Source organism: Hypanus sabinus, chromosome 7 (assembly GCF_030144855.1).
Source record: "Hypanus sabinus isolate sHypSab1 chromosome 7, sHypSab1.hap1, whole genome shotgun sequence".
Classification (NCBI taxonomy): Eukaryota; Metazoa; Chordata; class Chondrichthyes; order Myliobatiformes; family Dasyatidae; genus Hypanus; species Hypanus sabinus.
This window is the reverse complement of record NC_082712.1, coordinates 166,578,103-166,650,191: the sequence shown is the minus strand read 5'-3', so window position 1 is coordinate 166,650,191 and position 72,089 is coordinate 166,578,103. Positions and strand designations below refer to the sequence as shown.

Sequence of the window (72,089 nt, the reverse complement as noted above, 5' to 3'; positions counted from 1 at the left end):
AGCAGATTCGATGGGCCGAATAGCCTAATTCTGCTCTTATGTCTTATGGTCTTAAGTGGGATTTCCACAGTAAGAACAATTTACAGTTTTATCTGTAAATAAATTAAACTGTTCTGCATCGAAAAGAGGGCCTGTTTTCAGTTAAGTAATTCCATGTCGTCACCCCTACATAAATTATTTTGATAGTATCCAATGATAACGTCATGGCTCGTTGCATTGAATTATTCGGATTATGATTCTATTTTGATAAGCTACATAGAACACACGATTACCGTCATGAGAATTGTCTTTTCATTCTCTTTCACTTAAGCCTGGGCTGAGTGGATTGTGTTACAACGTACAGCAGTTCATACCGTTATTTAAACTGCAGCGCAAACAACCATAATGTTAAAAAATAATTACCCAAGGTTGGGATATCCCTGGTACTCTCTGATGCAAAGTACAACGACACTTGAGTAGGCGGACGCTTTGTTTTAAAAAAAAATCTATTATGACTGAGTTTCAAATAATTCTTTTGGGAGCAGGCGTATCGATTTTACTGATAAGGAGTGGAACCTTTAAAAGGCTGCCTCCGGTATCTCTGTTCAGTGCAAAAGGAGAGATCAGACACACAGGAGTTTGCCTTTTGCAGGACTGAGGTTGCCGAGGATACCCCTCGGCTTGATGGACCATCTCGCTATGTGGCCGACCATGCGTAGACTGTGCGCAGTTCTTGCGGTGATCCAGCTGCACTTCGCCGCGTTGGGGGTGTCTGTGCCTGTACCTGACGCGGGGCCACACGTGAACTCCGGCTGGGATCAGACCATAAGGTTCATGCACCTGTACACCACTCAGGCCAAAGGCGGTTCTCTCAGTTATCACCTCCAAATTAATGACGATGGTACTGTGGACGGCAGTCGCGGACAGAGCGTGCACAGTAAGTACACCTTCGTTATAACAAACTCACCCAGGGAATTATATATTTTAACATTATTATTCAGTGTTACGTGCAAAAACAGATTAAGGCATTGAAAAATGTTGGCATGTTTACACACCTGGGAACGAATCGCAGTACAAGACCTATCGCCCCTTTAAGTGTACCGACGTATTTAGTCTATTTACAAAGCAATCTGGACGCACGTGGTGGTTTGTTTTCTATTTTTTATGACACGGGGCAATATCCTACGTGCGAATTATTAAAAGAAAGCGCGGTATGTGGAGTTTGAAAGGTGTCACTGCAGTAACGGCATTGTTCCAGTCTGTTCCGCGGTAAAGGGCTACCGCTCTGCGTGGTGGGTTTGTGCCCGCGTTTTACTGAGGACGGCGGAGATTCTCAACAAGTACTTACGCTACAGGTTTGGTCTAATCAACGGTTCTCCGTTGTTTTTTTTAGCAGACTTGGATTTAATATAGATCATTGTTTGTGGTTCTGCTATCAACCAGGTCTGCGCCTTGCCGGTTAAGACCTAGACCTTTTCGTCCTTCCTTTTCAGTCCTGATGGAGAGTCTCGGCGCGAAACCGACTGTTTATACATTCTCAGGTGCCGTCTGACCTACTGAGTTCCTCCAGCATTTTGTGTGGGAAGCTGAGCCAAGAGTCGCCGATGGCGTTTAGAAACGAGAGCGCACCAATCCTATTTCAGCTCATTGCCCGCGGTAAAGGGCCCCTTGTTGACCCGTTCCAATTGTCTTCCAGGTCTTCTGGAGATGAGGTCGGTTGCTCCCGGCGTGGTGGCGATCAAAGGCTATCGCAGCGGCCGCTACCTGTGCATGGAGAGGAACGGGAGACTGCACGGCTTGGTAAGCGCTCTGTCACTGCCGGCAGCCCAACGAGTCCTTTGCAAATCTCCACCTCAGAGGACCTCAGACCTAATTCAGATCAAACCCTCTCCCGCCCAACCCGAAAACTAAGACGGATAGGTCCCTCACAACCGCGGAGGAGTCGTAATTATCACTACACAGACAGGGAGTCCCGGGAGAAAAATACCCCACCTGCGTGACCCTATCCTTGGATAAATGCAATGTATAGCGGAGGGATCGATGTGTGGTTATTTTGTGGCATTTAATGGTAATTTAAATTGAGAAGTGTGTGTGTGTGTGTGTGTGTGTGTGTGTGTGTGTGTGTGTGTGTGTGAGTGAGTGAGTGAGTGAGAGAGAGAGAGAGAGTGGTGATGACACTCCCTATTGCTCCGAACTCTTACCCAAGCGCCCGATCTGACCCCGCGATCGCCGCGAGTAGGTTTATTACAAGTTACTAACCTCGCGAGTTCAATGACCGGCCGGTCCGCCACGAGGTAACCTCGGGTGCCAGCGAGCGGCCAATAAATAATCTCTCAGTCACTCTGATTAACCCACTCTCCGTTCTCTCTCCCTCTCTCTCACCCTCATTCTCTCTTCTTCTCTCACCTCCCTTCTCTCTGTTCATCTCTCCTGTATCTGTTTTTGTCTCATCCTCCCTGTCTCTCTCTCTCACCCTCGCTCTCCCTCTCACGTCTCTCCCCCCCCCCCCCCCCGTCTATCTCAATCTCCCTATCTTTTCTTCCTTTAGCTGTCCTACAACGAAGGAGACTGTTCATTCGAAGAGCGCTTGCTGTCGGGCACCTATAACGTGTACTGGTCGCAGAAGTACGGAGCTGCCGTGTCCCTGAGCACCAGGAGACATCGTGGCCACGTTCGTGGGAGGACGTTGCCCCCGCTCTCTCAGTTCTTGCCCATATGGAGCACGCCTCCTCTCCCACTGGACTCCGACGACGAATCTTGGCGAATTCCCAAACACTGTTCTTCGTGTATTCACGAAGACAACGCCAACAGTATGGACCCCCTTGATTTCACGTATGAAGCCACGGAGCACTCGTCAGCTGGCGAAGACATGATACCTTCCTGATGGCTGTCTGGTTTGGTTTGACTGTTTAATATTTGCTCCACGCTCTGGCCGCAGTGCCTTGCCTCTCCAGGGCCCACAAACCGCATCCTGGATTTTAAATCCACGTGAAGCACGTGGCTGGGAGACCAGCAGCCACGGTTTAGAAGGCATTCCTTACACCCTGCTTTTGACTCCCATACAAGTGAAGTAATTACAACATGTTCCCCAAACCTCCCGGGGTTGGCAGTGAGGTACAGTTATAGAGACACACAGCCTGTAGAAATGTATTAGAGAGAGAAAATAAATACTGGAGGAACTTGGAGGGTCAAACAGCATCTGCTGAGGGGGAAAGGACAACTGAAAAGATGAGGTTGAGACCTCTCATTTGGACTCTTCCTCCACTGTCCGGTTCTCTTTATTGGGTGCTGCCTGACTCCTTGATCTCCTGCAGCAGTTTGCTTCTTCGTTTCAAATTCGGGCAATTGGGGTCTCTGGTGATTTCTGGGAAGGTAAGAGTATTTGACAATGAAGACTGCAAACCTGTCCCAACATTCTGGGACTCCCAGACCCTTGTCCTCATAGTTGAGATTTGGACTCACCTCAAAGTACGTTGCCTTTTTGCAAAATTCTTCACATCATCTGGGAGAATGACTGATCCAGATTAGCCAGCATCCTTTCCCAGACCAACACACCCCACAACAGAGGCCATACTACACTGGGTCAGCTCTGTTCGGTAGGCCACATGGTCCTGTCCCATGCCCAAGTCCTAAAGCAGATACACTTACCTCAAGCTCTGACTGAGGGAATCACTTGACAATGTGTTCAGTCTCCTTGGAAGCAAAGATAAAATGCAACCAGCCAACTGAGTCCTGGGAATCCTTGGCCTCGGGCCACTCAAAGCCTGGGAGGATTTGGTGAGGTGCCTCCTTCCAGACACACCCTGATCTACCAATGTGATGTCCATGGGCCCCACCGTGGCCTCAAACATCATCTCACAACCCCACCAAAGTGAGGATGAAGGAAGTCACCCCTGATTCCAAAGGACAGTATAGAATGACCAAAAAATCCAACAGCCTCTTTCCCGATAACCCCTTGCTAAGAGGAAGGATCTTGCTGGAGAACTGATGGTTCAATGTAAACTCTCCATTGTTAGATTGAGGTTGAAGATGCTATCTAATAGTCCTATGTGTTAAAGGTTCAGGATCTTGCTTTATTAGGTACCTCCTGTATCTGATAAAGTCGCTACTGAGTGTATGTTTGTGGTCTTCTGCTGCTGTAGCCCATCCACTTCAAGGTTCAACATGTTGTGCATTCAGGGATGATCTTCTGCACACCACTGTTGTAATGTGTGGTTATCTGAGTTACTGCCGCCTTCCTGTCAGCTTGAACCAGTCTGGCCATGCTCCTCTGACTCTCACTCATTAACAAGTTGTTTCTGCCTGCAAAACTGCTGCTCACTGGTTTTTTATGCTTGTTTTTTGCACCATTCTCTGTAAACTCTAGAGACTGGTGTGCATGAAAATCCCAAGAAGTCAGCAGTTTCTGAGATAATCAAATCACCCCTTTTAGCACCAACAATCATTCCATGGTCAAAGTCACAGATCACATGTCTTTCCCCTTCTGATGTTTGGTCTGAACAACTGAACCTCTTGATTCTCTTCTGCACTGAGTTGCTGCTTCATGATTGGTAGATTAGATTTTTGCATTAATGAGCAAGTGTACAGGTTACCCAATATTTTGGCCAATATGTCTCATGGATCATTCCTATTCTGAGAAGGAATAATGTATTACTGAAGAAGCAGAGATAGAAAGCATAGTTTAAACTTCTACCCTATGAGGAAGGTGCTTCCACTACATTGACTGAACAGTTCATACCACACCACCTATTAGGAGATGGTGATTGTTAAGTAAGTCTTGTCACTAGTTAACATCGCTTTTCTTTAGTGAGATAATGGGGCCAGCTCCTACAAATGATGCACACTGCAGTGGATTTTAAGGAGGAAATGTGGGTATCATTCCTAGGGCAATGGTGAAATAACTCTAAAATTGCAAATCCACAAAAACTGGAACTACAGCATAAAACCTCAGATGAAACAATGAAAGAGCTTGAATCTGAAGGAAATGTACATGAAATAAATTGATTGTAAATTCATCCAAAGATGCACTTGACCACTACTAAGGTATTTAAGATTAACTTATTGAGTAGTATTTCCTTCTATTTTGTTACTTTATTTATGTATATATATTTATATGTTGTTCCCAATGTTGTGTAATTTGGTTAAGTGAACTGTGTTCATAGAGTGCTAAAGATATCCATGTTTTGCTTAAGCGAGCAGTAAGTAAAAGTAAATAAATCACTTGTAGTTATATGTAAATGTGAGGTGACTGTAGATAATGGACAATTTGGACAAGTGTTTGCTGTTGGATTGAACCATTCAATTCCATCAATGTTTTCACTTTACACTGCTATTTTTGGACTAAACACAGTATGTTCTTTTTCTGTACTAAAATAAAATGTACATTACATGCCATGAGATGTTGTCCGTATTTATTCAATCATGTTTGCTTTTATAGATTCCAAGTGGCTGCAGTGCATTACATTTATAGTACTCTCAGTGGAATTTCCTGTACTAATAAAGTGACCACTTCTAGGTCTATTCTAGGTCTTCTTTTGCTGTGGCCCATCCACTTCAAGCTGCAACGTGTTGTGCATTCAGAGATACTCTTCTGCACACCACTGTTGTAATGCATAGTTAGTTGAATCACTGTCACCTTCCTGTCAGCTTGAATTAGTCTGGCCATTCGCCTCTGATCCCTGTACAGTAATTAACAAGGCAATTTCACCCACGGAACTGCCATTCACTGGATGTTTTTTTTTGTTTTTTTTTGCACCATTCTCTGTAAACTCTAGACCGTTGTGCATGAAAATAATAGGAGATTATCAGTTTCTGAGATACTGAAACCACCCCATCTGGCACCAACAATTATTCCACTGTCAGTCACTTAAGTCATATTTCTTCCTCATACAGATGTTTGGTCTGAACCTCTTGACCATACCTACATGCTTTCATCCATTGAGTTGCTGCCACATGATTGGCTGATTAGATATTTACATTGAGCGGATGTACATGTGCATCTAGTAAAATACATCAAGTGTATACATCATCTTTTTTTCCTTTTAAATGCAAAGTTTTGCACCTCAACTATATATTAGGGAGGCATGGTATGCTGTAATATTATTACAGCGGCAACAATCTGAGTTCAATTTTGATGCTTTCTGTAAGGAGCTTGTATATTTTTCCTGTGACAATGTGGGTTTCCTCTGTGTGCTCAGGTTTCCTCCCACATTATAGATTAGATATTTGCATTAACGAGCAGGCTGACTCCTCATAGAGCAAGGGTTCCCAACATGGGAATCCACAGACCCCTCGGTCTTTGGTAGGGCTTCATGGCATAAAAAAGTTTGGGAACCCCTGTCATACAGCAACCCACTCAGTCCTTTCCCCTAATCTTTCCATGTCGCCCTGGAAAAATATTCCTCCAGTCTTTATCAAATTACCTTTTGAACACCCTAACCGTTGCCTTTTTCAAGGCTTTTACAGGTAGACTTCCATGTCATAACAATAATAAAGGTTTTCCAATAGTTAGAGAGAACAATTCTGTCTTGATAAACACCTTTCGTAGCTTCCCTTGTTTTTGCACTCTACGCTCTCTGAAAAAGAAAGCTGAACATGTGCCCACCATCTTTAATGTGGCAGATCTGATAATGCTTCAAAACACTAGGTAGGAAGTGTGCAGCAGTCTATCCACTGAGGGGAGATTTGGTAGAGGTATATAAAATTATCATCGTTATGTGCTGTGTCACGTGACATGGGGATCACAGTGACCATGGCCGTTCTTGGCAAATTTTTATTTAGAAATGGGTTACCATTGCCTTCTTCTGGGCAGTGTCTTTACAAGATGGGTGACCCCAGCAATCATCAATACTCTTCCGAGATTGTCCGCCTGGCATCCGTGGTCGCATAACCAGGACTCATGATATGCACCAGCTGCTCATATAACCATCCACCACCTGCTCCCATGGTTTCATGTGACTTCCGATCAGCGGACTGAGCAGGTGCTACACCTTGCCCAAAGGTGGCCTGTGGGCTAGCGGAGTGAAGGAGCACCTTGCATCTCCCTTGGTAGGGAAGTATCTCCACCCTGCCACTCAATGAGGGGTACAAATAGGGTAAATGCAAGCAGGTTTTTCCCCCACTGCGTTTGAGTAGGATTACAACTAGAGGGTGAAGTGTGAAGTGTTTAGGGGAATGTGAGGGAAAAGCCCTTCACTCAGAGGGTGGTGCGAGTGCTTACGAGCTTCCAGCAGAAGTGGTGCATGCAATTTTGATTTCAACGTTTAAGAGAAGTTTGGATGGGAGGTATATGGAAGGCTATGGTCTGGATGCACATTGGTGGGACTAGGCAGTTTAAATTGTTTAGATGGGCAGAATGGCCTGTTTTCTATGACTTTATGATTCAATATGATTATCCTATGACCCAACTTGTTCACTGGATGCCGCAGTGATACACTGGTACCATAGAACACAGAATAGTGTTTGGCCCACAAAGCCTATGTCTTATATCATGGCAAATTGAACAAAATCCCTTTTGCCTGCACAGGATCTGTTTCTTTTTCTGCATATTTATGTGTCTTTCTATAAGCCTCTTCAACACCACTATCATATCTTCCTTCATCACCTCCTCTGCCAGCAAGTCCCAGGCACCCACCACTCTGTGTCAAATACTTGCCCAAAATCTCTTTTAAATATTCACTGCATCACCATAAGCCATGAAGTAATTAGAATCCATAAATTAGCATTTCTACCCTGTGAGAATCATTCTGATTGTCTCTACGTGATCTATGCCTCTCACGTTAATATTATAAACTTCTCTCAAGTTTCTTCTCCACCTCAGAATCTGTATGACAACCCAAGTTTCCCCACCCTCTGAAAGATGCTCTTCTTCAGGGAAAGGGTGGTGAGAATCATGGACGTATCTTTGTTGGGGATATTTTAGATTAACATCAAAGGTATAACACATGCAAAATATAACTAAAACATATCCGTCTCTGCAGGCCATTGTCAATACATAAAACAGATAGTGAACTATACAGCAAGCCCCTTCCCCACTCTCTCCCGAGGAGTTATTGAGGGTTAAATAAATATCCATCAAGGAACACCTGTCTTTAAAACATGGGCCTACTATACCAACATGAAATATCTAATCATCATTCAGTAACAATCTAGCTAACTAAGTAACAAATGCTAGGTAGAGTTTATGGTGTTGTGTTTTGATATGAAGAATGAGATGCAGGAGTAGGTCCCTTGAACCTGGTCTGCCTTTCACTGAGTCAAGGTATGTAATTCTACTTTAATGCTACTTTCTTGCACTGGCCTCATATCCCTTAATCCTTTGATATCTTTCTTTAAGTGAAAGAATCTCCATAGTGCTATGGAGTAGAAAATTACTTCTCATTTCAGCCCAAATGATCAACCTCTTGTTCAGAACCCGTGACTCCTGGTTCTAGACTCCTCAGTCAGTGGAAATATCTCTGCAACAACACCATGGAAGAGTTTAGTGAGGTTGAATGAGATCTCATTCTTTTAAACTCCAGAGGATACTATCTTGAATTATTAAACATCTCTTCAACAGCATTTCCCACATCTCTGTAATCAATAAATATATTTTTTGTCACGGGTACTAAAACTGCACACAGTTGTCTAGGTGAAGTGTCAGGACCTTGTATAATTCTAGTAAGACATCTTTACCCTTGCACTCAAATCTTTTCACGATAAAGGACAACATAACATAATCACTTGCTGCTTGGACTTCAATCATGTGCGTAAAGACATTATGATTCTTTTTTACATCAACGTTATCCAATCTTGCATCATTTCCAAAAAAAATGTTCATGTTTCTGTTTGGTGCACTGAAGTGGAAATTTCAAAGGTTTCAAAGGTCCATTTAATGTCGGAGAAATGTATACAATATACATCCCGAAATACTTTTTCTTTGCAACCATTCAGGAACACAGAGGAGTGCCCCAAAGAATGAATGACAGTTAAATGTTAGAACCCCAAAGCCACCCCCAGCTCCCCTCCCTCCCTCGCATAAGCGGCAACAAGCAACAATCACCCCTCCCCCCACCGGCAAAGAAAAGCATCGGCACCCTCCACCGAGCACTCAAGCGTGAGTAAAGCAACAGCAAAGACACAGACTTGCAGTAGCCCAAAGATTTCTCGTTTCACCCAGTATTCGACATACCACGGGCTCTCTCTCTCTCCCTAATAAGGGAGAAGGAGGTGTCTCCATCTCACAGGGAGAGGGAAGACATGACAAACAACTCACTGGTCTATAATGTTAAAAGTCCATTGCGTTGCTTTTTTCAAGCTCTGTGCCCAAAGATCTTGGGTCTCTGGGCACACAGCCGTAGATCTTCCGACGCCCACGACGACACACTGATCTCCTGCCATGACACCGACCTTTGATCTGTCCATCTCCAGAGCCCTGAGATCCCAGGCCTCCAAAGGTGAGCCGAACTCTAGGCCGAGCCCTTGACATGCCGAACGATGGCCAGTTGTGAAACCCCGAGAGCAGGTCCCATTCCCGCAAAGAACCGTAGTCAGCGTGTAACTCCAGGTCAGGATCTTCAAAAGAACCCTGAAAGGGAAAAATAGCGTTAGTAAAGATGGAAGTAGAACTGTTTCTGAAGATGCCAGCAAAGGAGTCACCATTAGGCGCCATTAACCACCTTAAGTTCCACATCATTTTTCCACATCATATTTCACGTACCATGTTCTTACTCATTCACTTAATTTGATGCAATGAGCTGAACTTTTCATGGCCAAATTTACTCTGCATATCCTCCATTTTACAAGTGATTATATATCAAAAGACTTCATTAGATTTATGATGCTTTGGGACATCATGAAATAGGTTCTATAAAAAACAATCATTCTTCATCATACCCCGCCCAACTGCATCGACAGTACTGTGCAAAAGTTTTAGCAACACATGAGAGAGAGAGAGAGCGAGAGAGAGAGAGAGAGAGAGAGAGAGAGAGAGAGAGAGTGAGGGGGGAGGGGGAGGGAGAGGTGAGGTGAGGTGCCTAAGATGTTTGTACAGTACTGTATTTGTCAACATGGAGTGGAGAGTGAGTTTGAAAATCTGGCAGGAGCAAAGGGTGTTGGGAATGGTGAGGGTGGAACGCCACAGAAGGAGTGTGGTACAGGATACAGAAACACCCAGCCCTGAGACACCAGGCTAAGTCATTTAATTCTAAATCATTAGTTTATTGATCATTACTCTGGTACTCACTGCTCCCTCCTCTCCCTCTTCCCCTTTTCCCAACCATGATTCCCCTCTCCTTGGCCCCTTCCCACTCTCAGTCTTGAATGGAGACCCATATGTCATGAAATGTGTTTTTTTGTGTGGTACAGAGCAATACATAAAATCATTATAGTGCCGTGCAAAAGTCTTAGGCACCTAGCACAATACTGTAGGTAACTAAAATACAGCAAAAACAAAGCAGTTATCATCAGCACTGGTCCTTAGAGATAAAATACAATATTTGCTATCCTCTAATCTTTAAAAAAAAACTGAAGGATGGAAAGCATTATATGCCACCAATCTCTGCCTTCCTTCTTCAAACAATTTAGTTTCCATGCTGCTACTGTGTCTTTTATTCCATTGATTTAAATCTTATAAACCAAACACCTTTTGAAGATCAGATAGGTGATCTGTTTCCCTTTCATCACCCTTCTCTGTTATCTCATCAAAACTTCAATCAGATTAGCCAAACATGATATGTCTTTAACAAAAGCACTATTAACTCAGCCTTTTCTAACTGCCTGTTAAATTCCCCTAATTATTGTTTTTTTTAAAGACTATCGGCATCAATTCTGTATCAAGTGCTCTAAACATCTGGCAGATGTCCTGTTTGTATTAGTCAGTTGTTCATGGATGCAGAGTGGACCAGTGTTTTTATCTTAGTGTCCGCTGCGATAAACATCAGAAAATTTACAGATGCTGGAAATCCAAAACGACACACACAAATTGCTGGAGGAACTCAGCAGGCCAGGCAATAGCTACGGAAAGGGTAAACAGTCGATGTTTCAGGCAGACACCCTCCATCAGGGTTGAGAGGGAATGGGGGAGATGTCTGAATTAAAAGGTGGAGGAGGGAGAAAGAGGCTGGCTGGCTGGAAGGTGATAGGTAAAGCCAGGTGGGTGGGAAAGGTCAAGGGATGGAGAAGAAAGAATCTGTTGGAGATGAGAGTGGACAATAGGAGAAAGGGAAGGAGGCTGGAGCCCAGGGGAAAGTAACAGACGGGTGAGAAGAAGTGGAGAATAGAGGAGAGGGAAGATATTGTTCACTGAAAGGAGAAATTGATACTCATACCATCAGGTTGGAGGGTATCCAGACAGAATATAAGATGTTGCTCCTCTACCCTGAAGGAGGTCTCTTCTTGGCACAAGGGGAGGTCATGGATCAGCACATCAGAACGGAAACAGGAATCAGAAGTCCAGCTTGTGGCAGTTGATGCAGAGGTGCTCAATGAAGCTCCCCCCCCCCCCCAATTTATGAAGGGTCTCAGCAATGTAGAGGAGGCCACATCGGGAGCACCAGACACCATACCTGGCCCCAGCAGATTACCTCACCTGGAAGGACTGCTTGGGGCCCTGAAAGGAGGTGAGGGAGCAGGTGTAGCACTTTGATTGCTTGCAGGGATAAATGCCCAGAGGGAGATTAGTGGGGAGGGATGAATGGAGAAGCGAATCACAAGGGGAGCTCTCCCGGCAGAAAGCAAGGTGGAGGGAGGTAAAGGTATGTTTAGTTGTAGGGTCCCTTGGAGTTGATGGAAGTTGTGAAGGATAATGTGATAATACTCATAATGACATTGGAGAGAAATGGGAGGAAATAAAAGGGTTAACACATGAAGAGCATTTGATGGCTCTGGAGTTTAGGAGAATGAGGAGGAATCTCAGTGAAACCTGTTGAATATTGAAAAGCCTAGAGAGAGTGGATGTGGAGAGGATGCTTCCTACAGTAGGTTTCCTAGGACCAAATGGTGGCACCTCCAAATCGAAGGATGTCCATTTAGAACAGAGATGAGGACAGATGTCTTTAGTTAGTGGGTGGTGAACCTGTGGAGGCCAAGTCGTTGTGTATATTTAAAGCGGAAGTTGCTAGGTGCTCGATTAATAAGAGCATCAAAGGTTATAGGGAGAAGGGAGGAGAATGGGGTTGAGAGAGATAATAAATCAGCTATGATGGAATGGTGGAGAAGCCTCCATGAGCTGAATGGACCAGTTCTGCTCCCATGTCCTATGGTTTCATGGAAAACTGTCAAGGCACTGTGATCCTGCTCCAGGCTTCATGTCTGAGGACTCAGTTTCATTCTAAATGCTATTTGCTTCCTTTTATTGTTTTCATCATTTGTTTTTTCCTCTCTGCTGCTCATTAGATTATTGTTGATATTTTTATGGGTTCTCTCGGGTTTCTTGTTATTTGGCTGTGTGTAAGGAGACAAATCCCAAGGTTGTATAATGTATACATGCTTTAATAATAAATGTACTTTGAACTTTAATTAATCTACACTTGGAATGGCAGGGGTTAGACAAAGATTATCTGGTTTTCTTAGGAAAAGATACTGCCTGAACTTTAATTTTTGAAGAGGATAATTGGTGATTGGTCTATTATTGTCACATGCAAAATGAAAAGCTTTGCTTTCCATGCCATTCAGATAGAATATTCCATAGATTGGGATTGCGCAAGGGAAAAACAATTACAGAATGTAGAACGAAGCATTACATTACAGGAGAAAATACAGTGTCAGTAGACAAACAAGGTGGAATGACCATGAAGAGGCAGAACAGAGAGGTCAAGAATTCATCTTAAAAAGTTCAAAGTATATTTATTATCCAAGCATGTATACTTTGTACAATCTTGAGATCTGTCTCCTTACAAGCAGCCACAAAACAAAGAAACCCAATAGAACCCATTAAAATGAAAAGAAGACCGACAGACACCCAATGTGCAGAGAAAAGATAAACAGATCATGCAAACAATGAAAGTAAGCAAACGGCATTCAGAACTGTAGTTCACAAAGTCAGGCATCACTGCAGCTGATTCAAAAGCCCATTAGTGCAGGTCACAGCCTCAGTTCAGTACAGAGATGAGTGAAGTTTGCAGAGCAGCCAGCTGAATGGGCCTGTCCCTTGCCTCCAGCCCCGACACCTGGCCATTTCAATCCGGCTCTGCACTTAATTTGTCCAAAACGCAGGTCATTCCTCACTCTTGGACCCAACCCCTGCTGCCTTGACATGCATCTGGTAGGGGCACCCCGGTGGTAAGTCAATACCTCGACAGTGGAACTGGCTGAAGGTGACGACACATCACAGCGGCGGTGAAGGCGGAGGAAGGCTGAAGCAGTGAAGAGTTTCTTGCACTCCATGTCACTGGACCCTGTGCATCAGCCCTTCTACATTAAACCAAGTCACGCACAGGCGTTCACCATGATGTGAAATGCACCCTAACCTTCCAGACTATGTTCTGTGGAAAACCCCTTAGGAGAACATCATTGGCAACTTGAGTGATCGCACTATTACTTTGATATGCAAACCCACGCTGAGTGTTTAAAATCTCTTGTCACGTGGACATCAAAACATCAAAACATAACGTGAAACATGTCATTTACGTCAATGACCAACACAGTCCATGTTCTGTCATGCTTCTGGTACCAAAATAACATGCCCACGACTTACTGATCCGTACATCTTTGGACTGTGCGAGGAAAATGGAGCACCCAGAGGAAGCCCACAAGGTCACAGGGAGAATGTACAAACCCCTTATAGAGAGCGGCGGGAATAGAACCTGGATTTGTGGGCACTGTAAAGTGTTATGCTAACCACTCTTCTACCTAATCCATCCTATCATGGCACATGGAGATGGTGGGAAGATGGGGGGAGAATAAAATGGGATTAATGTAAATGGTTACATATTAGTCGGCATAGGCCAAAGGGCCTGCTCCCATGCTGTCTGACTTCCTACTACAAACATCCCACTTCCTCCAGAGGCTAAAGAAATCTGGCATGTCCTCATTGACCCTTGCCAATTTTTTTCAGTGTCCCATTGAAAGCACCCTATCAAGATGCATCATGGTTTGGTCTGCCCATGATCACGAGAAACTGCTGAGTCAGCGACACAATAGCACAACATGGAAACTAGTCTCTCTCCTTGGACACTGTCTACTGTTTTATCTCTTGCTGCCTCAGAATATCCCACACACCCAGTTGGTCATTCTCTCTCTCACCTCTTCCTTTGAGCAGAAGATACAAAAGCCTGAAAGCACACACTACCAGGCTCAAGGAGAGCTTCTATCCTGCTATTATAATACCATTAAATAGTTCTCTAATGTGCTCTTAACATCATCTACCTTGTTATGATCTTGCATGTTATTATTTACCTGCACTCTCCATTCTCTGTAGCTGTTACATTTTATTCTGTGCTGTTATTGATTTACCTTAGTGCATTGTGTTATGGTTTAATCCATGGGGACAGTAGGCTAGAGAAGATTTACGCTGTATCTTCGTACATGTCCTCCAAGAGGACCACAACCTTGTCTTAGGGTTTGAAGGCTGGCATGCCTCAATGACCTGGAGTGCTATGTTGGCTGGAGTCAGGCCTTCGGCTTTGGCTCTTGGTGAGGTCACCCATGCCAAACAGGTCAATGGTGGAGATCAGACTGAGAGTGGTGCACTGGTCCTCCAGGTTCAGGATAACAGCATTGACTGGTCAAAAGAAAATTGTTATGGGAACAACATACCTCTGTACCTCCCTCTGCAAATGGAGCATTGACTTCCTAACCAGAAGACCACAATCTGTGCGGATCATCTCCGCCTGGCTGACAATCAGCATTGGTGCACCTCAGGGATGTGTGCTTAGCCCACTGCTCTGCTCTCCCTATACCCATGACTGTGTGGCTAAGCTCTGCTCAAATTTGCTGACGATACAGCTATTAGCAGAATTTCAGATCGTGAAAAGAGGGCGTTCAGGAGCAAGGTATAGTAGCTAGTTGAATGGCGTTACAGCAACAACCTTGCACTCACATCAGTAAGACCAAAGAAACGATTCTGGGCATCAGAGGGGGTAAGGCAAGGGAACACACACCAGTCCTCATAGAGGGATCAGAAATGGAAAGACTGAGCAACTGTAAGTACCTGGGTATCAAGGTATCTTGAGGATCTAACCTGGGCCTAAACTATCGAGGCACCTACAAAGAAAGCACAATGACTGCTTTATTTCATTAGGAGTTTGAGGAGATTTGATATGTCACCAAAGACTCGCAAATTTCTACAGCTGTACCGTGGAGAGCATCCTGACTGGCTCTATGTAGTATTGGGGGTAGGGTGGGGGGAGGCTACTGCACAGGATTGAATTAGCTGCAGAGATTTGTAAACTTAGTCAGCTCCATCATGGGCACCAGCCTCTGTAATATTCAGGACACCTTGAATGAGTAATGCCTCATGAAGGTGGCATCAATCATTAAGGACCCCCATCACCCAGGTCATGCTTTGTTCTCATTGCTACTATCAGGAAGGAGGTATAGAAGGTGCTGATGATATTAAACCTGATTTTGATTCTGTTTCTCAACATTATGGCATGCCTCATTTAAACATTTTGCCAGAGGGAGATCAAAGTGAGGGTAGGATGGAAAATTAAATTAACAAAGAACAGGAAGCTTAGGGCTGTATGTGCAGTCACGCAAGCTGCATTTGATACCTTCAAAGTGAGACTACATTGTGAATACTGAATGAAGTGCAATAGTTTGGAAGAGCAAGTGAATCCATGCTTCATTGTAAAAGGAATGGAGCTTGAAGGGTGGGAAAGTTAAGTGAAAAAAAGAACAAGCATTGTGTCTCCTGTGGGTGCAAGGGAAAATGTGAGTGGCTGGTGGAGACAGAAGAGACCAAGGAATCACAGAGGAGAGAGGAAGATGTGTCTGATGGTCGAATTTTGCTGAAGATGGTGAAAAAAATATGAAGAACGATCTATTGAATGAAAGTGAGAAGCAAGTCTATCCATTGCTCTCTCCAGCAGAAGGGTGAGACCAGAAGCGTAGGGCTTTAGTGTCCTGATTTCTCTGCCATTCATTCTTCAGGGTCTGCAAAGAGTAAGAACTTCAGATTGTATACTGTACACATTCTCTGAAACTAAATTGAACCATTTGAATAAATGAGGCAAGGCCAAGTACTCTGCCATCTCTGTAGAGGGGAAGCCAGGATTCAGGGGGGAATATAGTTGCAATGGCTTCTTTGTAATGCTTCACTGCTGAGGCTAATGTAATGGCTTCCCTGTAAGCCATTGTTTACAGCTGAGGTGACTGCTGAGGTAATAGTTTCTCTGCAGCAGCAATGCTTGATTTATGGCTGGAGATAATTATGCATGTTAGCCAATCAGGATTCTGTCGCCCTGTCTGGAGATTCTGGAAGCTGTTGGTTTCGCGGACTTTTGCCAGAGGGTGAGAGAGGGATGAAGAGAGAAGATGCGAATGGAGAGATTCGGTAGGCCGCCAGAAGGAGTGGACTCAGAGCGGGGGTCCAAAGGTCGGTGACGCTGGGAGGAGATGGAGTGGGGGAAGGCAGACTACTGAGTGAGCTCCAACGATTGTGCACAGGCTGTTTGATAAGAGTGGCGCCCTTTTGCTTTGATATTTTATTTCTCTGCTAACCACACAGTCAAAGTAAGAGTTATAAAGCCTAATCATTTAATCACATATTGCGTACTGTTTGTTATTTTGGGGTGCTGATTTGTAACAGGGGGCACATCTTGCAGCATCCACCCAAAACGAGATTCCTTAAGTTTGGCCGGGCAGGAGGGATATCACCCTGGAGACCAAGCTGCTAGGCAAAGCGAGCGTTGTACCTGTGTGGAAAGTCATCATCAGAGCAGATACAAAAGAGATGGAGGGACTTGGAGAATGGAATGCAGTCCATTTAGGAGGCAGGATGGGGGGAGGGTGTTGGATGTATATCTGAAATAACTGAGAGTCTTCAGAATTGTAACAGGCGTTCATTACTAACTACCCTCTGAGATGGCAACTAAGAGACAGAAAGGGACACAAAGATTTGGTGAGCAATGATCTTAAACAGGGTGGAAGATAGCAACAAACAAAATTAAGCTTTCAAGTTCTGTATTTGTGCAGGGGAAAACAACCATACCACCATCAATGTATTAGAGAAACACACAGCATTCCTCAACCAAGGTCTCAAACAAATTAATGGGTCATTGTCCAATTGATTTTTGTGTGGTCTTGCTGTACTTCCTCCATCAACTCCATGATTAAATATTTCTATCTATCATAATGTTTTGAACACATGGAGGGATCTTCATTAATCAGACGTTCACCGATGCCCAAACCCACAATGCATCTTTCTACAACATTCCTCCTGCAGACTGCAGTAGTAAACCAGATGACGTCTCTGCTTATTTGGCTGGAAGTGTTGCAGGAACACATTTCCACTGGTTAAGCATCTTATCGAGATCATTGTAATAACTCAAGTGATATAGTTTATGGCCATGAATGCAGATAGCCACCAGTATTACGTGACCTTCTGCTAATCAGCCTTCCTTAAACTCGGTAACTTTCACAGGATGGTACCAATCAAGATAAAAGTGTTGCTACCTATTTCCCTGCCTTTGCCACACCTCTTTGATGTTGTGTACAGTTGATAATTTGCAATAAACTGTATGAATTTTTTTGATCTTGTGTACTATCATTCTCCTGAACCCTTAGTTCATGATAAATTACCTCAGCTGCATCAATAAATGTATTTACAGTGTAAAACATCCTGTTGGTTTCTATATGAGAAACATGCAGAGAACCTTTGTGCGCAGGTACTGTAGCTGGAGTTTTGTGAAATGGGTTTAAAGTGCCTTTCACCACACGTTTGAATCCATCATGAACTGGAACTGAGTTCATTGTGGCTTCATCTCACTGAAGCCAACAGCCAATGAAGGACTGTGATACCATGACCAAAAAGTGGCACCGGAGAACGATGGAGAAGCAACTCCTCAAATTACCTTCAATTAACTTTAAGCAGATCATTCCAATTCAGGAACACGTGGAGTATATTTGGAATAGATATGACTATATATTTTATTATGAATAAAGCTCCAGACCTCACAATCTGGAATACCTCATTATGATCCTGCACTTCACTCTTTAACAATAATACACTTTCTCTGTAGCTTTTATACTTCATTCAACGTTGTCATTGTTTTACCTTGTTCTACCTCAATACTCTATGCAATGATTTGACCTGTATGAACAGGATACATGACAAGTTTTTCACTGTAACTCAGTACATGTGACAACAAAAATATCACACAAACACCAGTAATAAACCAATCCTAAAACCAACAATAATATTTTTACTTAATATAGTTCTGTCAAAGGTTCTCGGCCCAAAACGTTGACTGTACTTTTTCCTATAGATAGAAACATAGAAAACCTACAGCTCCATACTGACCCTTCAGCCCTCAAAGCTGTGCCGAACAAGTCCTTACCTTAGAAATTACCCAGGGTTACCCATAGCCCTCTATTTTTCTGAGCTCCGTGTGCCTGTCCAGGAGTCTCTTAAAAGACCCTATTGTATCTTCCTCCACCACCGTTGCTGGCAGACCATTCCATGCACTCACCACTCTCTGCATAAAAAACTTACCCCAATATCTCCTCTGTACCTACTTCAAAGCACCTTAAAACTGTGCTGCTAGCCATTTCAGACCTGGGGAAAAGCCTCTGACTATCCACACAATCAATACCTCTCATTATCTTATACACCTCTATCAGGTCACCTCTCATCCTCCGTCACTCCAAGGAGAAAAGGCCAAGTTCACTCAACCTATTCTCATAAGGCATGCTCCCCAATCCAGGCAACATCCTTGTGAATCTCCTCTGCACCCTTTCTATGGTTTTCACAACCTTCCTGTAGTGAGACGAACAGAACTGAGCACAGTACTCCAAGTGGGGTCTGACCAGGGTCCTGTATAGCTGCAACATTACCTCTCGGCTCTTAAACTCAATTCCACGATTGATGAAGGCCAATGCACCATATGCTTTCTTAACCACAGAGTCAACCTGCGCAGCAGCTTTTAGTGTCCTATGGACTCAGACCCCAAGATCCCTCTGATCCTCTAAACTGCCAAGAGTCTTACCATTAATACTATATTCTGTCTTCATATTTGACCTACCAAAATGAACCACCTCACACTTATCTGAGTTGAACTCCATCTGCCACCTCAGCCCAGTTTTTCATCCTATCAATGTTCTGTTGTAACCTCTGACAGCCCCATACTTTCCACAACACCTCCAACCTTTGTGTCATCAGTGAATTTACTAACCCATCCCTCCACTTCCTCATCTGAAATCCATATACACTACATCTACGACTCTTCCTTCATCAGTGTGCTTAGTCACATCCTCAAAAAATTCAATCAGGCTCGTAAGGCACGACCTGCCTTTGACAAAGCCATGCTGCCTATCCTGCTGAGTTCCTCCAGTGTTTTGTGTGGGTCCTTGGATTTCCAACATCTGCAAATTTTCTCTTGTTTGTGATTTTTGAAATAAATTTTAAAGAACCACTTTCAACGCTAAGACTTTGTGGGAAGGACCACAGTCTAGGCCAGGGTTTCCTGGAACTTTTTTATGCAATGGACCAACAGCATTAAGCAAAGGGTCCATGGACCCCAGGTTGGGAACCAATACTCTAGGCTGAATCGGCTGGGAAACCATGGTCTATAACCCCAGGGAGGCAATGGCAAAATTTTAAAAATAATGTAACACTACTGAATCTAATGACCATGAATGTAGAAATGCTGTACTGTTTCTTCTGTGTGTGTATCCATCTATCTATCTATCTATATATAGATCAGTATATATAAATTATGAATTATGAATAAATTTTACTTAATAAATAATTTGATTTAAAAATAATAATTATGAGTAAATTTTATATTGAAAGATATTTAAGAAAACATTTTTTCCAAAAACTACGAGCAGAAGACTAATGTCATCATTCCAGTTAGGATGGTGCTACCGAGCATGTACGACAGCTTTCTGGTAGTCAAAAAGCTAAGAAATCTGACTAAAAACGTCACTAAAAATACCTTTTCTGAGGTAAATTGTGTTAAATTATTGCCTGAAACAGTGAAGGGACGAGCGACTTCTCTTTTCGGCGCCCAGAGCCATCCAACCTCACTCCAGGGCCAGCTGTATGGGCATTGTAACTCCATCTGCAATGATTCTGCAACACACCATCTTGGCTCATCCTCCGAATTTGCCTCCAGCATTTTATGTGTTGCTCCCTATTTCTTTTATTTTGCAATATTTACTTGTTAGTTAATTTATAGTAGTTTTATGTCTGCACTGCACTGCTTTTACAAAACAACAAATTTCACGTCATTTTTGACACTGATAATAAACCTGATCCTGATGTGCTTTCCCAGTTATCAACTGTCTCTGACACTCTCTCCAACATCTCCCTCCCTTACTGACACCCCGTGGCTAAAGAATGCCCTGCAATGACTTGCCAAGGCTGGTCTGACGCACCTCCCCAAACCAAAGCTCTCAGTAGAAAGGAGAATGCCGGAAATGGAGTTGAGAGGGAAAATAATGATCAAATGGCAGAACTGACTCAATGGGCCAAATGGCCTAATTCTGCTCCTACGCCATTTGGCCCTTTCCAATGAGAAGGACCAAGGCAACAGATGCAGGGGAACACTGCCACCTGCAGGTTTGCAAAAAACTTGTAACCGGGAAGGAGACCATTTAGGCCATTGAATATGTGCCAGCCCTGTGCGAGGTCCAAAATAAATGAAGTTGCCTTCATTATTCTACCTGCAGAGAATTCTATGTACCAACTACTTGACTCTTTTCCTGATACCACTTTGTTAGCTACAATCATTCGATATCCTTTTCCTTTTTATTCTATTGTTAGTGGGACTGTCCTGTCTAGACCCTTCGTGATTTTAAATCCAATTATCATCCTCTCTCAACTTTCTCTGTTCCAAGAGGAACAGCTCCAGCTCCTCAAGGGTCAAAAGGCCTACTTCTATTTCGAGTCGTAAAGTCATACAACATAGGAAAAGGCCATTCAGTCCACTACGTTTACACTACCCATCCATAATTACTATCTCGACTTGGTCAAATTTCTACATTTCTGATTCAAAGGGGAGAAAATAAAATAGTTCCATATATTCAAATCGACAGATCAATAAATTTCTTGGTGGGATATCAATGGATAGGAAATTAATTTCAATGCAAGGTGATTTTCCTTCCGACTGACCATTGTTTGAAGTTAGAACCATGAGACTGGAAAATACTGATCATACTTACACAGTTTTTGGACCGCCTCTGATCAGTTTTACCCTGGTCACACCTTCTCACTACTCGAATCAAGTTGTAAGTTTTTTCCCACTATCATCAAGTATAATTTTTCCAGTGTTGTTGCCATTTTGATAATTCTTGATAAATAAGATGTCTCGAATTGTCTATAACCAAAATATAACCTTCTGTTGTTGAGCATTGTACTTAAAATATTACTTGACTTACTGACCGTGAGATGAAATGTATTTGTTGGGGAACAGCGACATCTGCTGGTCAAACAAAATTCTTTCCCTGTCCTGGAGAACAACAGGAACTAGGTGTGACATAAAGCAGGAACTAGTGTGACGTGAAACATCAGCCTTATATGACGTGAAATTTGTTGTTTTGGGGCATTAGTTCAGTCCTATAAGTTACCAAAGAGTCTCTTAAATGTCCCTAAAGTGTCTGCTTCTTCCACCATTCATAGCACCATATTCCACACACCTATCCCGCTCTGTTAAAAACCTACCTCTGATGTCAGCCCATACTTTCCTCCAATACCCTTAAAATTTTGCCCCTATATGATAGCCATGTCCACCCCGGGAAAAGGTCCCTGGCTACCCACTTGCTCTATGCCTCCTATCACCTTGTACACCTCTTGTCCTCCTTTACTCCAAAGAGAAGCAACCTCTCTGTAATAACGAACTCAGGCTAGCAAAGCCAGATGTGGAGTAACAGGAGACTCCAGTATAAAAACCGACGATAGTTTATTCACAGAAGAATCAACAAAATTACACAGGTCACTAGGAACAAACATTTTGGAAAGGCTACGCCAAGAGTGAACGAGTGCTTACCACACGTAAATCAAATAGTACAAGGTTGCATGAGAGACTCACAGGTACCAACAACCTTGGACATTGGACATTAATCTCTTATTTTAAAATCTCCTCACATTCTCATCAACTCTTGCCTCTGCCTCCAGCCTCTACAGCTCACCCATGCACCAGGACAGCCTTACAGTGACCAGTTCAACTACCAGTGCTATTTGGCTGGAGTTTCCATGCTCACTCTTTGTGTGCGTGGTGCTCATTCAGATGATCTAGTTTACCCCCACGTCCTAAAGACTGATGAAGGGTTTCGGCCCGAAACGCCGTCGCTGCCTCCTCCCATAGATGCTGTCTGGCCTGCTGAGTTCTGCCAGCATTTTGTGTTTTTTATTCAGAGAATATAGATCTGGTCTGCCTATTTTGTTCTCACATGTAAACTTTTGTTTCCAGGAAGTGATTTATCCTGGATCGGTTTATCAAACTCATTCATCCAGGAAATTAGGAGTCGAGGAGCAGGGTAAAATAATGTAAAATAATCTGTGAAAGCGCATGCTGCAGAATCGGGCCGGAGTCTTTAGTGCGCATGTTCCGGACCGCCGGCGCGCATGCTCCTGGACCGGTTGCCGGACCGCCGGCGCGCATGCTCCTGGACCGGTTGCCGGACCGCCGGCGCGCATGCTCCTGGACCGGTTGCGGACCGCCGGCGCGCATGCTCCTGGACCGGTTGCCGGACCGCCGGCGCGCATGCTCCGGGACCGGTTGCCGGACCGCCGGCGCGCATGCTCCGGGACCGGTTGCCGGACCGCCGGCGCGCATGCTCCTGGACCGGTTGCCGGACCGCCGGCGCGCATGCTCCTGGACCGGTTACCGGACCGCCGGCGCGCATGCTCCGATGTGGGGCCGGAGTCCGGGGAGTTGGTGTGGTGATTTGCGATGAGTTCCGACGCTGTTCACTCTCGACTCGACGACGACTTATTTGATTCGATCCTGCTGGCCGATGACGAGTAAAGAATATATATCTTTTACTATTATGGGGGTTTTAGCGGGCGTGTAGCCTCCCGGGATTAGAGGGGAGAGGGAGGCATGCGCGCTGCCTCGTCAGCCCCGGAGCAGGCACCGGGGAGCGGGTGCTGAGCCCCTTGTCCCGGCTCTCCCTCTCCAGCATCTTCTGTACCGGTTGGTCAAGCGATCGCTATTAATTTGTAGCCACATTTTGGCAGAGTTTGAAGCTTCGCTGTTGCATATAGAAAGACATGTGGCTAAGTACAGAAGAGGAAGTGTTAGAAGAGTCTGGACCAAGCGTGGGCAGGTGGGTCTATGACATGGTCATCTTGTGTAGAAGGGCCTGTTCATGTGCTGTTTCACTCTGTGACTTGGTACAAAACATGAATTAGTTGAAACTTTATCTATTAGTAATGGCTGATTCTAGTAGGCATATATATTAGTTTTCACATTAACACATCTGACCTCATGAGGCATGCTGGTACTGTGGCTGTATTTATACTTGGCATATTGTCACTGATGGAGACACACGGACTGAAGACGGTCGTGATGTAGCGTTCTGACCTGAAAAATCCACTATTGGTCTTCCCCCCTCACAGATGCTGCTTGACCTGCTGAACTTCAATTTGTTGCTCTGTGTTAATGCTAAATGGGTGCTGTCATATTTTCCTAACACATAGAAGTTCATTCAGTGCATTTTGATCGGACCCATTATTCTGTAATCATCCAACACCCCCACACCCACCCCCCGATTTTTTAAATAGATATTGCTGCCAAGCATTAGGTACAAAGCACTGTAACCAAATAAACTACAGTCATTATTGGGTTGTGGAAGAAATCCAAATATTTAGAGGAAACCCAAAAGGTCATAGAGGGAATTTGCAAGCAGGGCCCCAAGTCAGGATGGAATCCAGGTAACTTGGACTTTGTGATAGCAGCATTATATGCAAAGACAGACCATTGGTAAGATTGGGCAAGGACTGATCATTGACTACAGGAGGAGGAAACCAGTGATCCATGAGCCAGTCCTTGTTGGAGGATCAGAGATGAGAGGGTCAGCAACTTTAAATTCTTCAGTGTTATCATTTCAGAGGACCAGCCCGTGATGCAGCATGTAAGTGCAATTACGAAGAAAGCAGGGCAGCACCTCTACTTCTGTAGGTGTTTGCGAAGATTCGGAATGACATCTAAAACTTTGGCACCTTCTGTCGATGTGGAAAAGTGTAAACACTCGATGTTTCGAGCCGAGACCCTTCATCAAAACTGATGAAGGGTCTCGGCCTGAAACATTGACTGTTTACGTTTTTCCGTAGTGGCTGCCTGGCCTGCTGAGTTCCTCCAGCATTTTGTGTGTGTTGCTTAGATTTCCTACACCTGCAGATTTTCTCTTGTCTCTATAGATTTATGGTGGAGAGTTTATTGACTGGCTGCGTCACATCCTGGTATAGAAACGTCCTTGAACAGAAAATCCTACAAAAAGTAGTGGATACAGTCCAGTCCACAGGTAAAGCCCTGCTCACCATTGAGCACATCCACAGGAAGCATTTTCGCATGAAAGTAGCATCCATCATCAGGGACCCCAACCACTCTTGCTACTGCCTTCAGGAAGAAGGTTCAGGACTCACATCACCAGGTTCAGGAGAAGTTACTACCCTCAACCATCAGGCTCTTGAACCAAAGAGGGTAACTTCCCTTGCCCCATCATTGAAATGTTCCCACAACCTATGGACTCATTTTCAAGGACTCTTCACTTTGTGTTCTTGATATTTATTGTTAATATTTCTTTCTTCTAGTATTTGCGCAGTTTATCGTCTTTTGAACACCCAAGTTGACGCAGTCTTTCATTGATTCTGTTCTGCATATATTGTAGATGCCAACAAGAAAATGAATCTCAGGATTATATATGATGACATATATGTACTTTGATAATAAATTTGCTTTGAACATTAAACATAGCCTTGGACCTGCTGTAGCATTCAATTAGATAACAGCCAGTCCTGTACCTTACCCACTTTTCATTCCGCTTAACTGACTTAAATCAGTTGACTTCAGTCTTTAATAACCTCTCACTAAGTATATTGAGTTCCTTGAGATGGAGAATTCACAAATACATCCTGTTAAGTAAAGGCATTTGCCCTGCTGGGTAGCAACAAGATGTTCCCTCTGCTGGAAGAGTCAAGAACAAGAGGTTACAGCCTTAAAGTAATAGAAGAATGAATTGTGCAGAAGTTTCGCACAAAGGGTGTTCAGTTTCTGTGCTATTTGAGGCTGTGGAGACTTAGTCATTAATTGCATTCATAGATGAGTGGAATAGCTTACTGGAGATTTAGGGAATTGAAGAATATAGGAATAGGACAGGAAAATTGGGTGAATGTTATGGGATAGGCCGTGAACTTGTTAAATGGTAGAATAGGCTGCAAAGACCAAGTGGCCTAATCCTACTCCTATTTAATTATACGTTGGTTGTTCTTTCTTTATTTTCCTCCTGTCCATAAATCAGTTTCATGTGGGTTGGGTGTCTTCTTGAAATATTGCATACAGTTCTGGTTGCCCCACTATAGGAAGAATGTTGGAGCTTTGGAGATGGTGCAGAAGAGTATCTGGTTTAGAGGGTATGTGCCATCATGAGAAGCTGGACAGTGTTGGGTTGTTTTCTTTGAAGTGGCAGAGGCTGAGGGGAGATCTGATAGAGATTTGTAAGATTATGAGAGGCGTAGATAGAGTAGACAGGGAGTATTTTTTTCCCCATTGTATCAAAGGGCAAACATTGAAGATGAGAGGGGATAGGTTCAAAGGGGATGGAGGGGCAAGTTTTTTTTACTCAGAATGGTGGATACCCGGAATGCGCAGCCAGGTGTGGTGGTAGAGGCAAATATATTCGAGGCTTTTAAAGAGACACATAAATGTGAGAAAGACAGAGTGATGTGGACATTGTGTAGATAGAAAGGATTAACTTTTGGGGGCTTTGATTTGCTTTTTAACTGGCTCAGCACAACATTGTGGGCTGAAGGGCCTGTTCCTGTGCTGTACTGTTCTATGTTGAACTGTGACCATAATTGACCATTGTTTCAGTGGTTTTGAGTATCTCTGTTTCATACATAATATGGACAGTTTAAAACAAAGCTTTTAACTTAATAGATGTTGGCTTTGTACCACTTGCAAGCTTATCAATTTGTTTAGTTCTGTTGTAATTAAAGAAAAACGTTACTATTATTATTTCCTGTCATCATTTTATATACAAACACTCCTGTGTCTAGCAACACTACGTGGGCATATAATCAATATATGTATATAAGCTATCTTAAGTAATTATATTTATTAAGCTTTTTATAATATTGCATTTTTTATCTTTTTTTTGGGCTGCATCAGATCTGGAGTAACAATTATTTCATTCTCCTTTACACTTGTGTACAGGAAATGACCTTAAACAATATTGAACCTTGAATTTTTAAAAAGTAAATAGTTATTAATATTTTAATACATTTTTTGTGTGTGAGAGTTCTGTCTTGGAGACCTTAAGGACTCCTTGATGAACATCAGCTCTGTTAATTCTGTAACTGTGGAACAAGTGCATGGAAAAGTTACTTAAAAATAAGCAGACTTTTGATCTTGTCGCACTTCTAGATCTTTATTGAAATCAGATACTGATAATGTATCAGTATCTATATTTGATGTGATTTTTCATGTGCAGGTTAATTTGATTCATTTGATTGGGATGACGGCTGGTGAGAATGTACTTCTCCAAAAAGCACATAATTTTGAACATAAATTTAATGCCTTTTTATAGAGGAATTTTATTAATAATGTGTTAATTTTTTTATTACCTGATGGCAGATTTCGTGGGAAAGGATATCGAGAAGGATTTATTGAAGGAGGTCAATTGGGAGAAACTGAGGGACAGAGATATGGGTTAGCAAATGGTGCGAAAATTGGATCTGAGGTAAATATGCAATTATAGTATGTGAACAAGTTGTAACTGTAATTATAATTGCACATGATTTTATTAAAAGTTAGTTTCATTTGATTTGGTTGAATGATATTTCTATGTGTAAATAAGCTGGCACGTACTGGGATGTTACTCTATGCTGAGAGTGCATTTTACTACCTGCAGATATACATGGAGAGTCTCCATGTTTCTGATGAATAGTGTCAGCCCAAAACATTGGCTGTTTATTTCACTCCATAGATGCTGCCTGAGCTGAATTCCTCCAGAATTTTGTGTTTGTTGTACACTTAATAATAGCAAATTATTTGCTGATCATTCTTGCCAACACTAAATGTTCAAATGTAAGCAGACGTCACTAGACAGTGAAGATGGAAATAACACCAATAAGGGAGTTGTGCATCATAGGATTAGCTAATTTGTGTGAATTATTGCATATACATTCTTCAGCTAGATGGTGCTGAATCTGTGTATTTCATTGCCATAGATTGCTGTGGAGGCCAAGTTACTGTGTATACATGTTCCCCCACTATAGAGTGTTCCTATGAAATGGTTCGTAAGCTGGAATGTCGTAAAGTGAAGAAGCAATTACCATTTATTTATATGGGAAAAATTTGTGACCTTTCGCAGACTCAAAAAATAACCTACCAAATCACACATAAAACCTAAAATAACAGTAACATATAGTAAAAGCTTGAATGATATGATAAATACACAACCTATATAAAGTAGAAATACTATTCTGCAATCATTGCAGCATTGTCCACTGTACCGAAAATCTCATGCAAGCGCTCTCGGTAGCACACTCTCCAGTAACCTTTAAGCTATGAAGCTGCCAAATCATACTAAATAACACAGAAAAATACACAGCCTATTTAAAGTAGAAATAATGTATGTACAATGTAGTTTCATTTACCGGAATCGGGAAGACAGTGAGCACACTGATGATGGTGTGTTAGGCCGAGTTGTCGGAGGTTGGGGTGGTGGGAGGTGGAGGAGACTAGGGTGTCATCTCATCATCGTCTGTTTCCATCACGAAAGGCAGGTCACCTTCTTCTATGTCTGCCTGCCTCAATGTCGAAGGTTGAGTTTCGTTGTCTGCTGTGGCTGATGTGGAAGGCTTGAAAAATGACAGTATGCTTGACTACTTAGCCTCGCGCATTTTTCTGTCATACAGTTCTTTGTAAGCACTCAAACCATCCTGCAAATATGCACTAAACCTACATACCCTTTCAAAATTAAAGTCATACTTTTCTGCCATCATTGCAGCATTGTCAATCGCAGCGAAAATCTCACGCAATTGCTTCCCGTTCAGTTCCTGGACGACTTCACTTTCGGGCCATTCGCTACTGTGCTCGGTTTCAATTGTTATCCTTTCCTCTTGCAATTGCATCAGCTCTTCATCTGTCAGTTCTTGGTCATGGGATGCCAAAACCTCTTCAACATCATCTTCGTCAACTTCCACAAACCTAGCCTCCTTGGCCAAACTCACTACGTCCTTACTTCGTTCACCACGATCGAACCGCTTAATTATGTCCAGCTTTACGCTAAGTGTAACACCCTGACGCGCTCTTTTAGACTTTTCCGATACCTTAGAACTCATCTTGCTAACGGATGCATAAAATAAATTGCGATAAAGCACAGATGCTCACAGGCACGTGTTTAAGCAATGCCGGCTAGAATGTAGTTCTGGGGGACGAGCTTGGCTGCTCAGGGCATGTGCTGCTTTTTTTTTGTAACAGTGAAAACACCTGTTAGCAAGAAAAGGTAACTAATGTAGGTCTTTCTAAAGCAAACGTTCGAACAACGGGGGATACCTGTATTTAAAGTGGAGGTTGATGGGTTGCTGTCTTTGACTTCCCTTATCAGCCAAAGTTGTCTGTCCTCCCTTTAGAATACTTTTTCATCTTTGGTATGCATCTATCCTGTGCCTTCCAAATTTCATCCAGGAACTCCAGCCATTGTTCTGCTGTCATCCCTGATCGTATCCCTTTACAATCAATTTTGCCCAACTCCTCTCTTGTGTCTCTGTAATTCCTTTACTCCAAAATAATACTGAAATATCTGACTTTTATCTTCTCCCTGTCAAGCTACAGGGTGAATTCTGTCATACTGTGCTCACTGGCTCCTAAGGGTTCCTTTATCTTAAGCTCTCTTATCAATTCTGGTTCATTGCACAACACTGAGTGGGGTCAACCACAAACTGCTCTTTTCTAAAAAAAACTTCTCATAGGCATTCTAAAACATCCCCTTTCTTGGGATCCATTACCAGCCTGACTTTCCCAATTTACCTGCATATTTAAATACCCTATGACTATTGTAACATTGTCCTTTATAAATGCCTTTTCTGTCTCCCATTGTAATTTATATCCCACATCCTGGCTACTGTTTGGAGGCCTGTATATAACTCGCATCAGGGTCTTTTTACCCTTGCAGTTTCATTATTCTACCAATAAGGATACTCCATCTTCTGATCTGTGTCACCTTTTTCAAAAGATTTGATCTAATTTTTTTAACCATTAGAGCCCCCCCCCCCCCCCCCCGCCTACCTGCTTGTACTTTTGATACAATGTACAAAATGGATGTTAAGCTGTGAACAATGATCTTTCAAACATGACTCAGTGATACCCACAACGTTATACCTGCCAATTTCTAACTGTGCTACATTACCATCTGCCTTATTCTGTATACTGTGTGCATTCAAATATAAACCTTCAGTTCCGTAATTCATCACCCTTCCAATTTTGTGCTCTATTGCACTCTAACCCATTCCACTGATGGCAATTTTGCCCTCACATTGGCCTGGTCTTCCTCACAGTGTCAGTACATACTGCATCAATTTGTATCAAGTCAAGTTTATTGCCATTTAACTGTGGTTGATTGGCATCAGTCTGTCTCGAAAGACAATATGTGATGATCATCATCACCAGGAGCCTGGGTGGAAGGTATGGAGATCCTGAGATGCCCAGTCGCCAAGATCCCCCTCTCAGCCTCACCAGTGTAATCCAAAGGAGAGCTTATGAAGCAATACATTTGGCACCAGCGTGGCTGCAGGAAGTTCCAGAAGGACATTCAATGACATCCAGCCGCATTGGGGTGCCACTCCGGATTTGCTGTTAGGGTTCATGTCTGCAGTCTTCGTCTCTTCCAAGGCTGTCCACAAGTTAGTGGGGCTATTTTACCCATAGCTGGGGCATTTAACTGTATAGATATATATAACCATGTAATGTATATAGAAATGAGATGACGTTTCTTTGAACTAGGATGTAAACCACAGTAGTACACATAACACACGATAACTTATGGTAAGAATAAAATGTACAGATGAATCATAAATAAATAACAAACTAAAGCGCATCAATATTAAATATTGTAAGGTACGGAAGAGATTAACCAGTGACACTTTGAATTCGATGTGTAGGGATTTCAGAAACCTAACGGCCTGGGGGGAGAAACGGAGATGATGTTAAGGGATGAGGTGTGTCATCCATGATGTGAGCTCCCAGGCACTTGCTGCACTTAACTCTACAGAAGAGCCAGGTATTCACAGAGGGTTGTGGTTTGTCTGCACCGTCCTGGAGTCCACAATGATTTCCTTGGTCTTCTCCATATTCAGGCTTAGGTTGTTTTCCTCACACAATTCACCAGTCGTTCCACTTCCTCTCTATACTCCGACTGCTCTGTCGTCAGCTCTATCACTCTGGTTCCTACTCCCCTGCTAAATTAGTTTAAACCCTCCCCAACAGCTAGAGACTTTCAAGTTATTAGCATCTGAAATGAAATATTTGCCCTTGTGTGTGAGATGGTATTCTGAATTTTTAAAAAAATTGTTGCGTACTTGGGAATTGAAAGGTAATTCGTTGTTGTCACTTCTATTGTACACTCAGTGGCCACTTTAATAGATACCTCCTGTACCCAATAAAGTGGCTACTGTATGTGTATTCGTGGTCATCAGCTGCTGTAGTCCATCCAATTCAAGGTTCAGTATATTGGGTATTCAGAGACGTTCTTCTGCATATCACTATTGTATGGTTATTTGAATTAGTGTCGTCTTCTTGTCAGCTTGAACCAGTCTGGCCATTCTCCTCTGACCTCTGTCACACATAAGGCGGCTTCACCCACAGAACTGCCACTCACTGGATGTTTTTGTTTTTCACGCCATCCTCTGGTAAACTCCAGAGACTGTTTGTGAAAATCTCAGGAGATCAGCAGTTTCTGACATATTCAAACCATCCATCTGGCACCAACAATCATTACATTGTCAAGCCACTTAGATAACATTTCTTCCAATTCTGATGTTTGGTTTGAACAAGAACTGGACCTCTTGAGCACGTCTGCATGCTTTTATGCATTGAGTTACAGCCACGTGATTGGCTTCGTTAGATATTTTCATAAACGAGCAGGTGGACCTGATAAAGTAGCCACTGCGTGTATAAAGGAATGCGGAAATGCAGTTGTTACTGTGGAAACTAGTGCATAGAGAGTCAGAGGATGCAGGTTCCAGCATAGTGACTTAACTAAGGATCAGAAGATTCTGCTGGTGTATTTCATGCAGTTATTGAAGTGAATGTTGAGTGTATTGTCATATGCACAGGTACGTACAGATACAATGGAAAAACTTGCAGCAGCATCACAGGCACATAGCACCTTAAACAGCATTTAAAGAAACACATATATTTTATATACTGTATACAAAAAAATTAGAACAAAATATACCTAGTCTGTTACTACAAAGTGATCAGAGTGGTTATACTATTGCTTAACTAGCGACTGAGGTTGTCCTAGTTTGCTCAAGAACCAGTTGGTCGAAGGGTAGTAGCTGTTCCTGAATGTGATGGTGTGGGATTTGAGGGCTACGTACCTCCTGCCTGATGGTAGCTGTGAGGAGATGGCATGGTCTCAATGGTGGGGATCTTTGATGGATATTGACACCTTGAGTCAGTGTCTTCTGTAGGTATTACCCTTGGTGGGAAGGGATATGGCTGTGATGTTGCTAAATTCACTCCTGTCTACAGTATCTTGTGTTCCACCACATTTGAATTGTCACATCAGACCCTGATGCAACAAGACTGGATATTTTTAGTCCTGCATTTCTAGGAGTTTGTTAGAGTGCTTGTATCAAGCTGAAGCTCGTTAACCTCCGAATAAAGGAACTGGTATGCCTCCATTGTGATTGAATCTATGTGCTGGGCCCAGGGTAGATCATCCAATATATTAACACCAGGAATTGAAAGCTGCTGACTCATTCCCCTGCTGATTTTCCTCCACTCATCCCACCCCCCCTCATGTATTTACTCTTACTCCTTTCTTGTTTAGTATTTTATTAGCTCTACATTTTAATCTTTTCTCTACATCTAAAACGTAGATGCTTTATAATTATCTTTATAGGATGTTTTTGGAGTTGCAGTTAAGGAGATTAGCTAACATAGCTTTGCCTAAATTAGCTCCATAATGGCCCATGATTTACTCTTGCCAGTATTGAGAAACCCACTCATCCAGAACATTTGAGGAACCAGGAATGATTTAATATAAAAATGGTTATGTGGTTTGATGTTATATCACCTAAAATGCAAGATTAAATTTTTCCTTTTTTCTTGTTACACAGGGTATGACTGCTGCTGGTAATGAGTGTTTATTATCCATCCCAATTGCTTCTGAATTGAGGAGGGAGTTGAGGGTTAATCACATTGCTGGGTTTAGAATCATGTGTGGTAGACTGGGCAAAGATGGCATATTTCCCTCCCTGATGGACATCAGTGAATCTGCTTAGTTCCAAAGGAATGTTTTAGCATCATGACCTAATATTTGGATTACAATTCTGAAAGCCATGCCTGTCAATGTAGATTCTTTTCCAAAAAAAGAAAATCTCAGTTTACCAGATGCCCAATAGTTCTTGTTTGGTGTAATATATGTATTCCCCTTGGAAAAGGGAGCTGTGTAATCTGATTACATTTTTCCTTACAGGTTTCCTTTTACAGAGGCTTTGCAATTACCTGGAAGTGTCTTCTTCAGAATAACGAAGATGTTAAAAAGGGGTATGCACAAGAGTGTTACATGCTGCTAAGCTTCTGGACTGCTTGTGATGATAAATAACACTATTATGTGAAAGGAAGTAAACCAATTAAATGTTTAGGATATGTACCTGTACTTCATACCTATCACTGGTACAGAATGGATTTGCGTTTGTGCTTAAATTGACTGACATGAAACACTTATTAAACTATTTTTCCAGAACCTAATTGCACTTAAGTTAGTAGTGTAACATATATAGGTGGAGCAAGCCATGTAGCATAAAACTTAAATCTGTTACATCTCTGCAATTTTTGCAGTACTGAAAGAAATATGTCTACCCTAGGTAGGTAATATGTACGAAGGTTCACTGTGTTTTAAACACATACTATATATGTGAGTTATTAAGTCATAGAATTTGACCCAGAAGGAGCCAATTTGTCCCATTGCATTTGTACTTCCCTTGCTCTTGCCCTATGACTATCCAGACAGCCCCTGCATTATAGGGTGGTAAACAGCGCTGCCTTCCTTCAAGTTAGTTTATATCATGAACTTACATGACGCAAAGCTATCTTATCTGTTTATGTGTCAAAACATAAGAGTTGAAAAAGATATTGTGTATATTTTTACTTTTTTTTTCTATGCCTGTTCTGTTTTAAGATACAGTAAGAGTGAAATTTTATTCCCTATCTCAAATTTTTGGGTAGTGATTTGCAAATTCTGTTAGGTTGAATTTCCATTACCTGAGCAGTCATAATATGGGAGTCATCTGTGCAGATTTTTTTGCTCCCCAGTTTAATGGGATTAACAGAGCCTCAGTGTAAATAGGTGGCTGATGGTCAGCATGACTTTAGCATGCGTGGACATGGATAAGGCTTCTTTCCTTGCCTTCTCTCTCTTTTACTCTGACTCTTATCCATATCCCTTCCAGGAGTTACTTCTAAATCTGCTTCCATCACCCTTTCGGGCAATATATCCAGTTCAGAACAAATTCTGCTTCATTTGGCCTCCTTGTTTTGCTGCTCACTTCAATTCTATTTCCTCCCATCAATGACATGAGTTCAAGGTTTTAGAATCAGAATCAGGTTTAGTATCACTGACGTATATCATGAAATTTGTTTTCCATAAACATTACAGTGCCATGCTTAAAAATACTATAAGTTGCAATAAGTATTATATATAGAAATAGATTTTAAAAGTGCAGAGAGAGAGTAAATTTAGTGAGGCAGTGTTCATGGGTTAGTTCACTGTCCATAAATCTGGCAGAGGGGTAGAAGCTGTTCCTAAAACGTTGAGTTTGTGTCTTCAGACTGCAGTACCTCCTCGCTGATGGTAGTAATAAAGGGGAGGTATACTAGGTGTTCATCTAGAGGCCATAGCTTTAAGGTGTAAGGTGTAAGTTTAGTTTTGCAGTGCATTGCAGACACCTATCATCCTCTGTGCAAAACTGAACTTGCACCTTAAATCCACTTAAATTCTCCCTAAAAAAGAAGATACAATAGCAACTGAAAGATTCAGGATTGTTTATTGTCATTTTAAAGTACACAAGAGTAAAGGAGAACAAAATAATTGTTATTCCTGATCCTCAGACCCACTCCCTGGCCTCCCCATAACCTTTGATGCCATAGCCAATCAAGAACATAGCCATCTCTGTCTTAGATACACCCAAAGACCTGGCCTCTACAGCTGCCTGTGGTAACAAATTTCACAAATTCACCATCCTCTGGCTAAAGAAATTTCTCCACATCTCTGTTTTAAATGGAAGCCCCTCTACCCTGAAGTTGTACCCTCTTGTCCTAGACTTCCCCACCATAGGAAGCATCCCGTCTAGGCCTCTCAACATTCGAAAGGTTTCAATGAGATCTTCCTCCTCCTCCCCCCCACCACCTTCATCCTTCTAAATTCAGGTGAGTACAGGCCCAGAGCCATCAGACGTTCCTCATTTGATAACACTTTCATTTGCTGGAATCATCATTGTGAACTTCCTCTGAACCCTCTCCAATGCCAGTACATCTTTTCTTAGATAAAGAGCCCAGACATGTTCACAATACTCAAGGTGAGGCCTCACCAGTGCCTTATAAAGCATCAGCATCACATCCTGCTCTTGTATTCTAGACCTCTTGAAATTAATGCTAACATTGCATTTGCTTTCCTCACCAACTCAGTCTGCGAGTTAACCTTTAGGGTATCCTGCACAAGGACTCTCAAGTCCCTTTGCATCTCAGATTTTTGGATGTTCTCCCCATTTAGAAAATAGTCTGCACATTTATTTCTTCTACCAAAGTGCATGACAGTGCATTTTCCAACATTGTATTTAATTTGTTACTTCCTTGCCCATTCTTCTAATCTTAAGTCCTTCTGCAGCCTTTCTGTTTTCTGCCCTGCCCCTCCACTAATCTTCATATCATTTGCAAACTTGGCAACAAAGTTATCTATTCTATCATTGATATATGAAGCGACCCCCACACTGACTCCTGCGGAACACTACTAGTTACTGGTAGCCAACCAAAAAAAGAATCCTTTTATCTTTTATTCCCACTTGCTGCCTCCTACAAATCAGCCATTGCTCTAACCATGCCAGTAACTTTCCTGTAATACCATGGGGTCTGAACTCAACTCACAAGGATTCAGCATCTTCCTATCCTATGTCACATCTTTCTACTGACTTGATGCCATTCTTTACCTGTAGAGCTACACCACACCCTCTGCCTACCTTCCTATCCCTCGGATACAACATGTAGCCTTGGACATTCAGCTCCCAACTACAACTAATCCTTCAGCCACGATTTAGTGATGGCCTCAACATCATACCCAACAATCTGTAATAGTGCCACAAGATCATCCACCTTATTTCTTCTGCTCCTTGCATTAAGATATAACACTTTGAGTATGTATTTGCTAGCCTTTTTGATTCTACATCCCTGATGCACTGATACTCACCCTGCTTGCTGCAATTTTGTCCTGTCATCTGCCTGCCCTTCCTGACTGCATGCGATCTTTGCTTTTTTGCCATCTGTTCTATCCTGAGTCTTATCGCTCCGGTTCCCATCCCCCTGCCAAATTAGTTTAAGTCCTCCCCAATAGCTCTAACAAACCTCCTCACGATATTGGTCCTCCTCAGGTTCAGGTGCAACCTGTGTACAGGTCATACCTCCTGCAGATAAGATCCTAATGATCCAAGAATCTGAAGCCCTGCACCAGCTTCTCAGTCATGCATTTATCTGCCAAATTATCTTGTTTCTACCCTCACTGGTGCATGGCACATGTAGCAATGCAAAAATTGCTTCCTTAGAGATGCTGCTTCTCAGCTTTCTGCCTAGCTCTCTAAACTCTCTCTTCAGGACCACATTGCTTTTCTTTCTTATGTCATGGGTATCACTATGTACCAAGACATCTGGCTGCTCCCTCCCTCTCCAAAATGCCTTGGACACAGTCCAAGATGTTGCTGACCCTGGCATTTGGGAGGCAATATACCATCTAGGTGTCCTGTTCATGTTCACAAAATCTCTGTATGTTCCTCTGACTATTGAGTCCCTATGACTACCACTTCCCTCTTTCCCTTCTGCACCGTGGACCTATACTCAGTACTGGTAACCTGGTCTCTGTGGCATTCCCCTGGATGATCATCCCCCACAACAGTATCCAAAACAGTATACTCATTATTGAGGGAATACTTATACATAAGTGATGCTAGATGCAGGAATATCTGAACACAAGGTGTCATAAAAGGCAATTAGACAGATATATGAGCAAGAATGAGGGGTTGAAGGGATTAGTTTGGATTTCCCTCATACTCATCCACAGACACAGTGGATAGAAGGGCCTTTTCCCACACTGTACTGATCTGTGTTCAATTGATCATTAATATGTTTCTATATCTTCTCTGCCAAACCTGTATAGGATTTTGATAAGTTTTTTTTAAAAATTCTCTTTTAATTTTCTTCACATTTTTACAGTAAAAAGCTGAAAGCCCTAAATTCAATACTGGAGATGGCTCACAGTTTTCCTTATGAAGATCCTACCAATGAGGGGTTGCAAGGTGACTTGGAGAAGATGAGGGCCAAGTTTAAACAGGTGTGTATGCCTGCTGCAATTGATACGGTAATTTATGGAAATGAGGGAGATTTAGATTTGCCTATTTTAAACTTGTAATGAAGAATTAAGGTCTTCTGTGCATAGCATGCATTCTTATGTGGAAACAAGTTTAGGTAACCTCCTCCAGCATTTTGTGAGTTGCTCTGAACTAACAGCATCTGCAGAATAGTTTGTGTTTAGGTGAACTTTTGTGGGAAGCAGATTTCGATTCTGAGCTTGTGCAAAGAATAAATAGTCCTGGTACAGATCTTGGCCTTTGCTGTGTTAGATTAAAGTCAGTGCGTGTAATCAGCCAGGCTCACTGTCAGTGACTTCTAAAAATGCATCTATATATAGTATGATAGTTTGTCATTAATAAATCCACCAATATTGTGTTCACTGACAACTTGAGCATAGAGCAAAGAAGTACCTAGCAAAATGGAACTATTCATTCCAAGTCATTCCATCTGTCATGCTTGAGTCAACATCTTGAAGCATTGTGTTTAATTGCACAAAAACATTTGATAATCTGTGTTAACTTTTGAATGCCAGTTGTTACAAAGTATTTTCAGAGGAGATAAAAGCACAAATATCACATTTTATATTGTTTCTTGGTGAAGGCCTCCATTGGAGTAAGTGTATCAGAGATGCTGTTTAATACCTCTACCTTAGATTATTGACCTTTTTAAAAACTGTAAGAAATTGTTACATAGAAATTCACTTCCAATCAGTGAAGCTTATCCCACTGTGGTAACCGTTCTATCTTGCCATCTGCCACTAAAAGCATTTGTGAGGTTATCGCTGATGTCACCACATAGTACCTTCAGTGTTACTAGCTAGAGATTAATATTTAAGGCCACTTAAATTCACAGTATAACATGCTTTTTGTCACTGTGAACGTTTTAGCAAGGATCTGAAATGAGAGAGCCCAAATTACAAAATACTGGATGTATTGTTTGTTTCAGATTTGCTCTTTGCTGAATGTGCAGCCCAAGTTTTACAATGAGAAAACGGCCGGAATGTCCTTCTGAAGGAGAGTGAGATGACTGGTCTTAGAAATGTTCCTTCTGGGTGAACATTTGACTAAGGTAGCCAAAAGACTGTGTCTAAGGTTACTTCAGCATGCAGATGTAAAGGATAGATCTGGATGCAGTCAGACTGTCTCAGGAGCAGGCAGTGGCTTTGTAACTACAGGTTTGAGAGTGGTGTTCTATAGAAAGAGATGAAATTCAAATGATTTCATTGTTTTAATAAGAGGAAAGTAACCTGTTTAGTTTGCCGTTTATTCTTTATTGTGACATGAACCTTTTGCTCCTAACCTGTGTTTTATTTCCTGTCAGATTTGTGGAAAGAGTTGGATTATGAAATGTACTCCACTCCCAGCTTATTAATCAATTTGAGTTGATTTTTCTTGGGAATGCTTTTATTAAATTCTGAATTATTTCAAATTTTCACAGGTTGGGATAGATCAGTAGAAGTAATGCAAAGATGTTATCACCATGATGGTTCTCCATTATTCCTGTTTTTCTGAGTTAGATTAAAATTGAAGGTCAACATTTTAAAATTGATTAAGAAGAATTATGGTGCCTATCACAACCGGTGCATCACAAAGTACTTTAGCAGTCACAAAGAGCTTTTGAAATTTGGTCACCATTATATGTAGAAATGCTACACCGATGTGAGACATGGGAAGAGTGAACGATGACTTGGGTTTTTTCCCTCAGTGCTGTTGGTTAAAGGATAAATATTGGATGGGACACTAGGGTCACACCTCTGCTGCTGGAAGCAGTGACCTGGCATCTGCTACATCCACCTAAGAACACAGGCAGTTAATACCTTGTCCAAAAATATGACACCCTTGACAATGCCACATACACTCATTATGGCAGTAGGGAGTCTACTTGGACTATGTAATCATCCTTGAAGTGAAATCTGAACCAAGGTTGGCGCCTCATATCACTGTTTTGAGAAGTACTTGGAGTATCTTGCGAAATCTATGCTGGATAAACAGATTCAAAACTGCTTAAAGAGGAAACCTGTTCAAATTGTTTATCGTAGTTGTGAGATATAAAATCTTAGCTGCGAAAAAAATTGAACACAAATGTTTTTAAATTGATGTATTGGATTTATGGACTTAATAAACTAAAATTAATATAAATATCAGTGGTATGATGTTTGATGTTATTAGACACATGATGTTCTTTGAGTTTTTGAATAGTACATTTTAAGTATGTGAATCTTTTTTTAAGTTTTGGAATTTCTTTCTCTTGTCAGTATCAGAATCAGGTTTTAATATCACCATCATATGTCATGAAATTTGTTGTATTTGTGGCAGCAGTGCAATGCAATACATTATAGAAAAAAACTGAATTACAGTAAATAGTTAAATAAGTAGTGCAAAACTAGAAATAAAAAAGTAGTGAGGTAGTGTTCATGGGTTCAATGTCCATTCAGGAAATGGATCCTAGAGAGGAAGAAATTGTTCCTGAATCGTTGAGTCTGTGCCTTCAGGCTTTTGTACCTCCTTTCTGATGGTAGCAATGTTATTTGACTCCCAGTGAGTGAGCTCTTGAGATGTTTTTAAATTCTTACTTTTCTGAATATCAACAAACTACTTGCTGAAAATCTGAGCTTTGTTATATTTCGCCTGTAAATCATGAAAAGGAGATATCAACCTTGGTTATCATTAATCCACTCTCAGGCTGATCACCTGTCTCAAATATACAAGATGTCATTAATGTGTTTACATTTTTCTGAAATATATTAATCACTCTTTAATTGAAGATCAGGATTTCGGTATAGGATACACAAATTGAATGCCTAGTGAATTAAAGCAGTAAGGTTTCAACAACAGATTCAGTTTTGAAAGTGGATAATATCTGTATAAGAATGATGGTAGTCGACAGCAATGAGTGCTGGCTTTACCACTGACATCAGCAATGGATAGTTATGTGACTTTGTCTCAATGCACAGATATTCACTGAGCAGCACTGAATTGGCCAAAGGCTTGTCAAACTTCCTGGAGTTGGTTAGACTCGCTGATCACAGTCACACCTTAGCAGTGAGTGACTGGTAAATATCTTGAGGATTTGTCCCCATAAGGGATCTTTATTCAGCATATTTAAGGGGCCAGTCTTAATTAAATGGCTGTTGGATTCGCTGTTGCATCTGTCTTCTACATAGGTGCATTTATAAGCAAGAGGCATATGCTATCTACAATGCACTGGTTTATTATTGCAACATGTGCCAAGATACAGTGAAAAACTTGACTTGTGTGCTATAAGATCATAAGACACAGGAGCAGAATTAGGCCATTCAGCCCATCTTTTGCCATTCCATCATTGATTGATTATCCCTCGCAACCCCTTGATGCCATTACTAATCAAGAGCTTATCATCCTCTTCTTTATATGTATCTATTGACTTGTCCTCCACAGCCACCTGTGGCAATGAATGCCACAGATTCACTAGCCTCAGGATAGATCTGCTTTGTTACTTAACATTCTGGTTAGTCGTACAGTCGTGGAGCCATCCCCCAACACTAACAAAAGGGGGTATATTTTTGGTATATGGTGTTTGTGCTCAGAAGCTTTTGGGACAGTATTAAATATTCAAAAGAGTTCAATCACAAATGAGAAAATCTGCAGGTACTGTAAATCCAAATAACACAAAATGCTGGAGGAACTCAGCAGGTATAGCAGCATTTATGCACAAGAGCTCAGTTGACATTTTGGGCTGAGATCCTTCAGCAGGACTGGAGAAAAAAAAGATGAGTCACAGTTAGAAGGGAGGGGAGGAAGAAACACAAGGAGGTAGGTGAAATTGGGAGGAGGAGGGGTGAAGTAAAGAGCTGGGAAGTTGATTGGTGAAAGATACAGGGCTGGAGAAGCGGAGTCTAATAGGAGAGGACAGAAGGCCATGGAAGAAAGAAAAAGGGAGGAGCACTAGAGGGAAGTGATGGGCAGGCAAAGAGGTGAGAGAGGGAAAAGGGGATGGGGAAAAGAGAAGGGGGAAGGGTATTACCAGAAGTTTGAGAAATTGATGTTCATGCCATCAGGTTGGAGGCTACCCAGGTAGAATACAAGATGTTGCTTCTTGAACCTGAGTGTGGCTTCATCGCAACAGTAGAGGAAGCCATGGATGGACATGTCAGAATGGGAATGGGAAGTGGAATTAAAATGGGTGGCCACTGGGAGATACTGCTTTTTTGGTGGACGGAGTGTAGATGCTCAATGAAGCTGTCTACCAATCTGTGTGGGGTCTCACCAATATACAAGGGGCTTCACTGGGAGCACCAGACACAATAGGTGACCGCAACAGACTCTCAGGTAAAGTGTCATCTCTCCTAGAAGAACTGTTTGGGGTCCTGAATGGTAGTGGGGATGTAGGGGCTGGTGTAGCACTTGCTCTGCTTGCAAGGATAAGTGTCAGGAGGGAGATCAGTGGGGAAAGATGACTGGACAAGGGAGCAATCCCTGTGGAAAGCTAGGGGTGGAGGGAGGGAAAGATGTGTTTGTGGTGGGATCTGGTTAGGATGTACAAGTAGAATCTCTTCTGTTTATTGCAAATATGTAATTCTGCAAAGTTAACTGAATATATTCAAAATGTTTAAATAGCTGATTATAACTATTCAAAGTACAAAGTAAATTTATTACCAAAATATGCCTTGTCACCGTATACTGCATTGAGATTCATCTTCTTGCAGCCATTCACAGTAGAACAAAGAAATATAATAGAATCAATGAAAGCTGCACACAGAAAGAAACAGCCAATATGCAAAAAACTGCAAATAGAAAACAATAATAATAAATAGTAAGCAAATAATACTGAGAACATGTGTTGTAGAATTCTTGAAAGTACATCCCAACTATATTTAATCTATTGCTATCTAGGTGTTTAAGGATGTTAACAGAGTGAGATTCTCTTAACAGTCTGCTGAATGAATAACAGACACAAGAAAATCTGCAGATGCTGGAAATTCAAAGCAACATATACAAAGTATGGGAGGAACTCTGCAGACCAGGCAACATCTATGGAAAATAGTAAGTAGTTGACATCACAGGCCGAGACCCTTCAGCTGTGTGTATAAATCTTACACCTAGTGGCCATTTCATTAGGTATCTCCGGTATCTAATAAAGTGGCCATTGAGTGTATGTTTTGGTCTACTGCTATAGCCCATTCACATTAAGGTTCAACGTGTTGTGCACTCCGAGATGATCTTCTGCACACCACCGTTGTAACGTGCAGTTATTTGAGTTAGTGGCTTCCCTGTCAGCTTGAACTAGTCTGGCCATTCTCCTCTTACATGTCTCATTAACAGAGCATTTTCACCCACAGAACTGCCACATGCAATGGGTTTTTTCACCATTCTCTGTAAACTGTAGAGACTTGTTCATGAAAATCCCAGGAGATCAGCAGTTCCTGAGATACTCAAACCACCCCTTCAGGCACCAGCAATCACTCCCCAGTCAAGGTCACTCAGATCACATTTCTTCTCCCATTGTAATGTTTTAGTCTGAACAACTGAACCTCTTGACCGTGTCTGCATGTTTTTATGCATGGAGTTGCTGCCACATTATTGGCTTATTAGATATTTGCATTGGGTGGCACAGTAGTGTTGTGGTTACCACAACACAGTACAAGTGACCTGGGTTCAATTCTTGCCATTGCCTGTAAGGAATATGTACGTTCTGTCCGCAAATGCATGGGCTTCCCCCAGGTTCCAGTCTCCTCTCTCAGTTCAAAGACATACTGGTTGGTAGGTTAACTGGTGATTGTAAATTGTCCTGTGATTAGGCTAGGATTAAATTGGGGGATTACTGGGTGGTGTAGCTCAAAGGGCTGGAAAGGCCTATTCCATGCTGTATCTCAATAATTTAACAAGCAGGTATACCTATTAAAGTGGCCCGCTGAGTGTATATTTTGCAATTGCAACTTCTGAGTGGCTTACTTTTGTCAGTTTTAACCAAGTATGCTGGCCTTTATTGCAAGAAGATTTGCAGACTGGCAGAGATTAAGCACACTGTGACCACATTTCATACAGGACGTAATGGGTTAGGAGTAGAGATGATATCTGCCTTGGCTTAGGTGCCTGGTTCACCAAAGGCCAAAATCTTGGAGCAAAATAGAGATTTGATACTGAAATATCTTTTCACCCTGTAGGATGTGAACCTTTGAAGTTCTCCAATTACTGGCACTGGTTATATTCAAAATACATTGATTGGTTTTTGAATTTTGGAAGGATCGAGGGATATGGAGTAGGTACGGGAAGGAGACTCTGAAGTAACTGATAAACCATGATCACATGGAAAGGCTAAGCATGCAGAGGGTCGAATGATCTATTCCTCCTTGCATTGTTAAACTGAGTCAGGCTGTGGGGGAGTGGGCTAAAGCTCCCCAGTGAAGATATCTTTGCTTCATTTTTACTAGGCATCTGTGGAAGTATGGGTGTCCAATTTATGCAACATATTTGTATTGAGACAAGTTCTGTAGATACCACAACTGTTCCTCTGTCGGGCACATTTGCCTCGTCTGCAACAGGCAGGATTTCCTGATGGTCAATCATTTTAATTCCAATCTCCATTCTCATTCCAACACGTCGGTTCATGGCCTCCTGCACTGCCACGATGCGGCCTTTCGCAGGTTGGAGGAGCAATATCTCACATTCTGTGTAGGTAGCCTCCTCCAACCCAATGACATCAAGAACATTGATTTCTCTACTTTCCAGTAATTTCTCCACCCCCACCCCCATCTTCTCCTTTTTCCATTCCCTATTGTGGCTCCCTTCTTACCCCATTCTCTTCTCGTCACCTTACCCAGGGCACTTCCTCCTCCCTTTTCTCCCATGGTCAGATTCCTTCTCCAGCCTTTGACTTTTCTGACCTATCACCTCCCAGTTTCTCACTTCACCCCACTCCTCCCACTCATTCACCTTCCCCCAAACCTGGCTTCACCCATCATATTCCAGCTTGCATTCCTACCCCTCCACCCACCACCTTATTCTGGCTTCTGCCCCATTCCTTTCAGTCTTGATGAAGGGTATTGGCCCAAAATGATTCCTCTCCATAGATGCTGCCTGACCTGCTGAGTTACCCTAACATTTTGGGTGTGTTCGTCCTTGGTATCGGTTTACCTGAGATTGAATATAATGCTATATTTTTTTGAAAGCTTGTTGCAGCAAGCAAAATTGTCTGTATAATGCAGTGTTCCAACAAAGAGGGAATGGTTTTCCTTGAAGTCCAGTGTATATAATTTTAGATGGTCAGCTCATCAGAAATATTATTAGTTTTAGGAAGGGACACCTGAGGTCAAAGAAGAATTAAACACTCAGTAGCCACTTTATTAGATACACCTGTATACCTGGTCGTTAAAGCAAATATCTATCAAGTGCCAGCAACTCAATGTATAAAAGCATGTAGACACGTAAGGGTCAGTTGTTGTTGAGATCAAACATCAGAATGGGGAAGAAATGTGTTCTAAGTGACTTTGACTGTGGAATGATTGTTGGTGCCAGACGAGAGCGATTTAAAAAAAACATCCAGTGAGCGGCAGTTCTGAGGGCAAAATGTCTTGTTAATGAGAGAGGTCAGAGGAGAATGTCCAGGTTGGTTCAAACTGGCAGGACTGCGACAGTGACTCAAGTAACCATGTGTTAACAACAGTGATGTGCAGAAGAACATCTCTGAATGCAGAACATGTTGAACCTTGAAATGGTTGGGCTACAGCAGCAGAAAACCACAGACAATCCTCATAGAGGAATTGGAAGTGGAAAGAGTGAGCAGCTTCAAGTTCCTGGGTGTCAAGATCTCTGAGGATCTAACCTGGTGCCAATATATTGATGTAGTCATGAAGAAGGCAAGACAGTGTCTGTACTTTATTAGGAGTTTGAAGAGATTTGGCATGTCAACAAATGCACTCAAAAACTTATATATTTGTACCATGGAGAGCATTCTGACAGGCTGCATCACTGTCTGGTATGGAGGGGCTACTGTACAGGACCGAAAGAAGCTGCAGAAAGTTGTAAGTCTAGTCAGCTCCATCTTGGGTTCTAGCCTACAAAGTACCCAAGACATCTTTAGGGAGCGGTGTCTCAGAAAGGCAGCATCCATTATTAAGGACCTCCAGCACCCAGGGCATGCCCTTTTCTCACTGTTACTATCAGATAGGAGATGCAGAAGCCTGAAGGCACACACTCAGGAACAGCTTCTTCCTCTCTGCCATCTGATTCCTAAATGGACATTGAAGCTTTGGAGACTAACTCATTTAAAAAAAAATATATACAATATTTTTGTTTCAGCACATTTTAAAAAATGTATTGAATATATGTAATTGATTTATTTGTTTATTATATTTTATTTATTTATTATTATTTTTCTCACTCTGCTAGATTATGTATTACAGTGAATTGCTGCTGCTAAGTTAACAAATTTCATGTCACAGGCCAGTAATAATAAACCTGATCCTGATTCTGATCCTAACATACAGAAGTACACTCAATGGCCACTTTATTAGGTACCTCCTGTACCTAATAATGTGGCCATTGACTGTAGTTTGGGTTTTATAGAGACACGCAGTGAGCAACTATAAAACTGCAGCTCCACAAAGGTTCTTCAGAGGATAACTTTTGAAAATAAATTAGCTGTGCTTTATTTTTCTCTGAGTGACAGGTGGAAAAATAGGTTGGAGAATGGCAGAGAAATTAGATATTTAGTGTTTGTATTTCAGAAGAAAGCATCAACATCTCCTTGGAAGTAAGAGAATGTGGTGCTGAAATAAATTAACTGGAGTAAAAAAAAATTAAGAAATTAATTGGGACACAAGAGACTGCAGATGCTGGAATCTGGAGCAATATGCAATCTATTGGTGAAAATTCATACAGAATTGATGGGGAGGGAAATGGATTATGGATCACTCAGTTGCAACATTTAAGAGGCATTTAGATAGATACTTTGGGGGGAAGGGCTTGGACATCCAGTTCAAGTTCAAATGCTGTTTTGTTTGGCAGTATACATGTATGGTTGAATGACAATTGGTCTTGGAGGACTTTCAGCAGAATACAGCCAACTGGGACTAGCAGGAAGGATACTGTAGTTACCATGGACATTGGGTTCAAGTGCCTGTTTCTATACTATATTCCTTTATGAGTCAATGAAATCCTGCACCAGGACTGATTGTTGACTTGAAATGTCAACAAACCTTTCCACCTACAGATGTTGCCTAGCCCACTGAGTTGCAGATTGTAAAATATTATTGGGATTGAAAGGCATTTAATCCCCTGGACCTGATGATGGAGTATCCCAAGGTTTTAAAAAAAGTCAAAATTGAAAAAGTGGGTGCTCTATTGTAAAGATTCTAGAGCAGTTCCTACAGATTAGAAGGTGGTACATATAACCCCATTATTTGAAGAGGAAGAGAGGAAATGGGAACCCATGGATTGGTCAGCCAAACTGTTTGTCTGTCTTCTCCCTCCCTCCCTCCAGCCTGCGCTGCCCAACTACACCCATGTCACAAAGGGCAGCACAGTAGTGTAGTGGTTAGCACTATGCTTTATAGTTGTTAAGATTTGGGTTTATTTTCGTTCATTGTCTGTAAAGAGTTTGTATGTTCTCCCTGTGACCGTGCGGGTTTCCTCCAAAAGCTCAAAGACGTACTGGTTAGTAAGTTAATTGGTCATTGTAAATTATCCCGTGTTAGACTAGGACTAAATTGGGGGTTGCTGGGCGGTGTGGCTCAAAAGGCCAGAATGACCAACTTCACACTATCTCAATAAATAAATACATTATCCTATTAACATGTGTCTCTTTGAAATCTAGCATCAGAGGAAACCCACATGGCACAGGGAGAACATACAAACTCCTTACAGACAGTGGCAGAATTGTACCCTGGTCACTGGCACCGTAGTAACATTATGCTAACTGCTAAGCTACCTTGTCACCCCTTCAGTAATAACGCTTAACATGTCAGGAACAATGCTTAACTCTCATAAAAAGAAAGTGATAAAATTGTTGTAGAAGATAATGATAGGTTTTAACAGAGAGGGCATTGATTTATGAAAAGGAAATCATGTTTGAGAAACTGGTTAGTGATTTGAAAGGACTTTGTATTCGGAGAGACCTAGTTATACTTGTACAAAATAAATCGAAAGGTAGTTTTCCAATAGAGCAAGCAATTAGGATAAAAATTCTGGTCACCCATAAAGGAAGAATGTGGAGGCTTTGGGAAGGGTACAGATGAGGTTTACCAGGATGTTGCCTAGGTTAGAAGGTATGAACTATTAGGAGAGGTGCTGATGAAAGGTTTTGGCCTGTGACATTGACTCTATTCCTCATTAGTGCTCTCCATGGATGCTGCCTGACTTGTGGAGTCCCTGCAACATTTTGTATGTGTTACTTACTGCCCGTTATGCCGTTGGCACTTTAGGCAGCAATCAAATTCCTTTGTCTTCATTGCTGTTTCTGTAACAATTCTTTTTGACCAGTCAGGGTTCTTAGCCCTGACCTGAACCCCCAAGCCTGGAGTACCAGTGGACCACTCTTAGTCTGGCCACTAGCCTTTGACCTTTTTGTCATGGGTGACCCTACCAAGAATCAAAGCACAAAGCCCTGACTCCAGCCAGTATGTCTCTGGGTCATTGAGGCTCCCAAGCTTCTCAACCCTACAACAAGGCTGTGGTCCTCTTGGAGGGTGTGTTACTTTAGAGGATGGAAAAACTCAGGTTTCCCCTGGAGCACTGGAGGCTGACTAGAGATCTGATAGGCGAAGTTCATAACATGATGAGAGGCGTAGGTGAGTAGACAGTGGGGGACTTTTCCCCAAGGTAGAACTATCAAATACAAGTGGTCATGCATTTACAGTGAAGGTTGTGTAGGGAAAGTTTTTTACACAGGGATGCAACTGAATGGTGGAAACAGAGGTGTGGATAAGCAGATACTTTTAGATAGGGTCATGATTATGTCAGAAGAAGGATATTGGTCATCTGCAGAGATTTAGTTTAATGTGGAATTCTATTCAGCACAGGCATTTTGGCCCAAAATGCCTGTTTCTGTCCTGTGTTTTTCTAGGTTCTCTAAGTGCTACATTGGATTTGTTTGAAGGGAACTCGAGTGTAACAGTGCCCAATTATATTGGGCCCATGTGGGACTGCACCTGGAATACCTGCTCTCCGCACCTTAGGAAAGTTTTATTTGCAACAGGAGTGAAAGTGGTTCACCCAAACTGCCTCTCGGAATGACTAGCAGGGCGAGAGGTGCAGGAGGAAGCGGATGTCGTCCCCTATGATTCACATACGCTTACATTTATTTATCACATGTACAGTGAAATGCGTCATTTGTGTTAACAACCAACACGCCAAAGGATGTGCTGGGGGCAGCCCCCAGGCATCAGCACACATTCTGGCACCAACACAACATGCCCACAACATTCAGCAGAGAATTTTCTTATGAACTGACTGAGGTTCCATTCCCTAGATTTTAGCTTTTTAAAGGTACTTTAGATTTATTTATTAATCATATGTACATCAAAACATACAGTGAAATGTGCCGGGTGCGTTAACAAGCAACACAAACTGATGATGTGTTTCTATCACCAACATAGCGTCCCGTCTATGTTCAGCTTAACAACACTTAGCCAACATACAACTAGCAACAACAAAAAAATCAACCTCTTTAACGTGACTCCCACCCATACATGCAGATGGGCTTCCAAACCCAGGACAGGCTCCCTCTGGATTTTTAAAAAAGTGGTTAACTAATAATATGTAACCTGCAGAGTTTGTGCTATTAACCAATACCCCGAGCCTTACTGACACCTTACTGCCCTATTGTCCTGTTTATTATTTTATTGTAATGCTTGCACTGTTTTATGTACTTTATGCAGTCCTGAGTAGGTCTGTAGTCTAGTGTAGTTGTTTTTTTTTTCTCTGTGTTTTTTTAAGTAGTTCAGTCTAGTTTTTATACTGTGTCATGTAACACCATGGTCCTGAAAAACGTTGTCTCATTTTTACTATGTACTGTATATAGCAGTTTTGGTCAAAATGACAATAAAAGTAACTTGACTTGACTTGATGGCTTGATTTCATGTTTATGCTTTTTATACATCTTTGCCAACTTTTTCAGGACTCACGAAGGGTCTCGGTCTGAAACGTTGACTGTTCGTTTCCACGGATGCTGCCCGACCTGCTGAGTTCCTCCAGTGTGTTGTGCATGTTGCTTTGACCCCAGCATCTGCAGAGTGTTTTGTGTTTGCCAGAGTCTACCATGTAACCTGGCAGTTAAAGACCAACATTATTGATATGAATGTAAACTGCTGATCTCTTTCTTACACAACAGTGTAACTAAAGTTTGAAAGCTATACCAAATCACAAAATGCTGGAGGAACTCAGCAGGTATGGCAGCATCTATGGAAATGAATGCACAGTCAATGTTTTGACCCTTTTTCAGGTCTAGAAAGTTAGGGGAAAGATGCCAGAATAAAATGGTGGAGGGAGGGAAAGGAGGATAGCTGGAAGGTAGTACATGAAGCCAGGTGGGTAGGAAAAGTAGGCTGGAGATGAAGGAATCTGATAGGAGAGGAGAGTGGACTGTGGAGAAAACGGGAAGAAGGAGGGGCACCAGCGGGATGTGATGGTAGGTGAGGAGAAGAGGTAAGAGGCCAGAGTGGGAAATACAAAAAGAGAAGGAGGAAAAAGTTATCAGAAGGAAAAATTGGTATTGATATCATGTCATCAGGTTGGAGGCTACCCAAACGGAACCTGAGGTGTTTTATCTCCCAAGCTGGGAGTGGCCTCATCGTGGCAAAAGTAAAGGCCATGGACCGACTTGTTCAATGGGAATGGGAATTAAAATGTTTGGCCACTTGCAAATTTCACTTTTGGTGGGTGGAGCAGAGGTGCTTGTCAAAGCCCCCCTCCCCCCTGCAACTGAGTCTCACCAATGTACAGGAGGCTACATCAGGAGCACAGGCTATAATAAATGACTCCAACAGATATGTAGGTGAAGAGTTGTCTCATCTGGAATGACTGTTTGGGGCTCTGAACGGAGGTAAGGGAGGCGGTGAATGTGCAGTTGTAATATTTCTGTCTCTTGCAGTGATACGTGTCAGGAGGGAGATTAGTGGGGAGGGACAAAAGTTCAAAGGAGTCGTGGAGGGTGTGCTCCCTGTAGAAAGTGGATATGGAGGGGTGGAGAGTACGGATGTGTTTGATGGTAGGATCCTGTTGAAGATGGCGGAGGTTGTGCAATATGATATGCTGGATGTGGATGTCCATGGGTGGTAGGTGAGGGCAGTATCAGTGGTGAAGGGAGAGAAACCCTATTCTTTGCAGGAGGAGGACATCTCTGATGTCCTAGAAAAGAAAGCCTCATCTTGGGAAAAGATCCTGCAGAGATGAAGGAACTGAGAAAAGGGAATAGCATTTTTAAAGGAGAAAACATAGGAGAAGTATAGACAAGATAGCTATGGGAATTGGTGGGTTTATAAAAGATGTCAGTAGACAGTTTGTCTCTAGAGATGGAGATAGATTGTGAAAGGAGAGAGAGGTGTCAGAAATGGAGCAAATGAATTTAAGGATAGTGTGGAATTGGAGGCAAAGTTGACTAGCGGAGCATAGGTGCATAAAGCACCACCAAGGCAGTCACCATTGTAGCATAGCAAGAACTGGGGAGCATTACCAGCCAACAAAAAGACAGGCATAGCTGGGGCCCTTGCAAGTGGCTATGGCTACCCCTTGAGTTTGGAGCCAACAAAAAAGCAGAATCAGAATCTGGTTTAATATCTCTTAGGTGGTGGGGGTCCTTAATGATGGACGTTTCCTTCCTAAGGCACCTCTCCTTGAAGATGTCTTGGATACTAAAGAGGCTAGTACCCTTGATGGGCCTGAATAATTTTACAAGTTTCTGCAACTTACTTCGATCTTGTGCAGTAGCCCCGGATACCAGACAGTGATGCAGCCAGTTAGAATGCTGTCCAGGGTGCATCTGTAGAAGTTTTTGAGTGTTTTAGTTGACAAACCAAATCTCAAACACTGAATGAAACATGGCCACTGCCTTGCCTTCTTTGTAGCTGCATCAATATGTTGCATCCAGGTTAGGTTCTCGGAGATATTGAGACCAGAAAATTGCTCACCCTCTCCATTACTGATCCCTCGATGAGGAATCATTTGTGTCTCCTCGTCTTACCCTTTCTGAAGTCCAGAATTAGCACTTTGGTCTTGCTGATATTAAGTGCAGGGTTGTTGCTGTGACACCACTCAAATAACTGGCATATATTGCTCTTGTATGTCCTTTTGTCACCGTCTGAAATTCTGCCAACAATGATGTATCATCAGCAAATTTATAGATGGCATTTGAGCTGTGCCTAGCCACACAGTCATGGGTGTAGAGAGAGTAGAGCAGTGGGTGAAGTACATATCCCTGTGGTGGGCCAGTGCTGACTGTCAGCGATCCACAGGCAGAGTTGGGCCAACGAAGTATCAGAGTTGTAAAAAATATCTAATTTTATATGAAATGATTTTCAGTTCATTGATGGCAATCAACCCTCAGGCTCCTGAACCAGTGTGAATAACTTCACTCAATTCAACTCTGAACTGATTCCATCACCAGTTTCAAGGACTCTACAACTTATGTTCACGATAGTATTTATTTATTCAATAATTTGTCTATTTTTTTATATTTGCAGACATTGTCTTCTTTTACACAATGGTTACTTTTCATTGACTATTGTATTCCTTTGTTCTACTGTGAATCTCAGAGTTGTACATGGTGACATATACGTACTTGGATAATAAATTTACTTTAAACTTTACTTTGATTTTCTGACTGACGATCTTACTAATAATGTGTTACTACTTACAATAAACATCTGGTCCAAATTTCCTCCCTTTCTTGCTTTTCCTCCACATTCAACCTTCATCGCTTTCCCTTTCTATCTCTATACAATCCTTTTCATCCTTGCATATTTTTCTGCAACTGGTATTTTAGCAGTGTTAAGTGACAGTGTCTTGAGATGAAGCAGATTGTTACAGACTCCCTACTTTAGCACCACTTCCACAGTGTTGTGCCGTGTGTTGGGAACTGACTCAATGCCATGTTCCCATTTGTTTATTGGCAAATGGAGGACAACGAGGGTCAGTATAATGAGATCAACTCAGCGGAAGTAAATCTGCTCTACTGATTTTTTTGGGGGGGCGATGTAATTTGTGAGGGTTGCAGTATAAAGAAAGTGATTATAATGAGGTCTGACTGTATATCAAAGAGTCTTATATCAAAAGTTTCACATCAATATGGAGGGTGTGCAGAGCAGCTGCTGTTTTCTTCTTGTATTCTCTGTTAGAAGTGGAGCATTAATCAAAAGGAAAATTAGGACCAAACACCTCGGAAAAATGATCCTTTTTCAAAGAGCTAGCCCTCACTGGTTTAATGGTTTTAACTTGTGTTGGTTATATATAAACTGGCATCTGGAAAAACACGAAATAATTTAACCCATTCTATTTATCTTTAAATTTAAAAATACTAGATGAAGAAATGCATAGTAAAATTTTGAACCTTTGAACCACATTATTTTAGACTATATTAACATTAATATGTTATTCGTTTTCACGGGAAATAATGAATTTCAGTGTAAAAATCATGCTGTATTTTTTTCAGAGCTATTCTCTTTTCTCTTTTCCATTATATATTATATCCAAAGGCCTGTTATTGGGTCAAAATCTGGGTTATTTTTAATTCTTTTTTAACATTTTGCATCAGCCGTGAACAATGCCAACCAGTGTTTGTGAAGTCAATCAATACGACAATTAAGGGCCATGTCTTTTAAGAGTGCAGTGCAAGGTATTTTCCCATCGACGATTGAGTATTACAGACTGGCATTAATTAAACAAATTGTCGGCTGGCCTCATTAAGAAGACCAGAGCTAGATAAAAGAGCACAAGCTCTTTTCAGGAAAGAGACACATCTTGACAATGGAAGGGCTAGGTTCTGATGCATGTGCCTGCTGTGGCTGTAGAAAGCTGCCGAAACAGGGAAATTAGGGTCACTCAGCTACTTGTTGAAATCGCCTCCTCTCTCAGTTCACTTAATCCTCTTGTCCATGCTTATTCTGAGAATGATAAATACAAAATAAAAGGGTGGCTGACACAAAGCAATGCAAAATCTCAATTCTTAGAAATCTATTTTTATTTTGGATTCTTTAAGGAAAAAAACTATTTGAAGCTGGTACATAGAATCAGAAACAACACAGGAAGCCGTTCATCCTTTGTGCATGTATAGGCTCCTTAAAAGAGTAGTCATGATGGATCCAGCCCAGCTCCTCAGCATTTTGTCAGTAACCTGCCATTTCCTCTTCTTCAACAAACCCTCTACAAAATGTTAAAAAATTATTAATAAGATCTTCTTCCAGCACTTTTGGAGGTTGATATTTCCAGATTCTGACAAATCCCTTGCAGATAAGGTTCATCTGCTGAATATAAGCAAGTGCTTAAAATATATTCTAGATTATACGAAGCCCTCCATTGGTTGAGATCCACCATGGATTTTGCGTCCCAGCTATTTATATGATGCACGAGCCTGTCCGACAGCCAGAGCAGTACAATGTGGAAAGCAAGCTGTTGCCCATGTAGCGGGCTCCCGCTTTCCATGCAGTGGATGATTCCAAAGGAATGCCAGAGACTGATACAGTTTCACACCCGCAGCATTGCAGGATTTGCCAGTCAGTGATGAACTGTCTTTAGGTTGCATACAGTGGTGCTAGGAAGTTTGTGAACCCTGCAGAGTTTTCTGCATAAATATGACCTAAAATGTGATCAGATCTTCACGCAAGCCCTAAAACTAAATAAAGAGGACCCAATTAAAAAAATAACATAAAAATACTATACTTGTTAATTTATTGAGAAAAATTATCCAATATTACATGTATTTGTTGGAAAATGTATGTAAACCCCTACAAGTATGTAAGCCTTCTACAAATGCTATTCGGAGTTCCAATCAATGAGATGAGATTAGGGGCTGTGGATTGTAGAGGTGTCATGCCCTTTTAAAAAAGACGCATTAAGTCAGGTTACTGACAGAGCCTGCTCTTCTCAAGAAAGGTCTGTCTTATGTGCACTGTGCCTCAATCAAAACAACTTTTAGAAGACCTTAGGAGAAGAATTGTATGAAGCTGGAAAAGGCTACAGAGGCATTTCTAAAGACCTGAGCATTTATCAGTCCACAGTAGAGAAATTTTCTACAAATGGAGAAAACTCAGTACTGTTGCTTGTCTCCCTCAGAGTGGACATCTCGCAAAGATCACACCGAGCACAAGGTGCAATACTGAGAGAGCTGAAAAAGAGCCCAAGGGCTACAGCAAAAGACCTGCAGAAATCTTCAGAGCTTGATGAAGTCTCTGTTCATGTGTCCACTGTAAGAAAAACACTGAAAAGAATGGTGTTCATCTAAAGACACCACGGAGGAAACCACTGCTCTCCAAAATAAAAACATTGCTGCACTTCTCAAATTTGCAAAAGACCACCTGGATGTTCTACAATGCTCGTGGAACAGTGTTCTGTGGACAGATGAGACAAACGTGGAATTTTTTGGCAGAAATGTACATTCATATGTTTGGAGGAAAAAGGGCACCGCACACCAACACCAAAACCTCCTCCCATCTGTGAAGCATGGTGGAAGGAGCATCATAGTTGGCAGCTGCCTTGCTGCCTCAAGGTCTGGAGATCCTGCAATTGTTGAGGGAGCCATGAATTCAAAATTGTATCAAGACATTTTACAGGAGAATGTTAGGATAGCAGTCCATCACCTGATGCTTAATAAAAATTGGATAATGCAGCAAGACAATGATCCGAAAAACAAGAGAAATCAACAACAAGATAGTTTAAAAAGAAGAAAATTTGTGTGTTGGGATGGCTGAGTCAAAATTTTGACCTTAATCCTATAGAAATGTGGTAGGACCTGAAGTAAGCCGTTTATGCAAGGAAGCCCACCAAGATCCCAGAGTTGAAGCAGTTTTATAAGGAAAACTGGCCTAAAATTACTCCAAACTGATGTGCAAGACTGATCAACAGTTACTGGAAATGTTTGGTTAAAGTTATTGCTGGAACAAGGGGGTCACACCAGTTGGCAAGCAAAGGTTCACATACTTTTTCCAACAATGTAATATTGTAATATTGGATCATTTTTCTCAATGAATGAAAAAGCGTATTTTTGTGTAATTAATTGTGTTCTCTTTATCTAGTTTTAGGACGTGTGAAGATCTAATCATGTTTTGGCTCATATTTATGCAGGAATAGAGAAAATTCTACAGGATTCACAAACTTCCTAGCACCACTGTATTTTTCAGATTATGAGAGGCAGATAGTGTAGACAGCTGGTGTCCTTTCCAGAATCAGATTTAGTCTCAGACCCTTCATCAGCACTGGAAAGGAAAGGGAAGAACTACAGGAGGAGGGAAGTGAGAGGAAGGAACACAAGCTGGCATGGGATAGGTGGATGAGGTAAGGGGCCGAAGAAGAATAATCTGATCGGGGTGGTTTGTGGATAGTGGAAGAAAGAGAAGGAAGAGGGGAACCAGAGGGAAGTCATGCGCAGGTGAAGAGAAAAGAAGAGTTAAGAGGGTAACCAGACTGAGAAATAGAAAATGAGAGGAGAGAGGATGAAAAATACCAGAAGTTTGAGAAACTGATGTTCATACCATCAGGTTAAAGGCTAGCTAGATGGAATAGGAGGTGTTGCTTCATCATTCTGAGTTTGATCTCATTTGCCACATGTATTGGGTTATGATTGTCACCTTTATCAAGATACAATGAAAGCTTGACTTACATAGTGTTTATACACATCAAATCATTGCACAGTGTATTGATGTAGAACAAGGAAAAGTAATAACAATGCAGAATAAAGTGCAAAAGCTACTGAAAAAGTCCAGTGAAGGTTGTATGGCCAAGAGTCAATCTTGAGTGCCACAGTAGCATAGTGGTTAGCACAATGCTATTTAGGGCATGAGACTTCAGAGTTCGGAGTTCAAATCCGGCATCCTCTGTAAGAGTTTCTATTCTTCCCGTGGAATGCATGGGTTTCCTGCAGGTATTCTGGTCTCCTCCCACAGTCCAAAGACATACCACCTGATAGGTTAAATGGCCATTGTAAGTTGTCCTGTGATTAAGCTAGGGTTAAATCAGTGGATTGCTCATGGTGTGGCTCGAAGAGCCAAAAGGCCTAATCCGCTCTATATCTCCAAGTAAGTAAAATAAAAAATGTAATACATATTGTACAAAAGGTCCAATGAAGAGTGGCAGAGAAGCAGTCCTTGAGCATGATGAAATGTGCTTTCAGGGTTCTGTGTCTTCTGTTCAATTGGAGAGGGTTGAAGAGAGAACGTTGGGGTTGGGTGGTGTCTTTGATTATACTGGCTGCTTTACTGAGGCACTGAGAAGTATTGACAGAGTCCATAGATGGGAGGTTAGTTCCTGTGATGTGCTGAGCTGTGTCCACAACTCTCTGCAGTTTCTTACGGTCACATGTAGAGCAGTTGCCATACCAAGCCATTATGACAGAATGACTTCTATGGTGTACGTATAAGAATTGGTAAGAGTTGACAGGGAAATACTGAATTTCTTTAGCCTCCTGAGGAAGCAAAAACATGTGTTTTCTTGGTTGTGATATTAACGTATTTGAACCAGGACCTTATTCTAGCCCAATGTACCAGGGAGAAGGACCTTGATGAATGTGAGGTCAGCATAGAAAAGACTAATGTGCTGCAGCATGTTGAGGTTAAGACAAAGGCAGAATTAGAGTTTTTGAAGAACATTAGGATAAATAGGTCCCAACATAATGCTGCAGCTATAAAGAAGGCAAAAGTGCGGCTATATTTCATTAAGAGTGGAGGAGATTTGGCATGTTGTCCAAAGCACTCGCAAATTTTTACAGCTGTACTGTGGAGAGCATTCTAACTGGGTGCATCATCCTCTGGTAGTGGGGGGCATAGGATTGCAGTAAACTGCAGAGAGTTGTAAACTTAGTCAGCTGCATCATGGGCACTAACCTCCATGGTATCCAGGACATATTCAAAGAGCGATGCCTCAAAAAGGCGGCATTCATCATTAAGGATCCCCATCACCCAGACTGTCTTGCTCTCATTGCTACCATCAGGGAGGAGGTACAGAAGTGTGAAGGCACACCCCAGCTATTCAGGAACAGCTTCTTCCCCTCTGCCTTCCATTTTCTGAATGGACATTGAACCCATAAACACTAACTCACTGCTTTTTTATTTCTATTTTTGCACTACATATTTAATTTAAATATTTAATATGTATACTTACTGTAATTCACATTTTTTCTAATATTATGTATTACAACATACTGCTGCTGTAAAGGCAACACATTTCTTGACATATGCCAGTGCTATTAAACCTGATTCAGATTCAGAAATGACTAATTTGTTGCAAATGTTGAAGTTAAAACAAAGACAGCGTTGGAACTTTTGAAGAACATTAGGATGGATAAGTCCTGTGGCTGCTCCAGATACATAATAATCTCCCTCAGTAATTACTTATGGGTAAATATATGTTTTAAAACTTCTCCTGTTATGTTAGAACAATCTGTCTGCTGTGAGATGTGAAAATTGAATTACTTCTCTTTTCTGAATTCTTAATTTCACTTAACATCCAAGTGTTTGATTGTTACGGATTACATTGCATATTTAAGGTACAATTATTACATTGTTTGCCCTGTATTGATTCTTTATCATCCCAATCCACTGCACAGAATAACACACATAAAATGCTGGAGGAACTCAGCAAGTCAGGCAGCATCTATGGAGAAGAATAAACATTTGACATTTTTGGACCGAGAACCTTTATGTGGACTTCTCAGAACCCTTCTGCTGTAATTGCTTCAGGCAAAAATATGAACAAAGGAGTAATTTATGCAACAAGAATAGATGTGTTACTGCACAACAAACGCAAAGTGTGTGAAATAGTAGTAGCTATAAAAATTAAGAATTTAAGATTTTCCACCTCTTTTAATATTCTTAGCATTGCATGTTTTGCTCTATCAGCATAATTTGATGAACTTTCCCAGTGTAGGAAACCCCAGCTTCCTTTGCCTTCGGACCTTACCACAAAATCCATTCCCTCTTCCTGTTTTTGAGCCTTTTCTTCCTTCTGGCTGTGTCCACGTTTCGCTCCTTGTGACTGCAATGTCCTGCATAACTCTACTTTTTAAATTTTTTTATTTAATTTTACTGATTTTATTTAGAAACACACCATGGAATAGGCCCTTCCAACCCAACAAGCTGTGCCGCTCAGCAACCCCCCCCCCCCGGGGCCCACCATTTAAGAGGATAATTTACAATGACCAATTAACCTACTAACTGTTGTGTGTTTGGATTATGGGATGAAGCTGGAGCACCTGCAACTGTGAGCACACAGTCACGAGGGGAACATGCAAGCTCCTTAAAGACAGCACCAGAATTGAGCTCCAAATTCTGTCGTAAGTTCCTTAACTCATATGCACTCCAATATTAAACACTCGGTATTTCCATCTCCATAATACTGCCTGTCTGTACCATTTTAACCCTCTGCTATTGCCTCCACAGCTCCAATATTAGCAGATGGCAGCTCCACTGTGTTGTGTAAAAGATACTCATGCACCAGTTGGCCCCGTGGTTGCACAGGAATTGTCAGCTTCAAAGGAAATTGGACCAAGTAATGCAGAAGTCATTTGATTTTGGCTTTAATTTTAGATAATTGATTTCTACAGATTATTAAGTAGCAAAGAACAAAGAAATTTGGGAAGTACAAAAGAGCTGGATGACACCAAGCTGAAGCACAAGGCTCCACTACAAGTGGTATTAGTATTGGTTTAGTATTTTCCCATGTATTAAGATACAGTAAAAAGTTTGCCTTGAATATACTGCTTATATAGATCAAACCAATACACAATACATTGAACTAGAAGAAGATAAAACACTAACAATGCAAAATAAAATGTCAAAGCTACCGAAAAAGTGGAGTGCGGGTAAATTTTTAGAGCAAGATCATAATGAGATATATTGTGGGGCCAAGGGTTGACTTAATCGTACAAGAGGTCGGTTCATGAGTCTGATAACAGTCGGGTAGAAGCTGTCCTTGAGCCTGGAGGTACGTACTTTCAGGCTTTTGTATCTTCTGTCCGATGGCAGATGGGAGAAGAGAGAATATCCAGCAGGGGTGTGGTCTTTATGCTGGATGCTTTACTGAGAGAGTGAGAAGGTGGGAGCCTGTCAAAGTCCAAATCAACATCCCTGTCGCGAGAGGTGGAAACGGGTAAGGCCGACTACACAGTTCTAGTGAAGCTGAATAGGCCAATCCCCTCTATAGTTGATAAAATGGATTACAGAAACATTGATGAACTCTACCATACTATGGACTTTGGATGATGGCTGTCAATGGCCCTCACACATGGACCCAGGAAGAATTATTTATTTATTTGAGCCACACCACCCAGCAATCCACTAATTTAATTCTAGCCTAATCATGACCAATTAACCTACCAACCGGTACACCTTCGTATTGTGGGAGAATACTGGAGCACCCCGAGGAAACCCACGTGGTCACGGAGAATGTATGAACCCTCTACAAGCGGTGGTGGGAATTGAACCCAGGTCACCTGTACTGTAAAGTGTTGTGCTCACTACTACACTACCATGCCACCCTAGGAGAAGAAGTGAAGATGGGAGTGTGTGCGTACAAGATGAAACACTTGACATGGACATTTCCTCTGAAAACTATTAACGCTGTACTGGAAGTTTTGAAAGGAATTACGTGCTGACGTACTTATGTGGATTAAATAAAGCATTTTATCCTGGTGTACTTTAAAGACTCTATGATAAGGCTTTCTCATCAATTTAAACTTGTTCAGTATTCACCTACACTACCAATAATAGATTGAGATACTTGACTCTCCCTCACCTTGGACAGTCCCTCAAGATCAAGATTGATTTGCTTACGCATAATTTACATAGTACAGCATGGAAACAGGTCCTTTGACCCATGATCTTGCACCAAAACTAATTAAATGCCTAACTAAACACTAATCTGTTCTGTCTACACAATATCGATATCCCTCCATTCTCTGAACGTTGATGTGCTCTTAGCCACCACTATTGTATTGGCCTCCATCACCACCCATGCAGGGCATTCCAAGCACCCCATCACTCCTTATACATAAGACTTGCCCTGCACATCTTCTTTGAACTTGCCCCTCTCACCTTAAATGCATGCTGTTTAGTACTGGACATTTTGACTCTAGGACAAAGGTACTGACTGTGTTTTATTCCTTTCATTGTCTTGTAAATGTCTATAAGGTCTTCCCTCAGCCTCTGAAAACAACCCAAGTTTGATTAACCTTTCCTTCTGGCACATGCCCTTTAACCTGGACAGCATCCTGTTAAACGTGGGCTGTTTTTTTTTCATTCTATGAGCACAGAGACTGATCTGCTGAGCAAATCCCATTAACCTGCATTTCACAACTTTTCAGTTGCTATCTTTCATTCTCCCTATAATAGCCCTTACTTCATAGCCTTTGTTTATTTTTTTCTCTCTATTCACTCCTATTAACCCTCACAGTTTATCCACTGGCGGCACGTTACCAGGGATCTTTCTTTCAGCCCATCAGTTCCTCTCCACCTTCTCTGCAAGTTCAGTCTAGTATTCTCCTTATCCCAGCTCCAACAAAGAATCTTTGACCTGAGTCCATAACCGTTTCCCTTTCCATAAGTGCAACCTGAGTGCTTCAAGTTGCTTCATGGCCTCGTCTGGAAACTCCAATAACCAGGAAAAACAGGCTACAGAATGGGGTGGATAGAGGCCAGTCCATCGCAGGCAATCCTCCCCACAATGACTCCATTTACATGCAACACTGCTATAAGAAAACAGCATCCATCAGCAAGGGCCTCAACATCTAGGGCATGCTCTCTTCTTGCCACTACCGTCGTACAGGAGGTATGAAGCCTTAGGTCCCACACCTCCAGGTTCAAGAACAGTTATTACCCTACTGACTCCTCAACCAGCATGCATAACTTCACTCACCATTACTCTGAATTGATTCTACGACCTACAGACTCACTTTCAAGGACTCTTTATAACTCATATTCTTGATGATTTTTTTTTTATTTGCATAGTTTGTATTCTTGGTAGTTTTTCATTTGATAATATATAGTTTTTTTAATAAATTCTATCATATTTCTTTTATTTTCCTGTAATTCCCTGCAAGGAAATGAATCTTAAAGTAGTATACAGTAATAACTCTACAGCTCAGCACTATTTATAAATTTATTATCTTTTGTTGTAATTGCACAGTTCATCTTCTTTTGCGCATTAGTTGTCTTCAATGTGTGTAGTTTTTCATTGGTTCTATTGTGAACATCTGCAGAAGAATGAGTCTTAGGGTAGTGTATGGTATTTACTTTGATAATAAATTCACTTTGAACTTTGAACTGTTTTTAACCAGAATGCAGCTTCATTCAAAATCCACTGGGTGGCAATGCAGAATAAGTCTTTCCAGTGAAGTGGATCTCCAAACGGGATTAGGAATGGAGTGTCAATCTGCTGCCTGGCCTGCTGGTGAAGGTCACATTTCCACTCCTGCAGAAAAAACAGCACTCCCCAGCCCTCCTGCCTGTCTTATCCCCTCACCTTCCCCCAAATTCTCTCAATCTCCTCTGGGGATCTAGTAAATCTTCCCATCATATGAGGCTGAGGTGAAGCTACAATAGTCTTAGGCACCCTAGATTATTTATATTGTTTCAGATAGTATGACCTCCACAGAGCCCTGATCTCAACATTATTGAGGCTGTCTGGAGAGACAGAAGCAAGCGAGACAGTCAAGGTCTGCAGAAGAACTCTGGCAAGTTCTCCAAGATGCTTGGAGTAACACACCAGTGTGATTTCTTATAAAACTACACGGCAGTGTACCCAGGAGATTTGGTGCAAAGGGCAATCACACCAATTAATGATTTGTTTTAGTTTCTTATCTTTTACTGCTCTTTATAGTATTTTTTTTGATATTTTGAATTTTTTCATTTCATTATTTTTGAAAGCATCTTCACTTTACAAATCTTTCTATGTGTGCTTAAAACTTATGCACTGTACTGTTCATGCTACAATCAACTTGCGGTCTAAAAATTCAGCTTGCTTTAAGACTTCTAGTCAAATCTCTAGACCTACCCCTAGCTCTGAGGTAGTTACCCCAGAGTCATCTGAGCCCAGACTCTCATACCTTCACACTCTCCAAATGCACTCTGCCAAATTTGGAGTATTTGGTCCACATCTGAAGTATTGTGAGCAGTTTTGGGCCCTATATCTGAGAAAAGATGTGCTGTCATTGGAGAGGGTCCAGAGGGGGTTCATGTGTTTGATCCCAGAAATGAAAGGCTTAACTTATGAAGCACATTTGATGGTTCAGATCCCATCCTTGCTGGAGTTTAGATAAATAGGGTGTGGGAATCATAGAAACCTATTGAATATTGAAAGGCTTAAACAGAGTGGACATTGAGAGGATATTTCCATGTAACTCTCACTTCAGCTAGCGGCTTAATATAGGGGATGAAGGCCCTTGTCCCCGCCAAACTTTAGAAATATCGTTTGGGTGGATGTGTCCCCTGTTACAAATCAGTAACACGAAGTAACAAACCGTACACAATACGTGATTAAATGATTGAGCTTTATAAATCTTAATTTGACTATATGGTTAGTAAAGAAAACAAAGAAGAAAAAGGGCCCATTCTCATGAAACAAGTCTATTGTGCAATGTTGGAGCTCACTGATAAGGCCGTTCGTCCACCATCGACCTCCTCCGATCGTTGCTGACCTTCAGACCCTCGCTCCAAGTCCACTCCGTCCAGCGGTCTACCAACTCTCTCCAATCGCATCCTCTCTCCCCGGCAAAAGATCTGCGAATTCCTGACTCCCAGACACACAAGAAAGAACAACATCTTGCTCATTGGCCAGCATGCCCCATTATTTCTAGTCATTACCCAAACATTGCTGCTACAGAGAAACCATTACCTCAACAGCGGAACATTACAGAGAAGCCGTTACAGAAGAGGAGGAATTTCTTTAACCTGAGTGGTGGTTTGGTGGAATTTATTGTCACAGATGCTATGGATGCGAAGTCATTGGGTATATTTGAAGCAGAGGTCGATAGGTTCATGATTAGCAAGGTCATCAAAGATTAAAGGGAGAAAGCAGGAGAATAGAAATGAGAGGGATAATAAATCAGCTATGATGGAATGGCAGAGGGGACTGGATGGGCTGAATGGCCTAATTCTGCTCCAACGTCTTAAGGTTTTATGGTCTCCCCAATTAAATACTGATGTAGGATTTTGACCTAAAATGTTGACAATTCCTTTCCACGATACTGCTTGACCTACTGAGTTCCTCATGCAGATTGATTGTTGCTCATCTTACTAATAGTTAGTTTTCTCTCTTTCCCAGCTCTGATGAAGCGTCTTCCATCCAAAGTGTGAACTCTGTTCTTCGTTCCACAGATGCAGTCTGAACTGCTGAGTGCTCCTGGATTTTCTGTTTTTATTTCAGATCCATAAATGCAAGAGATTCTGGAGATGCTTAAAATCTTGAGGAACACCCACAAAGTACTGAAGGAACTCGGCAGGTCAGGCAGCATATTTAGAAATGAATAAACAGCCCATTAGGACCAGAAAAGAAGGGGACAGAAGCCAGAATGAGAAAGTGATGGTATACAAGCTGGCAGGTAGCAGGTAATACCAGGTGAGGGGGAGTGGGGTCAGGGAGGGGTGATGAGGTGAGAAGCTGGGAGGTGATAGGTGGAAGCGGTAAAGGGCTGAAGAAGAAGGAACCTGATAGGAGACGGCGGTGGACCATGGGAGGAAGGGAAGGAAGGATGTGGGCGACCAGAGTGAGGTGATGCAACGAGAAGGTATAGAGCAGTTTCTTAAGAATGCAGGTCTTTTTTATAGAATTTGATATAAATCTAAATATATAGGATTGAGATATCCTGACCCACACTCCAGTTTGGAAGGTGGCGGTAATGCACCTTTAGCATAGTGGTTAGCACAATGCTTTATAGAACCAGTGACCCGGGTTCTTTTCCCACCGCTGTATGTAAGGAGTTCATACATTCTCCCCGTGACTCATGGGTATCCTCCAGGTGCCACGATTTCCTTTCACTGTCCAAGGATGTACCAGTTAGTAGGCTAATTGGTGATTGTAAATTGCCCCGTGATTAGGCTAGGTTTAAATTGGGGGAATTACTGGGTGGCTCAGCTTGAAGGGCTGAAAGAGCCTGTTCCATACTGTATCTCTAAATTAAAAAAAAATTAAATTCATAAAAAAATAAAACCCAGCTCGTCCAGTCTTACCCAAGAAGGGAGGCACTCCATCCCAGGATTTACTTCTTTGCTGAATACTTCCTTCTGCCTGACCTTGATTTGCATCTGTACCCAGTCTGCCTTTGCTAAATCACATCTATGTTATGCACGGGAGAGAAAGTAATTTAAATTCCTTACCTGCACCGTCCTGCCTGCCCAGCCCATCAGAGACGAAGCCCTCCCTATGAGCGAATACAATAACAGGGAGTGCTGCCACAAGAATGCAGCATCCATCATCAAAGACCCCCACCATCCAGGCCATGCCCTCTCCTCTCTGCTACCATCAGGCAGGAGATACAGAACCCTAAGTTCCCTCACCACCAGGTTCACTGATTCTTGGACTTACACAGACTCATTTTCAGGAACTCTTTACAACTTGTGTTCTCAATATTATTTTTTATTAGCGCAGTTTGTCTTCTTTTGCATGACGGTTGTCAGTCTTTGCCTGTTTATTTATAGTTTTTGTGTAAATTCTTTGTTATTTCTTCCTTTGTCCTGTAAATGCCTACAAGAAAATTAATCCCTACACACACACACACACACACATAAATAATAAAGATACTTTGTACTGTATATTCATTATAGATACAACTGTCTAACGGCATATTGGCAGATAATCTCTTATCGGTACTCTGGGCCAGCATAAGTTACTTAAGGAAGTGTGAGATCATCCACTCTGGGCCAACAAGAAATAGATCACTGTATCTGTCAGTGGGAGAAAAGTTAGGATCTGTGAATGTGGGAGAAAAGTTAGAAACTGTGAATATGCAGAGAGGTTTAGGAGACCAAAAAGGGTTGAGGACAGAAATCAAAAATATTTTAAAATAAGAATGGTAGAAAGATTCAAGATTCTAAAGATGCTGAAAATCTAGCATAACACATACAAAATGCTAGAGAAACTAAACAGTTCAAGCAGCATTTATAGAAAGGAATTATGGAAAGGCCAATGTTTCAGTTCAAGGCCCATCTTCAGAATGTGGTGACAGTCCTCTCAAGATTTGAGATTCAAGAGGTTCGTGATTCATTTATTACCGAGGAATGTATAAATTATACAGTCTTGAGATTTGCTTGCTCACAGGTAACCTCAAAGCGAGAACCCTGAAAGAACCCAATTAAAGAAAAAAAAGAATAAAAATAATAATAGACCAATGTTCGATGCACAAGAGAGATAAAAAATACAAATCAAACAAACAATTGAAGAGAACAACAGCATTCCAAACCAAAAATGAGTCCTCAGATTGAACCCTGGAGCAGCTTAGAGTAGGCCCTGAGCCTCACTTATCAGTTCATCATATGGAGCCAGGCCGTCTTCATAGCCTCAGTGCAATGGAAATAACCATTGTGGAGAACTAGCAAAATTGGCTCTCATCCTGACAACCTGTCTTTTCAGTCTAACTGGACTGGCATTTAAATTGACCCAACAACGGAACAACGAAAGGCTCCGGCACTCTGGAGGGAGGAGTGAAGACTGCAGAAAGTGAGCAAAATTGGCTCTTGCCTCCAATCTGGGCTGGTGTTTAAATTGTCTAAACAGTGAATCGTACCTTGCACTAGGACCCAGGCACTGCTGCTGCGAAAGGCTCTGGGCCTGGAACACGCTGTCCAGCAACTTGCTCCAGGCCCAGATTTTGCTGCCTAGCCCCAAGACGTTCTCAAACTTTTCAGGTCATCTTGGTACCCAGAGTGATCAAACGTCACACCTGGGCTAGTTGAATAAGTATTGAAACTTCTCTGCCCGGGCCCTGACTTCTCCTTTTGGCACCCAGGGTGTTTCAACTTCGCTCCTGGTCCAGCTGTACAGGCACTAGAACTCCATCCGCAATGGTTCACCAACACACCATCTTGGCTCATCTCCCAAACTTGCCTCGCCATTGCTCGCCCCTTCACTGTTTGTGACGATAATTTAACACAATGTACCTCAGAAAAAGTATTTTTAGTGATGTTTTTAGTTGGATTTCATATCTTTTTGGTTACCAGAAGCTGTTGCAAATGTTCAGTAGTGCCATCTTAACCGTAAGCTGCCTGATCTGCTGAGTTCCTTCAGCATTTTATGGTAGAATGATTAGCTCATCTCAACTAGAACATGAAAGATAGAGGTGAAGGGCGTGTTGTAAACTGGGCAAGTGCATGCACAGCAAATCCCTCCCTGCACCCATTCAGTCTGGTGAAGCTATGGACATTTAAGCAGGAATTCACCTGATAAAACCAAAGATGCATGTTTGCCTCACTAACAGCCTGTAAATTTAAAATGGAGACTCAAGAGATCGTAGATGCTGGAGAAACTCAGCGGATCAGGAGGGATCTGTGGAAGCAGAGGGATGGGTCGGCATTTTAGACTGAGGCTGTGCATCAGGACAGAGTGAGTAGAGGGAAGTTATCTGATATATAGAAGTGACAGGGAGAATCAAGTCAGAGACTGATAAGTGGTAGGTGAAATCAGAGCAGTGGGGGGGGGGGAATAATAGGTTGGTGGAGCCAATTGGGGAGGAGGGATGGGAGAGCATTCAGAAAGAGACTCAGAGGGTAGAAAAGGATAAGAGAAAGATATTAGACAGTGAGCCAGGTGGAGAAGTGGAGAGTGGTAGAGATTGTTGGATCTGGGGATATTGATCTGAGGCTCTTTGGAAGTCAAGAATGAGGCATTAACCTGGTGGTTGCAGCCATTTTAATAAGTGTAACATGATCAAAGGAAAACCAAAGAAAAAGAACAAGATACAGCTTCTTCCCCTCAGCCATCCAATTGCTAAATGGACATTGAACCCGTGAACACTACCTCACTTTTTTAATATATATTATTTCTGTTTTTTGCACAATTTAAAATCTATTCAATATATGTATGCTATAATTGATTAACTTATTTATTATTGTTATTTTTTTCTCTCTCTGCTGGATTATGTATTGCATTGAACTGCTGCTGCAAAGTTAACAAATTTCACGACACATGCCGGTGATAATAAACCTGATTCTGATTCTTATTTTGATAAGGATTCTACAGTACAAAGTACAAAGAAAATCTGAGAGGTTTCTAGAAAATACAGACTCATTTATACTATAATTGGTAGAAAACTTACTGAATAATTACATTTATATACAGAACTGTGTAAAAGTCTTAAGCACATACTCTATATAGAGGTAGGATGCCTAAGACTTTTGCACAGTACTGTATTTGTCAACGTGGAGCAGAGAGTGAGTTTGTAGATCTGGTGGGAGCAAAGGATGTTGGGAATGGCGAGGGTGGATCAGTGCAGGAAGGGTGTGGGACAGGTGGCAGAGAAGAAGTGCCAGAGGCATGGGGGGGGGGGGGAGTGGAGGGGTTGGTGGTGGTGGCTTGGATGCAGACACTGGCAGCTCTGAAGCACCAGGCAATTGATTCCATACAATTGGTTTCTTGATCATTACTGAATGTTCCTCTGGTCCTTCCTGCTCTCTCCCCTCTCCCTTCCCCTTTTCCCAAATATGATTCCCTCTCCCTGCCCCTTCCCACTCTTAGTCCACAATAGAGACACATATCAGAATCAGGTTTATCAGCACTCACATATGTCATGAAATTTGGTTATTTGTTTTTTTTTGCATCAGTACAGCACAATACATAACGTTGCTACAGTATTGTGCAAAATTCTTAGGCACCCTAGTGTGCACTCTCTTTCTCTCCCTCTCTTTCTATCCATCTATCTATCTATCTATCTATCTCTCTCTCTCTCTCTCTCTACATATATATATCTAAGAGTTTTGCATTGTACTGTATATAATTATATGAAAGTTATAAGCAAGCACAAGAAAATTAAACTATAAGGAAAACAAGAGAAAAATAACAAATCTACACACTGATCTAACAAGACATAGACGTGCAGGTGATAGGTGGAACTAGAGAATGGAAGGATGACAAAGCCAGAGAGTAATGTAGCGCTGGAACAAGCCCTTCAGCCTGATGAGTCTATGCTAACCCATCCAGCTTGTCCCAATTTCTTGTGCGCAGCCCAAGTCCTACTATATGCATCCGATCCCCCCAAGTACGGTACTTACCCAAGTGCTTTTTAAATGATACTATTGCACTTCTCGTAACCACTTCCTCTGGCCGTTCCTTCCATGCATTTAGCGTTCTGTGGGGAGAAAGTTACCCCTCAGCTCCCTTTTAAATGCTTCCCCTCTCAAACTAATTTTATGCTCTCTACTTTTGTCCTGCCTTACCCTGGGGAAAAGAATATTATCATCCACCTCATCTATACCGACTGCTCATCATTGTAAACATTTCTCTTTGGTTGCTCCTCACTCTCCTACAATCCAAACATAAAGACCTAGACTTCCAACCTCTTCCTGTAACTCAGGCGTTCCAGTCCTGGTAACATCCTCGTACATTTCATCTGCATTCATCCGGGTTTAACCACATCCTTTCCATAACAGGGTGAACAAAACCATACACTGTGCTCCGAGTGCAGCCTCACCAATGCCTTCTGCAGCTGCAGCATGATGTTTGCACTCCTATACTCAACAGCCTGCCTGAAGAAGGTTAGCCATGCTAACTGGCTTTTCCACCAGCTTGTCTCCCTGTGATGCTTTAAGTGAACTGTGCACTTGCACTCCTAAATCCCTCCGTTCCATGATGTTCCCTAGTGCCTACCATATTGTGGTGAACTACATATACCTGTCAGAACACGCCCCCCCCCCCCGCTGACTGCTCCTGTGGCTCCTCCCACAGACCGTGACTCCTCCCACGGACCCCTGTATAAAGGTGATTGGGGCCTGAGCCCTGCCCTCAGTCTCCAGGATGTAGCATGGTGGTCAATTACTGCTTGTTCTTTCTTCCAGTCAATAAAAGCCGATATCTCACCTCACGTCTCAGAGAGTTATTGACGGTGCATCACATATATAGTGTAAGTGCTATGTTGGGTGGTTTTTCCAAAATGCATCACATCTGTATTAAAATCCATCCTCCACCCTGTGGCCCACTTCCCTAAGTGATCAAGATCCCTCTGTAGTTCTGATAATCTTCTTCGTATCATCTGCAAGTTTACCAATGTCTTGTGCATTTGCATCCAAATCACTGATATAAATAACAAAACATGAGGGTCCCAACACTATGTAACCAGAGGGGAGGCATTCCGTAACCTTATAGCGCATTAGGATGAATAAATCCCCACTGCCTGGCTAAGTGCATCTTCGGATCTTTTGGGAGGACAGAGAGGAAGTTGTGGAGGGTCCCAACACTAATCACTGCAGTACATCACTTGTCTCCAGCCTCCATTCCACAAAACAACCTTCAACCATCACTCTCTGCTTCCTACCTCTGAGCCATTTTAAATCCTGGTTTCCTTACCTTCCAGGCCAGCCGACCATGCAGGGCCAGGTCGACGGCATTACTAAGTTCCAAATAGACAACATCCGTTGCTCCACCCTCACCTACCATTTTGATCACTTCTTCAAAAAAACTCTGAAGGGTTCAGCAAGCACAGCTTCCCATGTACAAAATCAATGCTGACCCTCCCAATCAGACTCTGCCTATTCAAATGCTGGTGGATGCTGACCCTCGAAATCTTCTGCAGTAACTTCACCACCACTGACGTCGGACTGGCCAGCCTCTGGTTCCCTGGCTTGCCCTTGCAATCCTTTTTAAATAATGGAACAACATTCACAACCTTCATCTTTGGGAACTGCATTAATAGGTAACGATGAAGCAAATACCTTCAGAAAGCCCTCCACAACTTCCTCTCTGCCCTCCCAAAAGATCCGAAGGTGCACTTAGCTAGGCAGTGGGGATTTATTCATCCTAATGCGCTATAAGGTTACGGAATGCCTCCTCTCTGGTTACATGGTGATAGCTCTGCCTTGTCGTTAGCAAAGATGAAAAGAATTCTCCGCTCCAGATCTTCGCTGAGGCTGGAAGTCCATTGAAAAATTAAAACTTACTTTTTGTTAAGTGAGGGTGGTAAACTACAGCTGTTGGATGTCTTCAAACAACAACCCAAATTACAGTATGGTTTAGAGACTTGAGGTGCTGAATTGCTGTCTCCTATTCCCATACTTCTTTCTCTCTAAGGGTTAGATGGAGTGGACATGGAGAGATTGTTTCCTGAGGTGGGAGAGTCAAGCACCAGCAGGCACATCCTCAGAATACAAAGACGCCTCTTTTGAAGAGAAATGAGGAGGAATTTCTTGAGCCAGAGGGTGGTGAGACTGTGGAATTCATATACACAGATGGCTAAGGAGGCCAGGTCATTAGGTATATTTAAAGCAGAGGTTGATAGGATCTTGATTTGTAAGGGAGTCAAAGGTTACAGGGTGAAGGCAAGAGAATGAGCTTGAAAGGGATTATAAATCAGCCATGATGGAATACCAGAGCAGACTCGATGGGCCAAATGACCTAAGTTTGCTCCTGTGTGGAGTTATGGACTGGTTTACTCCAGAGACAGAGTCAATCTTCCAGGCTGGGGAAGGGTGGAAATGCTGGAACCAACAGACCTAACAAAGTGGAATTTAAGCCTCAGGGAGAATTAGACTTCTCACATTTTCAAAAAAAAATACATATATAATACAGTGTTTCCACGCACATTTGCAATGTGAATGGGAATTGTTTTATAATGCAGTTGTGTAAAATGAAAAAAAAGAAGCACTTCCTTCTTTGGAACTTAAGTGTGGCCACAGGCTGTGGGAAAGTTTTGACTAGCTTCTCATGCATTACTGGACCGAGCCCAGAGAGAAGGATCACAGTAATGCTCATGTCTGTTTGCTGGCTGTGCATTAGTACAAAAAGGAATAACTTGTCCAAACAGACAATAAGTAAGCGCCAGGCTCCCACTTGTGCTCTTCCCAGCTTATGTTCAGTAATAGCTATTAAAAACAACTTAAAAGTACATTCTTATTAACATAACATTAACATTCCCAAAGTTGCTGGAAGTGCCGAGCCCACCGGAATGAGGAATGATCATATGGATGGAAGCCAGTCACTGGGTCACAGTATGTAATCTTGATGGTAACAACATTTCTTTAATTAAAAACAGCAGAGTTTTACTTCTGACTATTGAAGTCACTAAACATTTTAAGTCTTAAACCAATGTTGATACAGACCATCAAAAGACCTCAAAAATACCTTAAACTAGGGGTTCACAACCTGGGGTCCATTGACCCCCTTGCTTATTGATATTGGTGCATGGTATACAAAAGGTTGGAAACCCCTGCCCTGAACAACATTATCACATAGTGGATAAACTCATTAATATCATATTCCTGCCTTCTCTATTTTGACAGAGGAACTGCTAACCATTTAACCTAAACTGAACAAGGAACTCATCAAAGTTGCAGAGGAAGAAAAGCTTGATAAAGTGAGGAAAGGTATCTAGATGTCTGTAACAATGCCAATTATTTTACTTTGTTAAGATCGGAATCTTTTCTCAGCCTTACTTATCAACTATTGAAAGGCCAAGATGGACTGGACATGGAGAGAATGTTTCGTATACTAGGAAAGTCTAGCACTAGAGGGCACAGCCTCAGAATAGAGGAATTTTCTGTAGTCAGACTATGGTGAATCTGTGAAGGTCAAGTCATTGGGCTGGTTGATAGGTCTTTAATTAGCAAGGGTGTCAAAGGTTATGGAGAGAGGCAGGGGAATAGGGTTGAGA

General features: G+C 42.0%; 2 protein-coding genes across 8 annotated transcripts; both read left to right on the top strand.

Annotated features, from left to right (window-relative positions):
* The first annotated feature begins 690 nt into the window (after positions 1-690).
* On the top strand, positions 691-2,863 carry fgf19 (fibroblast growth factor 19). Its single transcript, XM_059976384.1, has 3 exons — positions 691-916; positions 1,676-1,779; positions 2,528-2,863. Exons 1-3 carry the CDS (start codon positions 691-693, stop codon positions 2,861-2,863), a joined length of 666 nt encoding a protein of 221 aa, XP_059832367.1.
* A 20,069-nt stretch (positions 2,864-22,932) lies between these two features.
* On the top strand, positions 22,933-61,757 carry lto1 (LTO1 maturation factor of ABCE1). Of its 7 annotated transcripts, XR_009513355.1 has the most exons (6): positions 22,933-23,083; positions 26,916-27,021; positions 32,989-33,059; positions 36,990-37,107; positions 58,488-58,577; positions 58,684-61,757. XR_009513355.1 is itself a non-coding variant. In XM_059976060.1 (5 exons), the coding sequence occupies exons 1-5, from the start codon at positions 23,013-23,015 to the stop codon at positions 58,506-58,508; spliced, it is 387 nt and encodes a 128-aa protein (XP_059832043.1). In that variant the 5' UTR covers positions 22,933-23,012; the 3' UTR covers positions 58,509-61,757. The 7 variants fall into 7 exon arrangements, 6 of the variants coding, with proteins under 6 accessions (XP_059832043.1, XP_059832039.1, XP_059832041.1 ...); XM_059976060.1 differs by having other exon boundaries at positions 58,488-61,757; XM_059976056.1 differs by lacking the exons at positions 58,488-58,577; positions 58,684-61,757 and adding an exon at positions 57,852-57,997.
* Positions 61,758-72,089: the final 10,332 nt, after the last annotated feature.

Excerpts from the sequence above, each read along its gene's own strand:
- fgf19 (XM_059976384.1), top strand. The coding sequence starts at position 691 with ATGCGTAGACTGTGCGCAGTTCTTGCGGTGATCCAGCTGCACTTCGCC. Across the intron at positions 917-1,675 it reads TCGCGGACAGAGCGTGCACA|GTCTTCTGGAGATGAGGTCG; the intron begins GTAAGTACACCT and ends ATTGTCTTCCAG. Across the intron at positions 1,780-2,527 it reads ACGGGAGACTGCACGGCTTG|CTGTCCTACAACGAAGGAGA; the intron begins GTAAGCGCTCTG and ends TTCTTCCTTTAG.
- lto1 (XM_059976055.1), top strand. The coding sequence starts at position 23,013 with ATGAGTTCCGACGCTGTTCACTCTCGACTCGACGACGACTTATTTGAT. Across the intron at positions 23,084-26,915 it reads ATCCTGCTGGCCGATGACGA|ATTTCGTGGGAAAGGATATC; the intron begins GTAAAGAATATA and ends ACCTGATGGCAG. Across the intron at positions 37,108-38,072 it reads TGAGGGCCAAGTTTAAACAG|ATTTGCTCTTTGCTGAATGT; the intron begins GTGTGTATGCCT and ends TGTTTGTTTCAG.